This window comes from Helianthus annuus, chromosome 11, assembly GCF_002127325.2.
Source record: "Helianthus annuus cultivar XRQ/B chromosome 11, HanXRQr2.0-SUNRISE, whole genome shotgun sequence".
Lineage (NCBI taxonomy): Eukaryota > Viridiplantae > Streptophyta > Magnoliopsida > Asterales > Asteraceae > Helianthus > Helianthus annuus.
In genome coordinates, this window is record NC_035443.2 from 108,245,191 (window position 1) to 108,317,279 (window position 72,089).

At 39.5% G+C, this 72,089-nt stretch overlaps 3 protein-coding genes and 2 long non-coding RNA genes across 5 annotated transcripts; all 5 read right to left on the bottom strand.

The window, feature by feature from the left end:
* Positions 1-28,661: 28,661 nt before the first annotated feature.
* Positions 28,662-31,571, bottom strand: LOC110865418 (pentatricopeptide repeat-containing protein At3g63370, chloroplastic). The gene has a single exon (XM_022114662.2). The coding sequence runs from the start codon at positions 31,482-31,484 to the stop codon at positions 28,731-28,733; it is 2,754 nt and encodes a 917-aa protein (XP_021970354.1). The 5' UTR covers positions 31,485-31,571; the 3' UTR covers positions 28,662-28,730.
* Positions 31,572-35,746: 4,175 nt separating this feature from the next.
* LOC110865417 (probable (S)-N-methylcoclaurine 3'-hydroxylase isozyme 2) lies at positions 35,747-37,472 on the bottom strand. Its single transcript, XM_022114661.2, has 2 exons — positions 36,586-37,472; positions 35,747-36,496 (listed from the first exon to the last, which is right to left on the bottom strand). Exons 1-2 carry the CDS (start codon positions 37,432-37,434, stop codon positions 35,891-35,893), a joined length of 1,455 nt encoding a protein of 484 aa, XP_021970353.1. The 5' UTR covers positions 37,435-37,472; the 3' UTR covers positions 35,747-35,890.
* Positions 37,473-39,789: 2,317 nt separating this feature from the next.
* On the bottom strand, positions 39,790-40,643 carry LOC118483824. The gene is made up of 2 exons (XR_004871779.1): positions 40,544-40,643; positions 39,790-40,439 (listed from the first exon to the last, which is right to left on the bottom strand). It is a non-coding gene; the product is annotated as an uncharacterized LOC118483824 (long non-coding RNA).
* Positions 40,644-42,889: 2,246 nt separating this feature from the next.
* Positions 42,890-43,799, bottom strand: LOC110863964. The gene is made up of 2 exons (XM_022113151.2): positions 43,459-43,799; positions 42,890-43,392 (listed from the first exon to the last, which is right to left on the bottom strand). The coding sequence occupies exons 1-2, from the start codon at positions 43,643-43,645 to the stop codon at positions 42,944-42,946; spliced, it is 636 nt and encodes a 211-aa protein (XP_021968843.1). The 5' UTR covers positions 43,646-43,799; the 3' UTR covers positions 42,890-42,943.
* Positions 43,800-52,668: 8,869 nt separating this feature from the next.
* On the bottom strand, positions 52,669-54,344 carry LOC110865416. Its single transcript, XR_002550651.2, has 3 exons — positions 54,200-54,344; positions 52,816-53,304; positions 52,669-52,730 (listed from the first exon to the last, which is right to left on the bottom strand). It is a non-coding gene; the product is annotated as an uncharacterized LOC110865416 (long non-coding RNA).
* Positions 54,345-72,089: the final 17,745 nt, after the last annotated feature.

Consider the following 72,089-nt stretch of genomic DNA (forward strand, 5'->3'; position numbering starts at 1 on the left):
AAAAAGGACATTTCAAGAGGGAATGTACCAACCGAGAAGCAGGTGGAGCTCAGAATCCTTTCGGGAACAATGAATATTATCGAAAAGCAATATATCATCAAGTAGCTCAACAACCATCATCATCCCATACTATTGAAGATGGAAAGAAGAAAGCTTGTATTACTATGCCTCCAAATCAAGAAGATGAAAGATTGCCAGAGGGATTTAGCTAGGACAAATATATTCCGGCTGAAAGTAATTCAAAGTTTAGAGCATTTATTGCACAAATCATTCAAGAGCCAGAGTTGATGAAAGAATGGATGGATGTGTTTGCAGATGATGAGAAAAGTCAAGATGAAGAGTCTGTTTCTTTAGAAAATAGTTCAGAAAAGACACCAGTCTTTGATCAATCATCAATTGATAGCAGTGATGATGATGAAGAAATTAAACAAATAAACATTGGTAAAACTTATTTATCACCTGAAAGTTTCAAATTTTATTTTGCAGATAAATTGGAGAAGCTAAAGGAGAAACGAGCAGCAAAAGATAAGAAAGAGGTAAAATGTGAGAATGTTGTTCAGGTGGAAGAGAAGGATGAACAGAGTGAAGAGGTTAAAGTTATTGAAAAGATTGTAGAAGTCACAAAACCTTGTCTGAAATGTTTGGAACCATGCAAACATTGTGAAGAGAAAGATAAGAAGTATAGTGAGCTAGACAAGATGAAAGAAAACTTGTTATTCGATGTTAAGTACGTGAAAGAATCTTATGATGTGTTGAACAGAACAGTAAACCAGTTGGAAAAGACAAACTCAGAAAGGGAAGATGCTTTGACAATGATGAATGCAATGATGATGTCTAAGCAGAAGGCCATCAATCACTATATTGAAGAGTGTGCAAAGTTGAAGCAGGAATCGGAGAAAGAAAAGATTGAGAATGAAAGAATCAGACGATTGCTAATGAGTTACTCAAGTTCTGATTACTTGATTGATAGAATCTATCCAACAGTGGCAGGTTTTGAAGCTTTTCAAGATAAGAAATCGGAAGATACAGATACTGGTAAGAAACAAAGTGCAAATTATAACAAGTGTCCGCCTTTGATCTGGGAAGGTTATTCTCACAGAAAACCAAATTCGGAACAAGTCAAAAAGGCAGTCAATATAAAGTTAAAATCTGAAACAACTGATGGGTTACCAGACAACATTGACGTCACATTCACATCGGCTGACACTGATCATGAGTCTGAGTTAATAAAGAAAGCGGTCGATCAGGTGTTGGATAAGGATGAGGAGTCAGAGTCAAAGTCTGAATCTGAGAGTTCAAGATCATCAGTTGACAGTTCGAAATCATCGGTCAAAAGGGTTTACAATAAAGAATTTCTGATATCAAAAAATAATTTGAATGATGAACCAATCAAAGTGGCATATACTTTGAATGATTCAGAAAAATTATATTATGATGAGGAATTTCCAATTAAAAATGTGAAAATTGAAAATATTAAAATAGTTTTTAAATTGATAAAAATAAAGTTTTCAGAAATAAAAGATAAAATGAGATTTTCAAAACCTAAATATACTTCTAGAGTTCAACAACGTTTAAACAAGAAGAAAGGTTTCGGTCCAGGTCATCAAAAGAAACCGAATCATAAAAGCAATTTCAAAAAGAAGGGTTGGGTTTTGATGTTGAAAATAATCAAAATATTAAAGATTTTAAATCAAAAACTGTATTTGTTTCAGGTGCTTCTTCAGAAGAAGAAAAGGAAAAAGCTTTCTGGAAACAGTCTAACAAGGAGTTTATTGCAGAAAAACAAAAATTTTAGAAGACTGTGTTTGGAACCAAAAAGGAGACAAGAACCTGTTACCGATGCAATGAAGTTGGTCGCATCGCCTATAATTGTCCAAAGGCAACCAACACACACCAGGGAGTGTCTTCTAAACTCAAAGAAAAAGTTGTTGATAAAACTGAACCACCAACTAAAAAATTTAAAATGTTTAAAAATTCAACATATGAAGTTGGTGAGTGTTCTAAAAGGTTTTACAAAAGAAGAGTGAATCTTAACAACCAAACGTGGGTTGTTAAGAAATCAGATGTTAAATCTGGCGATGAATCTGACTCGTCAAAGTCAGAGGAGCCACAAGTTGAGGTAAAAAGAGAAAATTCAGTTCCGCCAATGGATGACGCAAACTTTCCACCATTTCGAACTGAAAATTTTAATCAAAAAGTTGGAAAAGTAGAGATTTCGAATCAATTCTATTCTGAAAAGAAAGAATTTGAAGTCGAAAAAGCGTTTAATGGCAAAGTGAAACATATTTTTGGAAAAATGGTCGATGGTAGGGAAAAAGGGATAAAAGAATTTTATGAATCAAAGAGGAGAACTTACCCACCGAGTGAAAATAACTCGGATGCACCCAAAGCTGGTCAGGCTTGGGTGTCAGCATTATTTGCTTAAAAATCCTGACTTGCCGGAGCTCCCAAGTTGGTAATCGTGGAGCATGAATCGGCATCTTTCTTGAGAAATTCACAACTGTGATATTTCGACTTACAAGTAGTATTGTTGATAAGAACCTACAAGTGGTTAATCAAGGTTATTAAGTTGAACTTGATTTAACTTTCATTCAAGTGGTTTAAGAAAAGGAAAAGTGAACTTGCAAGTGGTAATTTGAAAACAAAGTGATGAATGAATCCTCATGATGTGTGAAATCAATAAAACTAATTTTCCGGAAAAACCATTTTGATTAAAACAAACTTAAGTGTTTTGAAATCATAATGGGAAAATAGTTTGTTGACAGAGTGAGTTCTGATTGTTTACGCCAAATGAATGGAGAATTGAAACAATTCACATCAATTTGTCATTTTACTTTGTATAGTTGATTGTTTACATTTTCAAATTTTCCCAGAAAATCAAAAATTAAAACATATTTTTGATTTTAGGGGGAGTAAAAAATGAAAATTTTGAAAATTTGAAAAATTCAAAAACATGATAAAATCTAAAAACTAAAAACATCGAAAAATCAAAAATGAGTTTTGTTGTGAAAAAGAGGAAATGATAGTACATCAGTAGACAATCACAGTATGCTAAAGAATTGGAAAGTTAAAATGTGATAAACGGTCTCACTGATGATATGCCAGTAGGTTTTTAGACATTCAGTAGATTGTCTTCGAGATATAAACCTAAATATCAAATACTTACTTATTTCGTGGGGAACATCTCTCGAATATATAGGTAACCCCTGAAATCTTGCTTGAAGGGCTTTCTATTTCTGACATACTAGGTCTTTGTGCGTGATGATATCTGGGGTATTATACCAGGAATTCTGATTTTGCGAAAGCAATAGCCTAGTCCTCGTATAATACTCTGCTCTGCTTTAATCATAAAGCCCACCCTCAGCATAAAAATGATGAAACATTGAAAAATGCTAATCATGTGCTGTTGAAGAAAAGATCCCCAAACGGGACACACCTAAAAGTCAAGCCATCATCTCTTTGTCTGAACGAAAGTTCTAACCTGAGCTCTCATGGTCTCGCATTACCGTTTACAGATATCATTAATGTACATTCACCTGTAAGACTGAATATAGGAGTCTGGATACGAGAGTATATTCTGAGGTGGTACACGCGAATAAGTTTAAGTCCTTAAAACACTAATCTCGTATCTCGAAACAATTGAACTTTGTGTGAAAAATTAAGTGAATCAATATACTGAGAATCCAAGTGAATCGTTTAGATCTTAAAGTGTTTAAAGCTCAACGGTACTAGTGATTTGTCTCAAAAACTGATATGATTCTCTTACACAAACCCACAAAAATATTGTTTGTAAATATTTCTTTATTGCATTTGAACATACTGAAAATCTTAAAACAAAAATACAAAAAGAATGTGTTTTAGCATACAATTTTGAAAAATCAAAAAGATTTTATTTCATCTTATTTTCGACAGCTGATGTTGAAAAGCTGATTTTCAAAATTCCGAGTGCTAAACATGATGGACAACAGGGTTGGGAGAGTTTGTTTTGAAATGAGAAATGATTTTGAAATGATTAAATGGTTCATTAATTTGAAACCAAATTTGAGTGTTTTGAATACAAGTGGTTTATTTGAGAATGTTTCAAGAAGTTTTAACATTGTTATAAATAAAAATACCCAAAACATAAGCGTTGAAAAATGAAGTTAGAGTTTGAATAACTATTGATGATGATTGAATGATATCTACAAGTGGTTTCTAAATTTGTTAAATTTTATAACTTGTGAAATTTACTTTTGGGTAGAGTATGTGCAGGTAAAAAGCTTTGAAAGAGCTAGGTTTCGACTCCCGAGGATTTTCGCGTAAGCATATGCAGATTAGAGCCAGATTTCTGATTCTGTTGCTACGGAGAGCTAGGAGACGTTCCTGAACCTGTGAAAGATGTAGATAGAAGATTCCAGACTGCGATCCCAGCTTATCGAAAGGGGGAGTATGAAGACGAGAGAGATTGATGAGGATGCTTACAGAGAAAGATACTTTGGAAAGAGCGAGAAGACTGATCAAGACTGAAGACTCAATACACTAAAGACTCGTCAACATCCAAGGGGGAGTTTGTTAGTGCATATGTCTGTTGACTTCGTCTTGTATCAAGTCATGTAATAGAATAGATAGACCAAGACACGTAGTTCAAAAGAAACGGGAAACAGATCTGAACCAGCAGGTTCACACGAAGTGACCAGTTCGTGTGAACTGGCCAGTCCGTGCGACCTGGCATGTGCTGGTTCGTGCGACCTGGTGATCCCTATAAATAGTGGGTCTTGGGTCTTCATTTGTAACATTCTGATTCCGGAGACGAAGTGCTGCCGAAGTGTCGAACGATCTGTAAACACTATCAAATCAATACAATCGATATTTAATCTACTTCTAAGTGCAAATCAAGCTGCTACAACATCAATACGTCTGATTATGCCTTTCGTATTGATCGAGAACTCTTCTGAACGTCTCGTTTGATCGATTAACTGATCCTACACACCATATAAACACCGTATAACACTATGTAACACCATATAACACTATGTAACACTATATAACACTATATAACAAATATAACACTATATTTTGTCTGATAGGATGTCTGTGATAGATGTATAGTGTTATATATTGTTATATAGTGTAATATAGTGTTACATAGTGTTATATGGTGTTACATAGTGTTCTACGGTGTTTATATGGTGTTATATAGTGTTATAATACCCATATTATATATCAAGGATGATAAACGAAAGGTTGGTTGAATAACATACATTTTACTTTTTTTTCTTCTCATTTTACTAATGGGTAAATTACTTTTTGAGTTCTTGTATTTTAGGGGTTTTAACCACTTGAATCCAAAATCAAAATGTTTAATACCCTGAGTCCCTATAGCCACTTTTCTTAACCACTTAAGTCCAAATTTCTAACACAGTTAGATTTTTTTATTTAAGTATTATTAATTGACCAAAATACCCTTATAGATAAAAAATAAAAAAAATTATTATTAGATTTCTCACTCTCTCTCTTATGTATCTCTCCCCCTTATCTACTTTTTTTCTCTCTCTAAACATTCTACATCTTTATCTCTCTCTCTCTCTCTCATCTTTCTTTCACCACAATCAACACTATCACCACACCACCCCAGCCATAACTTATCACTTTCCAACACAAGATGTTCATGTGTTACGGTAATAATAGTGTAGGGGTCAATTGGGAATTATTGAATAGTATAAGGTAGTATAAGGGTCAGTTCGTTAATGTTTGTGTACTTAAACGATGTTGGGAAGTGAATAAGGACATCGATGAATTGAGTTTACTTCTTCTCTTAGGGTTTCTTCTCCTCTTTATCGATCTTACGCTCGATTACCATTTGTGTTCGTATCAATGGTATCAGAGCATTCTTTCCTCTGACTGTGGGTTTGGGCAGCGACAGTAACAACCATCAACATCAACGATTCAATAATTAGGGCAACAACAATCAAGATTCACAACATCAACAAGTTAACGAGCAGATTACCATGGAGGAACTTATGTCACTGAGCCAAGAAGGTATCGTTGAAAAATATTGTGACGAATTCAAACTCTTGCTTAGTAGGGCCAAAATTTTTGAAGAAATTCCTGAAGACTATGCAACATATCTCTTTATTTGCGGTCTTAAACCAAAAATTGGTGATATTCTTATGAGGTATCACAATATTGACAATGGCTTAAAGTTGGAGAGGGCGTTTTCCTTGGCCAGGATGCGGGAAACTATTTTGCAGGGGAATTCAACTCAAACGAACCAATATCAGACTTCAGGAACAAACAGGGCATCAAACTTTGAGGTAAGTACAGTAGTTTCCCTACGAGATTCCGGTTCTACTGATGATAACGGGGAGGGTATTATATTACAAGATTCTTTGCAATTTACTAAAATTGAAACTGCACCAAAGGTGTTTGATGAAATGCCTGTTGGTTTTGACAATAAAAAGGATGTGGGTATGGGTGAGGATTCAAAGAAAAAAGAAATAGATGATTCAAAGGAAAAGCGAAAGGATATTAGTAGAACTGAAAAGGAAATATGTTGTTTAAGTCAAGATTTTCCTATTGATTGCGGTTCCGTTGAGATTTTACCGAATTTTAATAGACCTGGAGATCAAATTAATGTTTTCCATAAGGTTGTAAATAGCAGACCTGGGGTAACCAAGTTAGGGTGGTTATTTGTTTCTTGGGATGTTCTTGATAAAATTTTGGAAGAAGTGAGTAATGAAACCTTTGAAGTGGAGCAGGTTCTTAGAGACTTTAAAGATATCATACGACTTGATTACAAAGATAAACCGAAAGTATTTAAAGTCCAGGTGTTGATTGTATTAGAACACATGTGGCATCGATGGAAATCTAAATTGATGTTCCTCATTGTGTCCAAGAATTGGTGTAGTGAACCGTGGAAGTATGATTTTAAGGAGAGTAATTATAAATTGAAATTCAAATTTTGGTGGGTCAAAAGTTGTTTAAAAAACGAAAAAGGGCATATATGGTACAAATGGAAACCTAAACGGTTGTTTTCTTTCAAGTTCGTGGATGGATGCAGTGTGAAATGGAGGGTAAAGGGGTGCATGTACCACAGATTGGAACTTAAACTGATGTTTCTCATTGTGATCAAGGGTTGGTGTTATACAGATAGAAATATTGAACTTTCATGGCATTATTGCAATAATAAAGAACAAGGGGTCTCTAGGCGTGAGGATGTTGGAACCATAAAGCAGTACATATGCTTGTCTTTGCTCAAGAATAGTGCATCAACCCTTATAACTATGATAGTAGAGAAAAACTTGAATTTTACTATTGTGGATGGCTGCATTGGGGTACCCATTTATTTCACTGATGTTAAAAGAACGGCTGTTATGAGTGTAGCTTTTAACTCTGAAACAAAGTGCCAAAGACTTACCTTTTTGGGGTATTCATTTACCATTGCAGAGGAGCTATTGCCAATGGTTATGTCCATAAATTGGAGTGTTTTAAGTGAAAGCAAGGAAATAGCAGAAAACAAAGTTAATGACAACAATTTCTATGAAGCTTTTGTTGGAAGGCATAGCAAGAAATGGTGGTCCAAGATTGTTAGTGCAAAGGAGGGCCGCCTTTCCACTACTGCAGTGAAGCTTAAAAAGAATTGCATTTTTTTTCTTTTTTTTTCAACTTTTGATTTTTGAGGTCAAAAATTTTATAGGAAGGGAGTATTGTTACGGTAATAATAGTGTAGGGGTCAATTGGGAATTATTGAATAGTATAAGGGTCAGTTTTGTGTACTTAAACGATGTTGGGAAGTGAATAAGGACATCGATGAATTGAGTTTACTTCTTCTCTTAGGGTTTCTTCTCCTCTTTATCGATCTTACGCTTCGATTACCATTTGTGTTCGTATCATCATGTTCATCCTCCGACTGGCGAAGTGGAGTATACCGACTTCCCAAAACCATCAAACCCTCCTAAGAAACCATATTCTTCGAGCGCGGAGCACACTACGGAGACCTCATAGCAAATCTCCTGTTGGGTTTCACTCTTGTTTGGTTGCCACTCACTTTGGCCGCAGTTCTCAAAGGGTTTTTCTTGCGGTACAGATTCACGAACCTGCGGGTCACCGTCATATCTGGGTTAACGGGTCTGGACAAGAGTGATTTCTCGTATAAAGTTATCAAAGATGTCCAAGTTGTACCTAGGTTTATTGGTGAATGGGGTGATGTAATCATTACTTTAAAAGATGGAACTAAGGTTGATTTGACAAGTTGTTGTGAATTGATATTCACACAACCAATTACACACTGAATTAGAGAAGGTACTAGCTGTTGATTAATGGAAGGATTACAACTGAAAGTATTTCAACAATACAGATACAAAACAATATAGAAATCGACACAGAAGAGGATGGGAATCAGACTAGAGATTGAGATGGGAAGAGACGATCCATTTACTTCACATTCTTCATGCCCTAATCTTTCTATCTTTCTTGCTTATATCTTTCGATTGTGCGCTCCTGTGTCATTCATCTTGTTGGGCCATTGAACTGGACTGGGCTTTGTGGATCTTATGTGGGCTCATAACATTACTCCCCCCTTTCAAATACACCTTGTCCTCAAGGTGTAGGGTAGTAAAATGATTGTACAAAGCAGCAATGACATCCCACGTTTCCACATGTGCTGCCCTTATACGGTGTCGGACGAAGATAATTGTGCTTGTGAAAATAAGGAATATATCATTGTATTCCAACATGTGGGCACCCGTAGCTTTAGGGGCAAATCCATACACCTGCATGAGGGGCGAAGTAGTAACTTGAGGAGTTCCGTGCAGCACCAAGTACATGAGGAACCGTTGGAAGACAGTTGATGTTTTGCTAAGATCATTGTTACTAACATCCCCACTTGACTTACCCTTTGGGGCCATGTTTGCCACTCTTCTTGTTTTTACCGAAGCATCACTATCACACACATTCACCTTTCTATTTCCAGATGAAACGTTTTTACCTACAGAAGTTGGTTTTTCACCATCAACAACCATATTTTCCTCTGTGAATGGAAACTCGCATTCATCTTCTAACTTAGTATCTTGTTCAACCAAAGTATTTTGTGCGTGAAACTGATAAGAGCTTTTCCAGCAAAAGAATGCCAATAACTGAGGTCCAACGGACAAAACCTCCATTCCACAAAATCCACCAAAATGTTCGCTGGCTAGTTCTGGCACACATTGAATAACTTTAACCGGTTTGAAAGTAGAAACACTTGAAAATCTATCAGCACCATCTATGTTGCTAGCTTCTTTCTGTATTCCAGTATTAACAAAATCTTGGAATTTAGTTTTAGTTGTATCATCTACCTTATTGGATAAGCAAGAACACGATAATTCAAAATCTACACGCCTTGATATCTTGGCCCAAACCATAACTGTAACCTTATATTCACCTTTTTTCTCATCATTAACCTGAAGTTCATCAGAAACTTTCTTAGGGTTCGCCATTGGTATCTCTTTATTATCTCTAGAAGCACGAAAATCATCAACTGACTCCTGAGTGACGATATAAACAACTCTGTTATGGTCTGGGTACCCACCATTAGTGCATGTTCCCGCCGCATAGTATAAGGAAATGTAAGTCAGCAGTTGTGTCGGAAAGTAGCAGGAAATAACAGTGGCATAGCATTCGCATGGACATGAACCCACAATGCATCTGAAAGACCCTGTCCATGTTGTGCCTTCCTTCCAAGGAAGATATTTATCCTTTATTTGGAACTGAAATAGCACAATAATTGTCGGCTCATCAACTGGTAATGGTTGTAGCATTCGCCTCTGAACCAGCAACCCAAAAGCGGAACAAAAAGAACACCAAGGAGGCTTCCAAGGAAACTCAACTGGTAGGGTAAAAACTTGACCCGCCATGTCATGAAATTGAGGTGCGACCACCCCATCACCTAAAGTTGCAAGTGAAGGTGGTGTTCCACCCTTCCAGCCAATGCGTTGATCCCCTAAGAGTAGTGCAAACATCCTATAATCTCTGGGAATAGAAAACTTGCCAATAGCAAATTGGCCAACAAAACCGAGACACCGGCCTTGCACGATAGCACTAAAATGCGAACTAGGACCAACAAGCACCATAACAAAATTACCAAATTTAAATTGGCTTGTGCTAACAACAATAATAATGAACTCAGGTCTAGGATAAACCTGAACAATGCTCTGTGAAAGTAGGATATCGTGACAACACTCATGAATAGCATCACATTTTCCAATTGAAGGCGTGGAGGAATTAGGCCCGGTAACAACATTGGTTGAGGCAAAAAACGACTGAAATTCTAACGCAATTGCGTGAATAGGCACCACCATTCCATAACCCCATTTCCAAGTAATGCGTTTATCCCCAACTTGAAATTGAAGCACCAATTTACTAATACTAAGCTGGTGATTTTGCATAACCACTCCCATACTAGATCGTGAATATTTTTGCGCAAATAAAACTGACATAGAAGTTGGGCAAAGCTCGGAAGTGTAACTGTGAACCAATGGTAGAATGGGTAAAACTATTGCGCAAATAAAACTGACATTAGGAGTACCAAGCGGAATAGAGACTGAGGTAAGGGCTGTATACGGGTCTGAATCATTATCGAAAACAAACAACTTAGATGCAGAGTGGCAATGATGATCCAAAATAGAAGCGCGCAACTCAAATAAATTCAAACTGATATGGTTAAGCATTAAAATGATGCGATTAGAATAAAGAGTGTTAAAAAAATATGGACCAGGATCAAAACCAAAGTCAATCCAGTGCAATGTAGTGTCAAATTTCACATCAGGCCCTAAGTTGAAATGAACTGAACCATCAACATAACAACGTCGTGTGCGATCAGCTGTAATAAGGGTTTTTGGAGGCAATACCTGAATAGGAGTTACTGAAGAAGGTAAAACAACAGGTATCGGTATGAAATTAGAATGCATGTTCGCTATATGTGAAAAGCCAATCGAAGGCAACAATGGATTAGAGTTCAGTGGTGACTCTACAACATTCAGTTTAGGATTGGTGGCATCAGTTACTTTGAATGATTCGTGAACATCAACCATTGAGTGGCCCTGAACTTTTAATGCCTTAGCATTCATGGTGTCATTATCTACACTGAAAATTTCATGTTTAACTCGATCAGGCATTTCATCAAACACCTGGAGGGCAGATAATGATGGGGATGAAGAACGGAATCGGTGAAGCATTGCAGTAGTGAAATCATTCCATGTGAGATCATCGCTCCGAAACCAGGAATTGAACCAGTAGAATGGTTCATCCTCAAATACTTCAATAACGTATGAGAATCGTTCATCCCCGTAGATCGAGTAAAAACGAAAGTATAGCTCAGATTGAGAAATCCACGAGTTAGGATCGGAGCCAGTGAAACGAGGTAATTGTGGTTCGAGATCTTCCAAAGCCATCGATGCTAAGGATCAATGAAAGCACCAATGTTGTGAATTGATATTCACACAACCAATTACACACTGAATTAGAGAAGGTACTAGCTGTTGATTAATGGAAGGATTACAACTGAAAGTATTTCAACAATACAGATACAAAACAATATAGAAATCGACACAGAAGAGGATGGGAATCAGACTAGAGATTGAGATGGGAAGAGACGATCCATTTACTTCACATTCTTCATGCCCTAATCTTTCTATCTTTCTTGCTTATATCTTTCGATTGTGCGCTCCTGTGTCATTCATCTTGTTGGGCCATTGAACTGGACTGGGCTTTGTGGATCTTATGTGGGCTCATAACACAAGTGTTCCTAGGTTTAGAGAAATTGCAAACTATTGTTCATCGATGGCATCTGCTTCTGCTGATGAATTGGAAGAGACTGGTGCTGCCAAAGGCTTTTGATTTTGAGTTTCAATCTCATACTTTGATCAAAACAGGTGTGTACATTTTCATAATTGCAGCTTTGATCAAGAGTTTTCTGTTGTATAATTATATGTTTAACAAGTTACTTTTTTTTTGAACGGCGACTTTCTACAACAGACGATAGATATCACACCCACCACATCGGCAGGCCCACCACCCTACTCTGGCCAAGACTATGTTGTCTTAACCGTGCCCACGCTTGTCATCAAAGTTTGGCTTAGCGCTCCCCGAGAAAATTTCCAGCCTACCGCCCACTCGAAAAACCGGGAGCGTGTAGTTGCACCCTCCACAAAAGTCTAAGACTCTCTGGAGTAAATGCACTTTAATAGAAAACTCGGGTGTGCTCCGGGAATCGAACCTGAGACCAGGCCTTTGTTCCCATCATTGCATGACCACTAGGCCAAAGCCCAGGATCTTTTAACAAGTTACTTGATGTTTTTTTAAATTTGATGCTTTCTGTGTACATTTCATATTTGAGTAATGTAATGTATTCTGCAATATTCTTATAACCATTGTAACCTGTTAAGTGGCTTGGCTACCTGAAACCAGGATTTGCAACATTTTGCATTTACTTATGTTGGGAGTTCAAATGGTTGTCGTGTATTTATCCTAGAAAATCCAGTTATAAAAAAGAAAAGAAATGGTATCTACTTCTCTTGTTATTGTGTCCACTTTTGTTATGCTTGGAACTCTGTTGAGTTTTGGTCAGCTTAACATACCAAAAAGGAACCCGAATCGGAGCGGGTTGAGATTCGGAAGTTGTAAAGTAAGGTTGTGGGTCATACTGAAGTTGTTGGGAGAGATGCAAGTTTGATTGAGCTATTAGATGACTTGTTGTCCACGAAAAGTTAGATTCTAGAAGTTTTCATGTTGATTATGCTCTAAGTTTGCTTTATTGATGCTTTTGTTTTAAGTTTTCATTCATAGTACCAGTTTTTTCTCATAAAGTAGCATGTTATATGTCAATATTGTAGATTAGTTGATTTTTTTTTTTTTTTTAAATTGCTTAGAAAATGTTAATTTTTACTTTTAAGTTTTTAAATGGATGAATTGTCTGCCAGAGGCTGTTATTGACTTTTATTTCTAGAGGAAGATAAAATTTAAATTTCCTGTAAAATGAAGAAAAAAGATGTTCATTCATTTGAAATAATCTATGTTTTTATGATGTGCTTTATGAATATGAATATGTTGTTTTTTTACTAATGCTGTGAGTTTTAGTTTTTTTTACTACTAAAACCAATTATGATGCTTAATGACTGAATCATCATTTTACGATGCTTAATAACTGAATTTGCTTTTGGCGCTTGTAGGTTTAACGAATTTGGAGTTGATGGTGGATCTGCAGCCAAAGCTCTTAAACCAAAGTTCAATGTGTTTTCGAAGCATTTGACAACACACACAGGCTTCCAAGTTGAAGGGGTATGGTCCCAAAAAGTCGCGCAAACCTCATAACAGGTTGCACGTGAGACCATACTCCTTAGCATAACAACTTGATAATAACAACCTCGCGCAGCTCACATCACATTGTGACTTACCCCCGCGCGAGGAAGAGCACATAATAAACTCAGATAGCAACACTTAGCGTAAAAACAACGGCATAAGTGAGCACACTAGCCCCGCGCGGGTTAGTTGCCATCAAACAAAATCCTCTCCATAGGAAGACGCGCTGTTACCTACAGAGGTACACAAGGTACAAGTGGCAGTAAAAAGAACCAATGAGCGTCCAGCAGGCTCTGTTCAATCGTGCGCCACGATCTTCTGACGATAAGTACACAAGGACGCCTACATGGCACCAATCAAGAGACGGGGACAACTGTCCCACGATCTCCACTTGTCTGCTGATGACAGAAGGGACAACAAGGCCGACAACAATGACACGTGGCTCCAATCAAGGTGCGCCAGCACCAACGAGCATCTAGAAGCCACTAAGCAGTCGAGGCCAGCGAGGCAAAGAGCATATTCGTTGTTGTCCGTTTCTGGCCCAAGGCCCATCAGCCCACAACCTCTTACACCTCTCCGGCTATAAATAGAGACCTTCATTCCTCAGGTTATGGATTCTATTCTCTCGGCTCTTACTCTTAGCTACTTAATTACTCTCAAAGCAGTCGCTTATTCTCACGCCGGAGCCCGGTTAAGAGGGAAACCCCCACATTCCCCTCTTAACGAGTAACGGTGTTCTGTTTTGCAGGTTGATTAACCAGTCGGAGCTCAAATACCTAAAAGAAGATTAACCACTATGATAGGAACATAAACCCACCTAATTAATACCTTAATTAGATCACTGTTTCTTCATTGGCGCCCACCGATTTTTTTTTCTATAACCACCCTCATCTTCTTTATTTGAGCTTTTGACATCTTTTCATCCTTCGACTATGACTGGTCAAGGAATCTTTCCAGAGTTCGGCTTCGGAGCCAACTCTAACACGGCCTTGGGTGAAGGAGTCCAAAACCTCCAAGCCCAAGACGAAGAAATAGGTGAAGTTGAGATCACCAACACGGGGGGTCAGCGCGGGAGCGTTACCCGCATCACACAAATGGTTACCCCAGGTAACAACGGCGAAGGACCGTCCAACCCAGCGCCACCTCAAAATGTATCTGCATTACTTGGCTTACCAGAGGGCGAAACCCCAGCCTCGTGGTATGCCAAGAACATCGCCACTATCAATGCAGCATACCAATCGCTCATCGCGCAGCAGGCAGTTTTGACGGCAGAACCGTCCTTGGTCACCCCTCCGAGTCAGGGGGTGCGCCAAATGCCACCACCAGCCAATATACAAGGCAGAACCAACAGGCCTCCCCCTACAAGGCGTTTAAGCGTACAAGACACGCGCGATACAAGAGGGGAAACGGATAGTTACTATGAGTATCCGTCGAACCTTCAACGAGGCCCTGTGCACAGCCGGCTCACGCCGCGCAACATGAACAACGAATGGGAAGAAACCGACCCATATGATCCTACATGGGAAGGTGATGAAGAATCATCGGTCTTTAATCGTTTACCAAAGAACCACGAGTACTATAAGCCAAGACAACACATTGGCTATACAGAAGAAGCTGAACGAGATTTCCGCCTGGCATACAGACCAGCGGAAGCTGCGGAACACTCCAAGTTTATCCCGAAAATCGCACTCGCACCACTCTCACGAGAAAAGCTACCCCCAACCGTTGGGAAGTTCAATGGGTTGACTGACCCAGACGACCACGTCAGAACATTCACGAGTGTGGGCTGCATGGGAGGTTGGAACATGCCCATGTGGTGCCACCTGTTCATTCAGACTCTTACCGGAGCGGCTCGCGCCTGGTTTGATAGCCTTCCGCCCGGAAAGATTAAGTCATGGACAGACTTCAAGACACAATTCTTAAGCTATTTTAGCCAACAACGTCGCTATCAGCGTGATACGGCGGAAGTAGAAGATATATGGCGAAGGGATGGCGAAGGGCTGGAGGACTTCATCACGCGTTTCAACAAAGAATGTTTAGAGATTGGCGGCGTCAGTGAGCAACTCATGCGCTGCCACTTCAAGAAGGCTATACGCTGTGATAGCCTCATTAGAACCATCACAGGCAAAGATGGGATGCCAAAAGAGTGGGATAAACTGATGGAAGCAGCAAAGATCGTCGCGCAAACCGAGGAGTCCCTTGCTGGTGGAAAGGGTTATTACTCCGAAGATCGATTCTCAAGAGCAAACGAGAGGCCGCGCGACAACAATAACAAGCGCAACAAGTACAAGAGTCATGACTGGAAGTCTGAGAGACCCAGAGGCCGCGACGACAGGCCACGTTACAGAGAAGATGCGCGAGAAACGATTGACCGAATCGGTTACAAGAAAGCGGTCAGAGACGAGAATCGTGACAAACACTGGACTCCGCTCACAAAAACTCCAAAGGAGGTATTGATGACGGAGAATGTCGATTTCAAAGCGCCAAGGCCAATGACAAACAAGAAAGGGCAAGACCCTAGCTTGTACTGCGATTTTCACAAAGATTCAGGGCACCTAACCGACGACTGTTACAGCTTGCGCCAAGAAATCGAAAGGGCGCTCAAAAGCGGCAAACTAAGCCATTTAGTGAAGAATGTGCGCAAGGACACCCGTCAACTCCAACGTCACGATGAAGGTAGCCACAAAAAGGTGAGACGGCTAGAGACTCACATGGTCAACGGACCAAGATACACCGCGAGAGAAAAAGGCAAACGGCCCTACGAGCCTTCTTGGCAAGAACAGCAAGTCATATTCCCAGTAGTGCGCGGCGGTCCTCGCGCCACACGACCCGTCGTCATTACTGGCATAATTGGTCACTATGAAACTGAATACATCTTCATCGACCCAGGAAGCACAGCCGACATCATCTACGAACAATGTTTCAACCAACTCGATGAAGAAAACAAAGCGAGACTCGAGCCAGTCGATTATCCTTTGTCCGGCTTTTGCAATGAAATGGTCTTCCCTCTCGGGCAAATCAGTTTCCCCGTCACGCTCTCTGACGGGAAACACTCAAGAACAACAACCGTAAACTTCATGGTAATGCCAGTGAAGTCAAGACACGATGTACTCATTGGAAGGGAAACACAAGGCGAACTAAACATGGTGACTTCAACACCTCATTCTGCCATAGGTTTCCCTACCAAGACAGGCGTAGCAATCATATACGCCAAGAAAGAAGTGATGTCAACTGAAGAGATGCGCCCAACAAAAGCGGCGAAGGTCTCTACGACCGAGCCAGAAAAATGGGTCTTAAACCGCAAGTACCCAGAACAGACAGTGACAATTGGCCACGCCATTTCGTCAGACATCAGAAAACGTTTAAAGCAACTGCTGTTCCGCAACATGGATATATTTGCCTGGAGCCCGTCAGACATGACCGGCGTCCCGCGCAACATAACTGAGCATTGCTTAAACACGTACCCTTCTGTAGAACCAAAAGTCCAGCGAAGGCGCAGCCTAGGCGCGGATAAGACAAAAGCGATGAATGAGCAAGTATGTGAGTTGCTCAAGGCTGGAATCCTGAGAGAGGTAAGATATCAAAGCTGGGTCGCGAACCCAGTAATGGTGGAAAAGTCAAATGGCGGATGGCGCATGTGTGTAGATTACACCGATCTCAACAAAGCATGCCCAAAGGATTGCTATTCCTTGCCAGAGATCGATAAAAAGATTGACTCCCTCGCGCCTTACAGATGGAAGTGTTTCTTGGATTGCTATAAAGGATACCATCAAGTGCAGATGAAGCTAGAAGATGAAGACAAGACAGCCTTCAGGACTGATCTTGGAATATTCTGCTACACCAAAATGCCTTTTGGTTTAAAGAATGCAGGCGCGACTTATCAACGCTTGATGGACAAAACCTTCGCAGGTGACATCGGAAAGCACATTGAGGTTTATATCGATGATCTAGTGGTGAAAAGTCCCGAAGAGGACCAAATGTTAAAAGACATCGAAAAAACGTTCAACTCATTGCGCAGCGTAAATATGAAGCTAAATCCAGCCAAGTGTTCCTTTGGCATGGAAGAAGGAAAGTTTCTGGGCTTCATTGTCACAAACGGCGGTTTCAAGGTGAATCCTGAGAAGGTACAAGCTATAGAACGAATGCCCTCACCAAGAAACATCAAGGAAATGCAACGACTAGCCGGCCGGCTGGCCGCGCTAAATCGTTTTCTCTCCAATCACGCCGCAAAGTCGTATCCCTTCATTAGCACGTTGCGCAATTGCGTAAAGAAGCAAGAGTTCAAATGGACCCCGGAAGCCGAAACAGCTTTTCAACAAATGAAAGCGTGTCTGATCGAACTCCCTACGCTGACGGCACCGTTTGAAAAAGAGCCCCTTGTGCTGTACTTGTCCTCCTCGGATAAGGCGGTAGGGTCAGTATTGTTGGTAGACAGGAATGGTGTGCAAACCCCGATCTATTACGTCAGCAGGGTACTCACAGACCCAGAAACAAGATATTCCACAATGGAAAAGCTGGTTCTTGCGCTACTACACGCCTCCCGAAGATTGCGCCGATACTTCACAGGCCATGTGATAACTGTGCTTACCAACTTCCACATTGGCACTATACTTCAGAAGCCTGAAACATCAGGCAGGTTGGCAAAATGGGCCATTGAACTGGGCGGCCACAACATCTTGTATAGGCCGCGCCCAGCTATTAAGGGGCAGGTCCTCGCCGACTTCATCACAGAAGTGCCGGCTGATAAAATCAAGGAATGTGAAATGATAGAGACTCCCAAGGAAAACACAGCAGAGGAGACTTGGATGCTTTACACTGACGGGGCATCAAATGAAGATGGCGCGGGAGCAGGTTTACGTCTAGTGAGCCCAGAAAAGCACGAGTTTACTTACGCCATTAAGCTCGACTTCAAAAACACCAACAATGAAGCTGAGTATGAGGCTTTTCTGGCAGGCTTACGTCTCGCCATCAAGATGGGAGCAAAAAACTTGCGCGCACATGTTGACTCACTCCTGATCGCAAGTCAAGTGAACGGCATATACGACGCGAAGGGAGAAGTCATGGCCTTGTATCTGGAACAAGCGAAGGAATTGCTACAGCAATTCAAATCCCACAAAGTTATACACATTAATCGCTCAGAAAACAAGCCTGCCGATGCTTTGAGCAAGCTCGCCTCGACTTCCTTTCAACATCTCGCCAAGGATGTAAGGATAGAGGTACTCAAGAACCCATCGGTTTTATTGCGCCAAGTTAACGTCATCGAAACAGGGCAGACATCATGGATGACCCCCATCATCCAATACTTGCAAGAGGGGGTGCTTCCCGAGAACAAAGCGGAAGCAAAAAAGATTCAAAACAAAGCCTTGCAGTACGAAATGAATGGCGGTATCCTGTACCGAAAATCCTTCCTGGGACCACTACTGCGCTGTGTGGACCCCCAGGACGCGAATTATTTGATAAGGGAAATCCACGAAGGGATTTGCGGCATCCACTCCGGACCAAGGATGGTTGTCGCGAAGATCATGAGCGCCGGTTACTACTGGCCTGGTATGCATGTTGACGCAATGAAGGAGATCCGCAAGTGTGACTCTTGCCAGAGGCACTCTCCAAAAACGCTGCGCCCTAAAAACGATCTCATCCCCGTGTCCACCGCATGGCCCTTTCAACAATGGGGAATTGACATGGTGGGACCTTTCCCGGATGCTCCCGGCGCCGTAAAGTTCATCATAGTAGCTGTCGACTACTTCACAAAGTGGGTAGAAGCCAAAGCCCTTGCATCCACCACAGCTATGATTGTGCGCAAATTCATATGGGAGCACATCATATGCAGATTCGGCCTCCCGCTCAAGATCGTGACAGACAACGGCACCAACTTTGCTTCAGACGATCTTAAGAACTGGATGAAGGAGATGAACATTGAACACACTTTCACCTCCGTTGCGCACCCACAAGGCAACGGACAAGTGGAAAGTGTGAACAAATGCATCGTCGAAGGGATAAAGGCCAGATTAGGAACAAGGCGCCGCGGATGGGTCGATGAGCTCCCAAGCATTTTATGGGCTCATCGGACCATGCCAAAGACGAGTACCGGCGAGACCCCTTTCAGCCTGGTCTATGGCTCAGAGGCGGTAATCCCGGCGGAGATTGGCCTGCCCTCGCCGCGAATGACCACGGTCAACACGGTTGACAATGAAGCGGAAAGGCGTCTAGACTTAGACTTGTTAGAAGAACGACGCGAAATCGCAAGAATCAGAGAGGCCAAATACAAAACCCAGCTGGAAAGGTACTACAACACAAGGGTTCGCATTTGTACCTTCAATCCAGGGGAGTACGTCTTTCGCGACAACGAAGCATCAAATGCGGAACGCCCAGGGAAATTGGCACCTAAATGGGAAGGCCCATATCTGATTCATGAGGTCCTGGGCAAAGGAGCCTACAAATTGCGCACCTTAGATGGCCACATCTTACCAAGAACTTGGAATGCGCAACAATTGCGCAAATGCTATATGTAATCTTTTCGGCCTTGCGCCATTTTTCAATTTCGCCACGCCGGCTACGAGCCATTGGCAAATATATATGAAGGCCTAAGAGCCAACTTCTGACTTGAATGAAAACATACGACATGTTCTATTACATTGTTTTTTCGTTACAAATGCATGTTAAACTTCTGATTAGCGCGAAAACACTCCAGCATTTTGAGATGGTTCAAACCACCTCCAAGGTCCTCCGCAAACAAAGCGCGAGACCGGGTGGCCACCGTATACTTAGAAAACGCTTCCATTTATTCGAGCTAATTTAGCATAAGTTTTTATAACAAGGCAGTAATTGCAACAGAAAAAAAAAACAAAAGGTTCCATTAACATCTTGCGCAACTGCGCAGCACCATACATAAGACTATCAAAGAAATTACAAAGGCACAAGTGCTTACCAACTAACTACTCAACAAACTCTCCTACTCTTCGCGACGATCATCACCATCATCTCCGTCATCTTCACCATCATCATCGTTGCCATCATCATCACCATCACCGCCATCATCACCAGCTGGATCTTCGTCGGACAACTCAACGGTGACCGGTGGATCGAGGATTGCCTTAAGACGCTGGCACCAGTCGTCTTTCTTTAACGATTCGACAACCAACTCCATGATAGGCAAGGAGAGGTTGTCATAGGAATTTTCAGCACTTGCCAGCGCAGCATCGGCACGATCTGTTACTGAGCAGTGGCTTGTGTCAAATTCTTGCCCAAGCATTTGCTCAACATGATCAGCACACTCCAGGTAACCTCCTCGGTGACCCACCGCACGCGCCGCATCTGTCAGAGCCGCCACAGCGCGATCTAGCTCGTTTGCATTCAAGATGGAGTTGGCAACCTTCAACAAAAGATAAGCATTAAAGAGAAAACTCTTCAAGTCAACCTAAGAAAAAAGCACAAGGCACTTACCATCACTACTCCACGAGTGCGCATCCACTCCGCTTCCGAGACAAGTGTATCGACGATACCTTGAGCCTCAGAGTAGTTGGTTTGAGCCACATTCAGCGCGGCAGTGCTCACAGCACGCGCCTCCTCAGCATCAGCAGCCTTGACCTTCTCAGCCTCAAGGTCAATCTCCAAAGACTCGCATCTGTCGATTTGCTCATTCAAGCGACGCTTGAGTTCCGCTATCTCAACGTCCTTGGCATGGAGATCCTTGTCCTTGTTAGACAATTGCACCTTGGCTTCAGTCAGCTCAACCTAAAAATTGACAAACACCTTGAGAATTGACTTAGAGAAATCTAGTAAACAAAAAGGAAGAGCGAGAATCAGTAGAACTAACCTCCATCTGCTGCTTGGCAGTTTTTTCACCCTGCGCTTCCTCCACCTTTGAGGTCAAGTCCGCAACTGTAGCCTCAAGACCAACGATCTTTTGTCGTAGAGCATAAGTACGCTCGTTGTCTTGGGCGCATATACGCTTGAACTCGGCCTTCTCCTTGGCCAGTTGCTCCTCAGCATTGTGGAGTTTTTTCTGCAGCCCCTCGCGACCCCACTCCTCCGCTTTCTTGTCAGCCTCAAACTTGGCTCTTTCTTCGTCGAGCGCAGCTTTCGACTTCTCAAACTCCGCAATTCGCTTCAGAGTACGCTCGCGGTAACCCTCCCAATCCGCCCTGCGCTTCCTATCCTCCTCCTCCTTCTTCTTCCTCTCCTCCTCCTCCCTTTTCTTTCTCTCCTCCTCTATCTTCTTCTCTTCTTCTTTCTTTCTCTTCTCCTCTTCTTTCTTACGCGCCTCCTCCACCTTTCGTTGCGCCTCAGCCGCCTTCGCGGCGTCCTGAGCTGCAGCGTCAGTAGACTTGACGGTTATCTTGGGCCTTTTTACACCCGCCTCACTGAATGTAACCGCCTTTTCAGGGGTCTTCTTCTTGATCTCTGCAAAATAAGGCAAGTCTAAGCAAAAAAGTTTTTTAGAGAAGAAAAGAGAAGAAAAGAACATACCAGGAGAAAATTGATACAACGAGCGCAGCCTGCTCGTCTTCCCTATCGCAGGGATCACAACAGATTGAGGCGCAGAAGCCACACCAGTTGTAGCATCGCTCCTACCCCTCTTTCGCCCAATAAGTCGGGCACCAGCATCTTCCTCCTCTTCTACATCTTCGGGAAAACTGGGGGTCGCGCCAGCATCGGGGTTACGAGAACCCGCGCTCCCAGAACTCTTTGACCCACCAGCACCAGCTTTTCCCTTAGCTACATGAGATAAACCTTCATATGAGTCACTGATGATCACATAATCATCCAAGTCACGTTGACGAAGGCGAAGAGTACCTTTGCCAGCAGCAGCTGTTGCGCGACTAGGGCCAGTGCCCTTGCTGGTCACCTCCGGCTCCGCTTTCTTCTTCTTCTTCACCGGTTTCTTCTTCTTCTCCTCTGGGTCAATCCCCAGGTCGCGCAACACACCTGCAAATATTTTAGACCAAGAGCTTAGCTCGCCGTTGGAAGATCCTACGGACTCCTCGCTGGAAAGATAGAAAGTTTCTTTCCCAGCGAGAGTCACAGAGCGCAATGGACGAGGTTTTGGGTATTGCGCACCTTCAGTAGCGGTCGGCGGCGAAGCGAAAGCATCAGCAGCTGGAAACATGAAGTTTCCTTTAATCTGGTCATACCAGCTCTCTTCATCATCGCGCACTGCGCGAACACCCATGGAGCCACCAAAGGTAGTGAAGGCAGCTTGGTAGAGTTGCGCTTCTATAAATAAAAAAGTGTAAGAAGCATTTGCAGCAAATTTACTTAAACAAACAAAGGACTAACCTTGATCGCCAAGCTTTAGCACAGGAACCTCCCTGCTGCTAGGTGACCACTGGTCACTCATCTTGGCTGCAACTAAAACATTTTCCCCAAACACCCGGTTAGGGGTTGGGGTCAGCTGTTGGTACCACAAAGCCGTCTTCGGGATCGGCAGATCTTCCTTGGGTATGGCCTCAGTCCATTCCCTAAAGGTCATAGCGACCGGCACGACTTCTTCCCTGATAAAGAAGAACTTGGGTTTCCAGTCATGGAAACTCTTTGGTGGATTCAACAAGATCTTCTTCGCCGCACCTCGGCTTGCAAACGAGAAGAACCCCATCGTCCTTTGGAGTTGATAGAATGATCGAAATTTGTCGACAGTTGGCTCGATGCCATGAGACTGGCATAAGAACTCGAAGTGTCTCACCCTCACCATCCCAGGTGGACTCATCTGAGATATGTGGAACTGGTAGTAAGAGAGGATGCTACCCAGAAAATTGGTCGCCGGCAGCCGGAAGTTACCCTGAAGAAAGAAATCTTCATAAAGGGTAATATAGCCGGGTGGGGCATCAGCCGCGGTTTGGCCCTGAGCCGGATACCGGGCGTCCCACTCCGGTGGGAACCTAAAACTTCGAACAATCTGTTCGAAGAGACCTAAATCCCACCTGAGGACAGGAACTGGTCCCTCCTCATTAACAGGAGCCTCTCGATGTTCTTCACTCATATTCGTAAGAAAATCTGGAAAAAGGCTCGAAGAAGGTTTGAAGATTTGAAGAAATCTTGAAGAAAATGAAGAACACTTTGAAGATTCAAAGAGTTTTGAGAGGAAATGGGAGAAGAAACGAAGAGAAAGTGAATCTCTCACCCTTCTCTTCGGATATTTATACCCATCGCATTTAATGCGATGGGTAACCGTGCCGCACTAGCCGCAAGGGCAACCAACGAGAGGTTGCCACGTCGAGCGGGAAAACAGGGACGACGGTTACCACGCGCGCGTGGCACCCACTCTCCTGACATGAAGTGCAACCGCCGCAGGCGGCATGATGACACCCGTGCCAGGGGTCAACTCAAGCGTCGCCCTCAGCGACTTATCTCACCAACCTGTCAGAGGTTCAAATTTCGAAGTTTCCCGCCATAAAACGTGCAAGTAACTTCATGCAGAAGTCACATGAGTCGCGCCAGATATACGTAAACTACTAATACCTCGCGCGCTTAAAAGGCCAAACAAGAAATCACTCGCCACCTGCCTAGTACCTGCGCATCGAAAACAACAGCTTTCTACATGCGCCTTACAAGTCAGGACCAAAAGAACAGTTTCCCCTACTCTTATTTTTATTAAGTCCAGAGCTCCAACCACTTGCGTTGCGCATGGTGCAGCACTGGACTGGGGGGACTTGAAGGGGTATGGTCCCAAAAAGTCGCGCAAACCTCATAACAGGTTGCACGTGAGACCATACTCCTTAGCATAACAACTTGATAATAACAACCTCGCGCAGCTCACATCACATTGTGACTTACCCCCGCGCGAGGAAGAGCACATAATAAACTCAGATAGCAACACTTAGCGTAAAAACAACGGCATAAGTGAGCACACTAGCCCCGCGCGGGTTAGTTGCCATCAAACAAAATCCTCTCCATAGGAAGACGCGCTGTTACCTACAGAGGTACACAAGGTACAAGTGGCAGTAAAAAGAACCAATGAGCGTCCAGCAGGCTCTGTTCAATCGTGCGCCACGATCTTCTGACGATAAGTACACAAGGACGCCTACATGGCACCAATCAAGAGACGGGGACAACTGTCCCACGATCTCCACTTGTCTGCTGATGACAGAAGGGACAACAAGGCCGACAACAATGACACGTGGCTCCAATCAAGGTGCGCCAGCACCAACGAGCATCTAGAAGCCACTAAGCAGTCGAGGCCAGCGAGGCAAAGAGCATATTCGTTGTTGTCCGTTTCTGGCCCAAGGCCCATCAGCCCACAACCTCTTACACCTCTCCGGCTATAAATAGAGACCTTCATTCCTCAGGTTATGGATTCTATTCTCTCGGCTCTTACTCTTAGCTACTTAATTACTCTCAAAGCAGTCGCTTATTCTCACGCCGGAGCCCGGTTAAGAGGGAAACCCCCACATTCCCCTCTTAACGAGTAACGGTGTTCTGTTTTGCAGGTTGATTAACCAGTCGGAGCTCAAATACCTAAAAGAAGATTAACCACTATGATAGGAACATAAACCCACCTAATTAATACCTTAATTAGATCACTGTTTCTTCACAAGTGCTAGCTTTTGAGGTATAATCTATTTCATAGAGCTTTGAAATAATCATAATAATTCACATCTAAAGGAGTAAAGTTCCGTTAACAGACATTAATTTGTGGTTGTTAAACGGTGTTATCATACAGATCAAGTTCTTGGTTGCTGGTGCTATTGCCCTGAAAGCCCTCGGAAGCTTGTTGTTTGTTTTTGGCAGTACCCTTGGCGCTGGTTAGCAATACATGATTACAAACACACGTTTTCTTTTTTATCTATCAGAACGATTTGTTTAATTTCTTTTTCTTAACAGATTCTGCACCAGTTCATCGCCACTCCCATCTTATACGACTTCTACAATTATGACATCGAGAAAAAGGAATTCCTTCACGTTTTCATCAAATTTAACCGTTCACTTATTATGAATGGGTCAATTCGGGTTAATGTCATTATAATAGAGAGATAATTTACATCGAGATAGTTGGTAAACGGGCAACAAGCTGCGCCGCTACCCCTTTTTGAATAGCAAAACTAAGCCTTTTAAAAACTACGTCCATAGATCTCGGGGTCATAACATTACTATGCATGACCCTTTGAACTCGACTAAGTAGGTCCACAGCCTCTGGCGCCAGAAAACCAAAGGTATCAAAAGCAAATGGGATAAACACGTGCTGGTTGTCAAGGCACGCTTTCTCATGCTTGATCACTTTACCCGAAGCGGCCTTTAAAGCAGCCTGGCCCACTGTGAAAGCACTACTCCCTAAGCCCACAAGCGGGGAAACCCCTGTTAAATCCACACAGGCGTGTTTTCCTCCTACCCATCCAAAGACCAGAATGTCGGCTGGTCGAAGAGTAGATCTCCCTTCCAACGGGTCTGTTAAGAAATTAACGGGTGCCTCTTTCTTAGCAGAAATACCAGCGCACCTGAATATGTCAAAAAGGACATCCCTAACCAAATCATGTCGGTATTTGAACCCCGGGAGCTCTCTACAATGAACTGCATGCTCACCAAAAGAATCCAAACACGCCTTATGACAAACTGGGCATACCTCATCAACTGGGAATAAAGGAATCACGAGGCGATACTTAAGGATAGTACGGTACTCCACCGGCGACATATGCTGGCCTAACCCATCTATAGGTATAGCAAGAAGAAAATCTTGTGCATGTGGTGCTCGGAGACACTCAAAAACGGCTTTTGATAAGTGAGCTTGAATCGCAAGGTGCGCTTCCGAGTAGCAATGCGAGGGTTTCATCGTTGGCTACGTGTTGTGGACCAAGGTTGCTCTCTATATGGATGAAGTTGTAAATTTAGATGCTTTTGGTTTGTGTTTAATTGAAAAACTCTCACATTCATACCTATATTTAGATGGAGTGATATTATTCGACTTTCTTTAACATGTTGTCATTTCTTATATCATTAACACTGACCGGCTTAATATTATGTGCTTCAGAAGTGCTAAGGTGCTAACGAAGGAGAATATCGTGGAACCCATGAGGGACATTAGGAGAGCTCTTTTAGAAGCGGATGGATGTGAAAACTTTTCCGTACTCTTTATGTTGCATTTGTATTTTATGTATGTGATAATACACTTTATATTTATTTAAGTTTCTGATTCTAGTTGGCAGGTTAGCCTTCCTGTTGTTAGAAGGTTTGTTCAAGCTGTAAGTGAACAAGTTGTTGGTGTTGGTGTGATTAGAGGAGTCAAACCAGATCAGCAGTTGGTCAAAATATGTTTTTTTTTTTCTTCAATATTTAAAAATAAATGATTCAGTCTGCAAATAATATAATCTCTCAAGGATAATCCAAAAAAGTTACTTTGTGCAGATTGTAAGTGATGAGCTGGTGAAGTTAATGGAGAAGAAGTTTCTGAACTGACCTTCACAAAATCGGTTCCCACAATGATCTTATCGGCTGGTCGTGTCAGGGAAACCTGTTAAATTAAAGTTGTTGCTAAGCATGCTAACAGGTATGTATTAACATCTTTTTAATAAATGAATTGTGATAGAATAATGTTTTAATAGGTCGTGTCAGGTAACCTGTTTATATAAGACCACTTTCACCTATCTTTTTCATCCTACCAGCATGATTAACACTTGGCACTATCTGTTTTAGATAAATGTGGGGTTAAGGTTGTTTAATATACGGGTCGTGTTCGGGTTGAACCATTCAACACGCCAACCTGACACGATTGAGAGCTCTCTAAAATATGCTTATGAAAAACTATTACTGTTGGGACGTGGTGTGCTACGAGATGCGGTAGCTGTGCTGGGAGATCAATGTTGTGCTTTGGATTACAAGATCATTATTCGGGTATTTTACAAGTATGTAAAATGTCAAATGCTGAGATCATGATGTCTTATGTTCCAGATCTTTTGAAGTTCATTGAAGTTGTTATTAAGGATGCTAATAGGTATGTATTACCTCTTTTTTAATAGATGATTTGTGTTACAATAATGTTTTAATAAGCTGGTTGTTTATGTTGTTTGTCAACCCGTCAACCTGTTTATGTGACCAGTTTCACCCATTTTTTACATCCCACCAACACGATTATAACTTGATTACTACCTGCTAAATTGTCAACCTGTTTAGATAAATAGGTTAAAGGATTTGATTTGTGGGCAGGTTAAGGTTGCTGGTAAATGAGTATACTGTGTATAAATGGCATATGAAGTCATATAAATTCGAATTTATGTTAATTTGAGATCATAAAATGATTATACTGTGTGGAGTTATGATCCTTGGTCTTTTGTTTTGCAGTTATGATCCTGGGTTGGTGACAAGATTCAAACAAGGATTTAACAAGTTACGAAGATCGTCAAGTTACATTTGAAGGAAAAATCATAGTTCCAGTTGGTCCCAACTTAGGGAAAAAAATCATATTTTTAGCTTATAGCACCAAAAGATGTGGTTCTGGAACCGCATCTCTTGAACATGTTGGTTGTCAAGAATAAAACCAAAAGATGCGGATCTAGAACTGCATCTCATAGCCAATTTACCGCATCTTCTTTTGATCAGTTTTGCCTTTTAGGTAAAACATATTGTGTATTTGTTTATCTATGAATTCTTTTACTGGACCTTATGCCCTTGATAATACTATAAATTTGTATTAACAGATTAAATGATTCTAAAAGGTCACGCATACGAATTCTTTTACTGGACCTTATCTTCAACAATGTTTCAGCTGGCTCAACTTTATCCCAGTTTTGCCGAGGGAGCAACCCCGTTTGTCACCTTGAATTGGTCAAAATATGCTGACTTTCTTACTTTTCGTGGAGGATTAGACCCTGGCTGTTTATTTATATTTCTAAAGAATCAAGAAGTCAGACTCATAATAGCTATACAATAAAGTAAACAAGGCCAGTTGATGTTGAGCAAAGAAATTTAACAACTTATATGAGTATTATGGGATAGATTAGGGATGAGCTCGGTACCGATACCGAAAATATCGGTATCGAAATTCGCCAACACCGGTATCGAAAATGTTCTTTTGAAGCTGGGTCTCTGTGGTTTCAATTTTGTTGTTATTTTCATTTAAAAGCAAAACTTGGTCAGATTTTTAGGTTAACTGGATGTTAACTGAAAAATCTGACCATATTTTGATTTTGGATGAAAATGGCAACAAAATTGAAACCAAAGGGACCCAGATTCAAAAGATTTGAGTTTTGGACTAATGTAGCAAAAGTGACCAAACCTCAGGGACCATTTTGGAAGTTTACTCTTTTTGTTTTAATTTTATACATTTTTGACGATATTCCTTTGGTCATAAGTATCGTTGTTAAGTATAAAATCAAAATTATGACCTCATTTTGGATACTAGGGAAACAAAATGAAGCAATCAATGGAGTTCGGTCTATATGAAAGTACAATAATGAACCACCAATTTGCATGATTTCACAAAAATAATTTCACCAGAAGTCTTTACAAGAGCATACTCCAAAGCCGAAATGATGAAACCTATTAGCATCTCGAACGATAATTTCTCGATCATAATACTTAGAAACAAGCTTACTAAAAGTATGACAATCATCACAAACACGAAGATTCTTCGTGATATAAATCGGCATTCCTTGTGTTTTGAGTAATCCATAAGCAATAGCCAATCTTTCACTATGACCATTTAACATTTCCGCTTTATCGTTCTCCATATACCCTCCTACCCTCTTTAAAACATCATTAATTTCATCTAACTTGATGTAAATCTCATTAGAATCTGGATGAGACTTGTCTCTAACCGTAAAAACATGAATCTTGTTCCCGATCTCAATCCAACTACAACCGGGATCTTTCTTTAAACCCTTTTGTCTCATTTTCTTTCTTATGTATTCAAGATCATCCCATTGGCCACATAAGGCATAGAAATTAGATACAAGAACATAATTCTTTATATCGTATGGATCTAGTTCAAGAAGCTTTTCGGCTGCAAGATTGCCTAACTTTACATTGGAATGCACCTTGCATGCACCAAGAAGCGAACGCCAAATAGCGGCATTTGGGTTAGTTTCCATCTTTTCAACAAACAAAATCGCGTCGTCTAATCTGTTTGCGCGACCGAGAAGATCAACCATACAAGTATAATGTTCGGGCCATGGATTTAGACCATAATCATGCACCAATGATTTGAAAAACGCTTTTCCTTCATCAATCAACAACGAATGGCTACACGCATAAAGTATTGCCAAGAAACTTATGTGATCCAGACGGATTTTCTCAACTATCATTTGATTAAATAAACGAACGGCCTCTTTTCCCATCCCGTGCATTCCGTATGCGTTGACCATGCTGGTCCACAAGACTAAATCTTTGACCGCAATGGAACTAAATACGTTATATGAATTCTTTATAGATCCACATGAGGCGTACATATCAACAAGAGAGCTTGAAATTGGACCATGTAGAGCAAATTGTTTTCTAATTAAATACCCGTGAATCTCTTTTCCTTTTCTTAACGAAGATAAACCCGCAGTAGCTGAGAGTAAGGAGAGTAACGAAACTGAATCGGGCTCGATTTTTGTTTCTTTCATGGAAGCAAAAACTTCAAGAGCTTCATTTGCAAGTCCATTTTGTACAAGACAGCTCATCATCGTTGTCCAAGAAACAACATTCTTTACCTTAATAAGTTCATAAACATGAACGGCATAATCTACACATCCGCATTTTCCATATGTATTAACGAGTGTATTCTCAAGGACAAGATTGCGTAACCCTTTTCGTATTATACGAGCATGGATTTCTTTCACAACAGAATTTAACTTCAATTCACTACAAACTTGCAGAACGCTTGCAAGCAACATAGAATCACTTTCTATTCTGTTTATCTGCGCTTGGCGAAATGACGTTAACGCCCTTGAATGATACCCGTTTTGCGCATAGCCTGCAATGATGGTCGTCCACGAAATGTTATCTTTACAATCAATCCTCTCAAAAAGAGACTCCGCGTAGTTCATTTTACCACACTTCGCATATATATCAACGAGTGTATTACAAACCTGCAAATCAGAGTCCATCATTCTTTTCATGGCGTATGCGTGAATTTCCCGAATGTTTAACAAACTTCCCAAACGACCAACTGCAGATATCATGCTTGTAATTGAATATCGGTCAGGTTTTTGACCCGCATTCTGCATTTCGTGAAATAGATCCACCACTGCATCATAAAAACCATTTTGAACAAATCCCGATAGCAAAGAGTTCCACGTAATACTATCCTTTTCGTCCATAGCATAGAAAATGCTTGCGGCTTCTTTCATTTTTCCACATTTTGCGTACATAACAACCAATGCGTTTTTCACACGTGTATCTTGATAAAGATCCGATTTCAAAAGAAAAGCATGAAGCTCCTTGCCAAATACCAAATATAACGACTCTTCACACGCTTGAAGAGTGGCAACGAAAGTATACGAGTTTGGCACGACCCTAACTACATGCATCTCTCTAAACAGCCTTAATGCCTCCGAAGCTTGCCCGGAAGCAGAACAAGCTGAAATAATCGAATTCCACGACACCACATCAGTCTTCTCCGATCTCTCAAACAACATCTTTGCTGAATCTGAATCATTACATTTCGCATACATCGCGATCAACGAATTACCAACATACACATTACAAACAAACCCCAACTTAACAACCAAGCCATGAACTTGAATTCCAATACAACGATCTTCAACCTCACCACAACACTTGACAACCGACGCAAAAGTACTCGCGTCAGAGCAAACTCCCAACACATTCATATCCACAAACAACCGAATTGCTTCAAGAGGCTCCCCATTTACCATATAACCTCCAATTAAAGCATTCCAAGTGAAAACAGTTCGTTCAGACATTTCATCGAACACCTTCTGTGCATCAAACAATGACCTGGATTTCCCGTAAGCGAACACGAGCTTTGTACTTAAGAAAGTTGTATCAACAACGTGACATGATTTTATGACATGGGTGTGAACTTGTTTGACTAGTGGTAGTGATTGTTTGGTGATACATTGCTCAAGAACAGTCGAATAAGCATCGTCTAAACGACGTGTTTGTGGGTGGTTTAGATTGTTTGTAAGTGAGACGAAAGCTTGTTTGAGCGTGCAAGAAGGATTGGAATTATGAGAGGATTTGGAAAAGGATTGGGTTTTATAAATGGGTGATTTAATAGTAGTCAAAAGAGTCTCCATTCAGCTCCAAGAGAGACTTATCTTGATGGATTTATTTGCATTGCATTGCATACAACCAACTGTCCCTTAGCGGTTATGAATTCAAATACTTTGTTTGTTTTTTTATTTATTATTATTATTATTATTATTATTTATTATTATTATTATTATTATTATTATTATTATTTTAGGTTAACTGTTATTTGTAAGAACTATAGCTGGATAATTCATCTGACACTGTTTGATGATGATAGATATAGACTTTGCCCTGGTTGGGTCCCGCCACATGCCAAGTTAGGTATCAGCTGCTGCTGAGCATTCACATCCCACCCTCTCTATATTATCTTATCCCAAATACAACTGCCTTGCCATGCCAGAGACCGGTTTAAAATATTGTAGACTTAAAGCGAATATAAAAATTGAGGCCTTTTTCATAAAAAATAAAAGAAAAAAGTTGTTTTAGATCATATTCATCTCTGTGTATACATAATTATAGATCATAAATCTCTATATCAATAATTTTAAATCCAAGATCACCTACATATAATACATTTTTTTAGAATGTGAGGCCCTATAGAATTGGTGGCCTAAAGCGCTTGCTTGAGCCGGCCCTGCTTCTATCCTCCATCTATAATAGAGACCATTTTAGAAAAAACAAAAGCAAACCTCTATATTTAGAGGCTTAAATCAAAACCTCTATAGTTTATTATGAGTGTATAAGAAAAAGAAAAAAAAAATAATAAAATAAGTGTTTGCGAGTAAGATAAAAACAGAGACGAAGAATGAGATGTTTGAGGTTTTAAAAAATAAATAAATTTTTATAAAAAGTGTGTTTTTTAGTTAAATTATATAAATAAGGAAGAAAAACGGGATATGAACCCTCTTATGCAACGTAAAGTAAAGTCAAGTTAGGTACCAACTTATGCAGAATATAACATTAACAATAAAGGTTATGGAGTAGAAAGTAAAGTCAACCATGATAGAAATAATCTAAGTCGCCGATCCGACCTACTCGATCTGGTGGTCGAACAAATCGACTATGAACAACATAAATCTGAGTCGCAGATCCTGTGATGGAACAAATCAAACATAAATTGATTGTTATGGATTAACTCAATTGATATGCAGGTAATGATCTACTTCTACGGTCATGAGTCTACACATCGTGACACTTATTATGTGTAGATAAAGATAACTACAAATATATAATAGGCTTTTAACTACAAAACATTATGTTTGGATAAAGATCCAAATTTCTTGTAGTAACCGTCAATCAATGGTTAAGAATTTAACACTTCAAATACAAGTTTTAAAAAAGTTGTTGGGCATCTGGGTTTAATGTTAGACGAGTCTAGTTTCAAGTGGGCTTTATTTGTTTGTAACTATAAATTGCACAAAATTATCTTATATTTGTTAATTACTTTATATGGAAAGCATCAAATAGAAAGTTTGGTTTTGGTGAGAAGGCTAGCAAAGAATAAGGTTGTAACATGTGGCAACTTAAAAAAAACCTAAAGATAAAGGCATTTTAGTCAATCTCATATAATCTTCTCTCTTTTTCCTTTAAGTATACTAAAAACCCACCATCTTCAACGTTTTCTTCACTTTATCTTTCTAGAATCACTACATCATAATCAACGTGTTCTTCAACTTCTTTAAAAAACCCAAGTTCAAGTTCATACAATTAATCATTTTTTGCGTGATTTTGAAGCGATCACTCGATTCGTTCGATTCGATCGTTGATCAATGTTTCTAGTTTTCGAATTTCAGAAAATGTTGAAGAATTCCGAAGAAATCAGATTCAATTTGTGTAAGAAATCCAAAGAATTTTGTCAATCATTGTGTTTTAATTCATTGCGTTGATTTGTGTTATATAAAATACACCAGTTCATTGTGTTTAGTCATTTATTGTCTTTTACAAAACACACCAGTTCATTGTGTTTAGCTCATTGCGTTTTTGTATTGTGCTTTTATACTTTTTGGATGATTACGTTTTACACTATCTTAGTTTTTTGTTTATTGAATTGTGGTTTTATCTGAGAATTATTTGTTTTTTGAATTAACTTTTATACTAGGTCAATTGTGGAAAACCTTTGGCTTTTTTCAGTATTATGTTTTACAGTAGGTTAGTTTTTTGGTGAATCATGTTACAATAGCATAGTTTCTAGGTGAATTGTGTTTATCTGAATTGCCTTTTTGAACGAAAATATGTTTTTTTTCTGCATTGTAGTTTTATATTTTGAATTAAGTTTTACAGTAGGTTAGTTTTTTTGGGTATTGCGTTTTACACTAACTTAGTTTTTTAATGAATTATGTTTTTATTTTAAAATTGTGTGTTTTTTGAATTGGGTTTTCAACTAGGCCAATTATGGAAGCCATATGAGTGTAAAAGCTTTGGGCTTTTCTGCATTACGTTTTATAATAGCTTAGTTTCTGGGTGAATTGTGTTTTTTAAATGAAATTATGTTTTTATATATCTGAATTGTGTTTTATAGTAGGTTAGTTTTTTGGATGAATTGTGTTTTACGATAGCTTAGTGTCTGGGTGAATTGTGTTTATTTGAATTACGATAGCTTAGTGTCTGGGTGAATTGTGTTTATTTGAATTGTGTTCTTTTAACGAAATTGGGTTTTATTCCACAATTTTCTTCTTTTATAAATGCAATAAAGCAATTCTGTAATCATGATTTTGTTTAATTTGATGGTCATTTGTGTTTTAGGTGCTGTTTGTTTTTGCTTATAACATCTGCAAAATGTTTATGTCTGCAGGCGGGCAGACATAAGATGTTGAAGACTGTTTGTTTTTTTTAAACAAATCTACAAATAGCTCCTTTCATCTTTAAAAAAAGCTCAGAACCTTTGCTTCAAACATCTTCACAAAACCTAATCCAAACACCTCACACCACAAAAACTTCTCCCCTGCCACCACCACCTCCGCCACCACCACCGCACCACCTCCGCCACCACCTCCACCACCACCATCGTCAAAACCCACCACCACCAAACCCATCACCACCAAACCCATCTGTGAGAGAGAGAGAGCGTAGAGAGAGAGACCTGTAGAGAGAGAGAGACATGTGAGAGAGAGAGAGACCGTAGAGAGAGAGAGACCCGTCGGAACAAGGCACCGCTGTTGTCGCCGCCGCGTGTCGCTTCTGCTGTGTCATCACCATCAAACGCCGCCACCACTGTTGGTGGCCGGCTGGTCACCTTCGAGCGAGGGAGAAAGAGATCGAGTGGGTGGGGGGTGTGGTGCGGTGGTGGTTAATCAGGGGGAGGGAAGGGGGTATCGAGCTGGATGTTGTGGATGTTGTGGCTGGATGTGCTTCTTTTGTGCTTCATGGCGGTGGTGTGATGGCGGAGGTGGTGCGGTGGTGGTGGCAGAGGTGGTGAGGTGGTGCGGTGGTGGTGGTGGTTGTAAAGAGAGAAAGAGTTTCTAGAGAGAGAGAGCAGAGAGAGAGAGCTTGTCTGTGTTGTGTGGTTGAAATTGTTTTTGAAGAAAAAAAAACAAACCCTCTTCTCCTTGCAGACTGCAGACATTTGGGTCACATCTTCTCTTGCAGATGCCTGCAGATGTGGTTCGCAGGCTACAGACATTTTACATCTGAAAAAACAAACAGCACCTAAGGTGTTTTACGCATTTATGTTTTTAATTTCATAATAATTGTGTTATAGTGTGTTGTGAATTCAATTGTGTTTTACACAGTTGGGTTTTCGTTTCTTTTCAAAACTTAGCATTAATATACTCGTTTAAAGATAAACATGCTTGTTTTTATGGTGCAATTTAAAAAATTAAAGTCGTATAAAAAAGTTGTCAACATTTTAAAAAGAAATGGGAGGAATGGAAGAACGAGAAACTATTGTCTTTGATAGACTAGAATACCCCCATGGAAACCGACGCGCCACCAATTTTTGATCAATTCTATCCACTTAATCTAAGCCCTTAATTACTTAATAGATAGTAAAAATTAGTTGGGAAGTTTTCTTGATTAAGAAATTCTAGTTGGGAAGTTTTCTTGATTAAGAAATTCTACATCAATGACACAATGAAGAAGGCGGTCAAGGGTTGTAGTGGATTTTGCATCATCAAAACTTAATGATGAAGGGACCAAAGGTTGTATGTGCTGAAATAAAAATCACCTAAACGGTAAAACCATACTAGATGACAGTCTAAGCTAAATCTTACAAACTACCCCAGTAAAACACCTTCACATGAATCACAACCAAAAGTTGATAATTAATTGTAACTTGTAAGAGGTTCCTCTTTTATATGGAAACACAAAGTCAAAGTGAAGAAGCTTTCATTATTCAAAATATTATTATATAACTAGTACATGTGCAATTTATTATGCAGCGTTGGTCGGATCACGAACATTTAAACACAAATGGAAAAAAATACTACTAAAACTTAGTAACTACTACATATGATTAGTTTAAATGTTTGAAAATGAGTTGTAGAGGTTTATTCTTTTGCAAAGTCACCCCAAATTTTTCATTCATATCGAGCTTCACTGGATCCTGATCACTTGGAAGAATCCAATCGAATCGAAGTATCAAAGATGCAAGTATAGATTGAACACTGGTAATACCAGAGGGTAAACCCGGACACATCCTCCTCCCTGCACCGAATGGTATGAACTCAAAGTCTTTCCCTCTAAAGTCCAAACTTGAGCCAAGAAATCTTTCGGGTTTGAACGAAAGAGGATCTTCCCAAATTTTTGGGTCTCGACCAATTGCCCAAATGTTCACCAATATTTGGGCCCCACGAGGGATTGTATAGTTCAAGACCTCACATGTTTGGATCGCACGGTGTGGAAGCAAAAGAGGGGCAGGAGGATGTAATCTTAAGGTTTCTTTAATGCACGCGTTTAGATAAGGCAAATTTGAAATTTCGGATTCGACAATGGTGTTAGAGTTGATTTTGTGTTTTAGCTCTTCTTGAAGTTCAAACATAACATTTTTATTCTTTATCAACTCAGCCATAGCCCATTCAATTGTCGAGGTTGTTGTATCTGTACCCGCTGTGAATAACTCCTACAAGTTAAAGGCTTAAACAATTAAATTCACATATTAGCAAAACAATGAATTATTTCTAGAAGAATAAACAAATGAGAAAGACTTACCAAAGCCAATACATTTATCTGCTCATTTGAGAAGCCATTCTCAATCAAGCAATCCAAGAAACAATGTTCCTTATTCGCGGCTGCAACCGATCTTCTTTCATTAATTATACCCACCCAAGAATCAAATACCTCATCCACATGTCTCAAGGTTTGCTTTCTTAGCCCTTGAAGATCCAACCTCTGCAATATTGGGAAAAAATCACTTATATTTGGTGCAAGTCCATTCTCCAATATCTTGATTAGTTTCTCTTTCAAACCACTTGCAGTTCCGCGTTGATCTTCTAAATCAAGAAAATCTTTTCCAAAGAAAATGTTGCTCAAAGTGTTAAACATTGTTGTAAAAACAACTTCCTCTATGTTAACAACTTGTCCTTTCTTTCTACGTAAGAAATCTATCATTTGAGCCAACTTTTCCTCTCTCAAACTAGATTGGTACTCTAAGGCCTTAACTGAGAACATCTCAATTCGACAAAGGGTTCTTAAGGATTTCCAGTTTTCATTACAGTCTAGTGACCAAATAAGTGCGAAAGGTAAATAGTTAGAGTGAAATGCACTAGGAACAAAACGAGAAGAAAGAAAGCGGTCTTGTGTCCTAAGAATTCCCATGGCTGCCTCAGGAGAAGATGCAACAATGAGAACCTGAGTACCTAAATGGAGAGAGATAAGTCCGCCATGTTCTTGAGCCAAGATGGCAGTTGAGACATGAGGGTTCTTTCCTACTTGGTTTAGATTTCCGATGATCGGCCATGGTCGTGGGCCTGGTGGGAGCTTCTTTCCGGATTTCAAATATTTCCTAATGATGAATACTAGAAACAAGGGTGTTAGTAGAAGAAAGAGAGAAAATGACATAGTATTTTCTAAGAAACCAGTTGTGATATATGTTTTGGTATATCACTTTGTTCATGGAGGGGGGGTGGGTATTTATAAGGCTTTTTGTTGGTCCACTTTTTAATATTATCTAGAGCTTGAAGAAGAAAGCCGACGCTTTGACAAATTTCATATTGAGGTCAGCGTGGTTCCAACCGAATGATTTTTGTCATTAAACGCCATTCTCTCTCGTTACATACAACAATCTTGAGCGTGTGTAAACGGTTTGTGTTCTTGGTGAGTGAGAGAGAAATCATAGATTGAGGGTATAATTGTGTGATGATTTATGATCAATCTTTTCTCGTGTTATCCCATTGTTTTCTACTGACTTAAAATCTCCGTTGCACTCCTACTATGTTCTATCAAATTAATAGTTATTTAAGCTTAATACGATCCCAACAGTAAGTAAATTTATATAGATAGATTCATATGGTTATAGTGTGAGGTTCATTGGGGAACACTAAAAAGTGGGGAACGGTGGGGAACCGACTCAAATGAACTCCGATTGGACTCATTCCAGTGGCGTTGGAACCGTCTCGTCGAACCCTAACTAGGATCTCTTAACCCCAAACCCTAAATCATAACCCCTAAACCCTAAATATATTAGGGTTTGGCTTTTAGAGTTTAGCCTTAGGGTTTAGAGTTTAGAATTAGGGTTTAGGGTTTAGCTATAGGGTTTAGCTTTAGCCTTTAGGGTTTAGCTTTTAGGGTTTATAGTTTAGATTTTACGGTTTAGCTTAGGTTTTAGCCTTATTTTTTAGCTTTAGGGTTTAGAGTTTAGGAGTTAGGATTTAGGGTTTAGGGTTAAGAGATCTTAGTTAGGGTTCGACGAGCCGGTTCCAACGCCGCTGGAATGAGTCCAATCGGAGTTCGTTTGAGCCGCTTTCCCGTTGTTCCCCACTTTTTTAGTGTTCCCCAATGAACCTTCCCCTACGGTTATATATTTAATTTATCTACCAACTTTATATGATTGATGTCATTCAATAAACTTGGTATTTAAATGTAACTTGGAATATAAATGTACGTTTTTAGTGTAATTTTTTTTCTTCTTCGTTTTACTCCTTGGCTACTTTTGAACAAAATCTTTTTTGCCCTCGCTATTCCTCATCTTTTCTTCTAGATACACCATTATGCCATGCTAACACGTCTGGAAAGGTGACTAATAGTTGGAATATTGGTCACGAAATAAATTATAAGAATGTTTTTCAAACTAAAAAGATAAGGATGGAAAGGTAAGCATACCATAAATAGAATAAGTAAATTTTATGGTAATGTTTAGCGTAAGGTGAAGGGTCATGTGTTGGCAGTTTTCCTAGAGGTTGCAGAAGTCTAAAGTCCACTTTGGTGGGAATTTCCTAGAGTTTGCAGAAGTCTAAAGTCCACTTTGGTGGAAAATATATCGATATCATTTTGAGAAATGGTCAGGCACAACAACCCCATCTCCCGTGCATAGCCAAAACAAAAGTATAGTTAATGAATGTTTATGTAACAAGTTTACATAAATTGTAAAACACTACTAGGATTTAAACATACATCCACAACATTTTCAGGTTTTAGCGACAACATGTCATTGCTACATGTCCTTTTCACCTATCCCACAACATGTCGTCGCTAAAAAGTTTGTGCATTGTCGTCATAGATGATCCTATACGATACAAGTGTGTCGTAAAAAATATTTACTAAACTAATAAAACATTTATTTAGCTGTTTAAATACTTACTAAAAAAATTAAAACATTTAACTCGCGACAACGTAGCGTGACTATAAAGTGACTATAAAGTTGTCGTAAAAAACATTCAATCAAATACATAAAAAGCATTTATTTAATTGTTTTGTACCTATAGCTATGAGTTGTCGCTATATGGTTGTTTGTAGCCAATATTATTAGGGACACCTATAGCGACGATATGGACTTCCAAGTGTCTAAACGACAAATCCAACAAAAATTTGTCACGTTGAAACAAAGTAAGCCAAACTTAAAACAAAAGTATTATCGGTAATACATATTAAACGAAAGTATCTTCGATAATACAAATTAAACAAAGTATCTAATTAATCATCACTATTGTCTTGTTTCATTATTTACTATTGTTCGTTCATTTGTTTTTGGAGTTGTGGTGCAATATGTTCTTGAATTTCCTGTTAGTATATTTTGTTCCGATGTTGTTGTGGAGTGGGGGTATATACTCAACACATCGAGGGTTTCCTTTTTCACAACATGACCAACGTATTTCTTATGCATGTTTAATACACTAGTGTTATTTTTTTATTTTTTTTTATTTTCCAGTTTTTTTCATATTTAAACCTGCCGATTTCGGGTTCACGACACACAAAAACTAAATAAACACAATCTACATAAGCATAAACGTCAGAAACGTCACCATCCGGGTTCATTTTTATTCACAACACGTCATAAAACTACTTAACATATAAAATGTCATAATTCTACATCATATCCGTCTCATCATCCACTTCATCAGCATCTTCGTTTCCAAACTTGGTGGCCGCTATTACGGGTATTTCCTGTAGTGAGATGAAACAAGATATTAGGCACTTTGACTTTCAAATATCTCTGATTTGGGCATAAATAAACTAAGAACAAAGAAAACTAGCCAATTATTAGTTGCATAGAAACTGTTTGTAGGTCAGAAGAACGTAGTATAAGTTAAAACTGACACTATCTTGACCCCATCGATCAACACGCTCGTCTTGCATTGTCTAACCAATATACAGGCAACTACTAACATAGAAATTCAAAAATTAACATATATTTCAAATACTTCAAAAAAGAATTCGACAACATTAGCGGTTAAATTAAAAGCAAACTACACAAACAGTAAGCACAGAACAGAACAGAACAATAACTACCGAACAGAAAACTCGATCAGCTCAATCTCAAAATTAAGTTGGGCATCCTTTGAAAAGCTATCTGAAACGGAAACTGGGCAGTCATCCTCGCCATAGTGCAGTTCAGGCTTCATTTTAAACTGAAATAGGTAACACCAATATACGTTTTAAAAATCATTAACAACCAGCATGACAATCAAAATTTCAACCACTACATAAACTATGACCATTACTCAATACTTACCACTGCAAGTTCCCCCTTCAACATCGGTGGAATTCCTTCTAACAACCCTAATATCAACTTGCTCTTACCCAAGACTTGCCTTATTGGTGTGCATTTGCCTATAGCAAGCAAATAAAAAAGTGTCACCGGATAAAAAACCAAAGAAATTTATAAATATAACTTAAAATGTTATATAACTATATATAAGTGCTACCTTGACCCATTGGTATTGTATACCATTTTCGTCCAGATGTAAGATGTAATCAGGGGTTTCATAATCAATTTCTCAAACTGGATCAACATGTAACCACCATGCCTTGATCTTTTCATTGATAGTCATTGAAAAGATATATACTATCAAGACAAACACTTCAAATTAGAAAGAAATAAAAGGAATTTTCTATTTAAGTTCTCAAAGAAAAAAACTGAGTTCAAAAGTTCAATGTTGAAGAAGAGCATACACTATTACATGCCTGAATGTTATATCCTAAAGGCGAGATCACTAACATATCCGGCATGAGTCTCAATCTGAATGAAAATAACTAGTAATTAGTGACGAAAGGAAATATTAAGATATCATTAAGCTAATTTACAAAGTTTATTGTAGGACACACCTCTTACGTGGGAAGTAGTGGATCCGGTCTTGTTTCAACGTTACTCAGGATTCTACCAAAAAAACACACTATGTTAAAAAATTGTTAATCACACATAAACAAAATATTATTGATACTTACTGTTTGCTTACAGCTGAGCCTGCTTCCATTTTCTCAAGCTCGTCCAACTCCTCCTGCATATGACATCACAAGATCGAGAGTTTCAATACATATTTCACATTATAATATTATTTACACATATCATATATAATTGAACGCACACAACACCTTAAAACTATAAGTTATGCAAACTCCTTTAACCTGCAAAAGTTATTTAACATTATGGTAGTTTCTGAGGTGAATTTTATTTGGAGACTGACTACATGGCAAATTGGCAATATTATTTTCTAATGCGGAATGCTCTATATCGGTTAAATAGTGGTTAATAGTGCTGATAATAGCGGTTCCGCTGTTTGACACTACTATTTTGGAAGGCCTGATAACCGCTATCCCACCCGCTATTGACTGCTTAGAATAAGAGTTACCCGAAAAACGATTACCCGCATAAGCATAGTGATAAAACACGCATACAAGATCATACATTACCGGATCCATTCTCCTGAACTTTGTACTATAGCATCCCAAAGTGACCAAAATACACCTTGTTGGCATCTAAAATTTGAACTTTTCCATGAACAATTCATAACCCATTTAGTTAAAACCAGCAAACTGAGTTGCGGTTTCAAAAGCGGTTATAACTTGATCCTCTTATTATTAAAAAATAACGCACTCGTTAATCCAACATTCTAACCAGTCATATCTATCATTACATAAACCTTAGGCTCACTATCAATAAAAAAAATCAGCCATCTAATTCGGAGTCAACTCTAAACAAATTAAATTCATGAAACAACCTAATAACAAACCAACTATAATCTTAATTTCAAGAAAACAAATAACAATATAAAAATTCCCAATTTTAAACAAACCCACAAATAACCCATATAGATAAAACTAAAAATTCAAACCTCTAAATGATGAGTTTCTTGTGCAAGCCTCTTCAATTCAGCCAAAACTCTATGCTTCCCTCTTGTATCTGCTGCAACCGATTTTATCGACTCTAATTTCTCTATTTGCATCTCTCTATTTATAGATCTTTGAACCAAAGTTGCAAACCCTAAAGAATCAGAGCAAAATTCACTGTCGCAAAAGTTTGTTTGTTTTTTTTTTGTGAGATGAAACTTGACAACAACACAAGAAATTCGACATTTTCTAACACAAGAAACTTGACAACAACAGCACAATAACCTGCCCTTTCTTAATTGACATTCTAACTCAAGAATTTTGTAAAGATAAACCTAACTAGAGACAAATTTGTCAAGATTACCTTGTGCGTAGGGCTGAGGACGCCGGGCAGAGGAGGTGGGGGGCGGGGCAGAGCAGCGGTGTCATGCTAGGGTTTGGGCGAGGGTGGTTGTGTAATTGGGAGGGAATGAGGATGGGCAGTAGCCCGCCAAGGGTATTAGGGTGTAAGGGGCACTCCTCTAAGGTTAAAGGGTGTGGTCATGACCCTCATGCCCACCATGATCCTCCACGTCAGCGACATGTCATCGCCCTCTAATTCACCATCCAAAATCACTATCCTAAGGGTGTGGTCATGACCCAAACCACTATCCACCCATTTTTTTGTGTGAAATTCATTTTATTTATTTTAAATAAACAACAAATAAAATTAAATAAATTTTAGTAATAAAACTACATAGCATTCAAATTAATAAAAAAATAACATCCAAATTTAACCTACATATTATAAATTAAAAAAAGAAAACTACTCGTTGTTGTTAACCCGACCAAATTGCCAAACATGTTCAATCAAATCCGAGCGAAGATGGTTATGCGTAGTCTCATTGTATAACGCACACATATTAGATTCTTGTTGCCCTTCATCAACTGGTACAACATTCTCATGAATGTCGTTAGGATCATATTCACATATGGCGTTACCTTCGTCTTCGATAATCATGTTATGTAGGAAGATACAAGCATACATACAATATCTCAATGTTTTGAGTTCAAGTGCTCGTGCTGGGTTTGCAACTATGTGCCATTTTTGTTGTAGAACACCAAATAGACGCTCAACATCTTTCCTAGCAGATTCTTGACATTTTGCAAATTTCTTTCTTTTTTCATCTTCTGGATACGGTATAGTTTTAACAATCGCTGTGTATGTTGGGTATATTCCATCGGCTAGATAATACCCGTGCTTGTATTCTACTCCTGAAACCGAAAACCTAGAATCAGGCCCCGTACCGTTAATGATATCATTGAAAACATCTGACTGACCAAGAACGTTAATGTCGTTATTCGAACCAGGAACACCAAAGAAAGCATGCCAAACCCAAAGATCATTTGATGCCACGGCTTCTAGAATTAATGTGGGATGACCATGATCACCTCGAGTAAATTGACCTCGCCATGCATTAGGGCAATTACGCCAAGGCCAATGCATACAATCTATGCTACCAAGCATTCCAAGAAAAGCATGTTTACTTTCGTGTGCCTGGTACAACTTTATGATGTCATTCTTTGTTGGCCTTCGTAAGTACTTCGTGCTGTATAGCTTGACCACCACTTTGCAAAATTGATACAAACTCTCTCATGAAGTTCTATCAGACATCTTCAAATATTCATCCCACATGTCGCTACTTATACCGTAAGACAATTGGCGAATTGCCGACGTACACTTTTGTAAAGTGGTAAATCCTCTTTTACCTGTAGCATCCCATCTTAATGTGAAAATGGGTCATAATTAGCCAAATCGTTGGCTATACGTAAGAAAAGACGACGACTCATTCAGAAACGACGCCTAAACATTTCATCCGTGTATACCGGGTTTTTGGCAAAGTAATCGGCCATCAACCTATCGTGGGCACCTATATATTTTACAAAAATGTAAATTACACTAAGATATAAACGGCACTTCAAAAAATATAATGCACGAAAAAAATACCTTCACGATCCCTATTTAAACATTGTTGTCGTTTTCTCCGTTTGGATGAGGTTTCTTCCTCCTCTATAATTATTTTTGTCGTTTCCATCACCACGTTCAAAAAAAATTCGTTGATCTCGTCGGAAGAAGTTGGTGACGCCATGGTGGTTGGATAACCTGTTTCTTCTTTTTCTTTGCTATTGTAGGTACAAATAATATAACCGATTTAGCTCAATTACACGAGAGATTGTTAGAATCGAAGGCTGTCATGATTGTGTTTGTTTGTATAATTTGAACAAATCAACAGAAATGAACAGAGTTTAAGTGCAGCGGAAATGAACAATCAAACTTTGTAAACACAAACAAAAGAGAGAATAGTTTTGATAAACACTTGCTTTACTTCACGCTGAATGATTATAATTGAGTCAAAAGATTACAAAGCATGCTTACAAAACTAAGCTCCCCCTCAGCCTGATACTCCAAGGTTGGTTGCACAAGATGAAAGGATTGAATTGAGGAGAAGGACTCACCCAAAGCGATCAAATGTAACAGTACAGAGTACTGCTCCATTTATAGGCAATCCAAACCACTGAGGCATCTCAGCTGACATCACCATGAAAGTGACATCTAACAGACTAACAAACTCTATCTACTGTTCTACAACTACTGACCATATAGACACTAATTACATTCTAAATACTGATGTATAAACACTGACTCTTCATTCCACTGATGTAGTCAACCACTGTTGTTTGAGCAACAGTGCTTTCTTCAAAGGATGATCAGGCCTTGAATGGGCAGTGCTTTATCTCTTCAGCAGTACTTGGATTCCGTCAGTAGATTGAGCTTCAGCCTTTAAACTTCATCAGTGCTTTGGCTTAACAGTAGTTTATAGGATCAGCAGTTGTTGATAAGGGCAGTGCTTGGAGCATATCAGATGTTGGATTCACTGTCAAGGGGAGAGCTAAATATAAACAGCTGCTTGTGATTAATCCACTGTAGTGATCTAGTTTTGGCTTTCATTATATGTTCCTCTGGTAGGGTTCAATCCCAACAATCTCCCCTTGGAACAGAAAATGCCAAAACCCTTCATTATTCTGGATTTTTATTTCTCATCAGAAGTTCCCTAACTTGTCTTTTAAATTCCACTTCAAAGTCCTTGGAACTTGAGTCATCCTCATCCCTGCACAGTGTAAGTTCAAGGAGATTCTGCAAATCTTCAACACCAAGTCCTAGTGCTTCTTTCCTTGATATGTACTTCACTTCACCATTGGATCTGAACAGGGTCAATACGTGGGTCTTTTGATCAGACATCCACTTTAGTCCTTTTGAATCCAATGGGTTTCTTGGGAGAGATTTATTCACTGATGAGTTTGGTGATGTTGGTCTTGTGAAAAGTTGTAAGCTATCAGACATTTGTTTGAAGGCCATTTCAATGACATCATTTGCTACAACTATGTCTTCTGCAGTCTCTTTTTCAATCTGCTCTTGTCTCTTTTGTTGATCTGGCTCAATGTCTGATATTTCTGCTGAGTCATTTGGTGATGCAGGTTTGGTTAATACCTTTTTGGCAAGGTCTTGAAGCTTAGCTGATCTATCTTCTTTTAGATCCATTTTCTTGATGGCATCCGTGAAGTACTTAGCTTCCTTTTCTTTTTCTTCTTCACTGATCAGCAGTTTTCCTTTTTCTTGGTTTTCCACAAGGATAGGATTATCTGTTGATGTGATCAGTGTTTTAAGAGCATCAATCTGCTGTTCTAGCTTTTGGTAGTCAGGCTTCCTTGGAGTGTCTGAAACAGTTGTTCTCCTTTTCTTAAGCCTTTCATAAGCCTCATCGGTATACTGCTTTGTCCATTTTGCTATGGCTTCAGCAGTGTCTACCTTAGCATCAACCAGCTCCTGTTTCTTCCTTTTGTACTCAGATGTTAGGTCAGCAATGAGCTTTTTGTATTTGTTCCAATTTGGAGCTGTCTTCTTCTTTCTTGGATCATTTTTAATCCTTTCAATTCTGTTAGCCTCATGCTTTAAAGCAACCATTGGCCATTCTTCAAATTGTTTTTCTTCAACAGGATAGAATTTTTCTTTCATGATGTATGCAAGATATTTTCTTCTCATCTCTTTTCGTTGATCTGCCTTTTCTCTGCTCGGCTCTTGTGCATAGTCTTCCATCAGCTTGACTTTTGTGAGCAAGAATTCCAATTTTTCAGAAATGGCTTCGTCACTTTGACCTTCACATTCAATTTTGGCTCTTATCTTAGCCTGCCTTGCTTTGAGCTCGAGATATTCATCCACATTTTCTGGGACTATGAAACCTATGAGAGAAGGAAATCTTCTTGTTGAAGGATCATCTTCAGTGTAAAATTGTCTCATCTCATTTTTAACAGCTTCCAGTTCCAGTGGATATTTTGCAGCATTAGGATCATATTTGTCCTTATTTGCCTGAGTAATTTTTCTTTTTCTGGTGTAAAGCTTTGTTGGTTGTGATGAAGAAATGTTGAGAGCAGTGGTGGATGATTGTTGACAAACAGTTGTTGAAACAACTGGTGTTTCAACCTCTGTTGTCATTACAACTACTGATGTATCAGTAGATGTCTTCTGCTTTTGAGCAGGGGTTGGAATGGTATTGATTTGAGAGGTGGTTTGTGATTGACTAACAGTTGTTGAAACAACTGGTGTTTCAACCACTGTTGTTATTACAGCAGATGTTGTAACATCTGCTGTCTTCTGCTTTTTGGCAGGAGGTCATGATGGGGTGGCTATTTTTGGTGGTGAGTTTGGTTTTGGTAATGGTGATGTGATCATAGATGATGATGATGGTAGAGCAGTGGTTGTGGTGGTGTGTGGTGATGTGGTGTGTGTTGAGACAGCAGCTTTGATTTGGCTATCTTTTTCAGGTTTAATGTAGATACCATCTTCAATTCCCTTTTTCTTCCACTTGATCTTCTCCCCCTTTTTGGTATTATCTGGAAAGGGTTCATTCATGAAAAGGACAGTGGGAGGAACTTTCCCAGTGGTACTTTGAATGTGAGCCTTGATAGCTTTGATGTCTGACTGAGTATCTTTAAACCTTGATTCCACCATGTTTGTCAGCATTTTTACATGTATAGCATGCTGCTGATCAGCCATCTGTTTTTTGTTTTTCCAGTAGTGGTTGGAATACATTCCATAGCTCATTTGCAGCAGGTGCAGGTTGTGCAGGTGCTTGAGCTGGGGCAGCAGTGGACTGTGCTTTCTGAGTTTTTAACAGCTGTTGCACCATATCCTTTATTTCAGCAACTGAGGTTTCAAGTTTTTCAACTTTGCCCATCAATTCCTGATATTTTGAATTATCACCCAAGTTAATGGGATCATCTGAATCCCCACCAGCAGTGGTTGTACCAATGTGTGACTTAGGAACTGAATCCCAAAAGTCATTCATCGATGCCCCTTGTTCTTGGTACTGGGGATTTCTTTCTTCAGCACTTGATAGCCATCTGAAGGTACCAGTGGGCATAACAACCTCACTGGTGGTTCTCAGAGGTACTATTGAAGAAATTGCCTTCAAGGGAGTCTTATGAATATAACCACTGTCCAAATGTAAACCAGTGGGTTCAACATTTGTAGTGGCTGCTCCACTTGAACTACTGACAGGAGTTACTTGTAACTCCTGCAGTGTAACCTCCTCAGTTGTTGCTGGGATAGCAGAGGTATAGACCTCAGACCCAGTCACTTGTGGGAGTATACTCTCGGTGATAGGTGATTGAGAGGAACTGGTTTGTGTCTGAGCTATATTAACTGCTTGCAACAAAGGTAGCATGGATTGTGGTAATGTGAGGGGTGAAGATAATGGTGTTGAAAGAGACATGTCCTTGGGATCAAGACTGAGGAAGATGGATCCGAGTGGGTCCAGAGCTTCATAATGTGGGGTCCCTGTGTTTACAACCTAATCCTTTTGTGAGGATGCAGGAGGAGTTTGAGGCATTTCTGGATGTTTTCTTTTTGGTCTTTTTGGTAGTGGCAGGTGTGGGTTTCAGAGCAGTGGGTGTACTGCTATGATCACCTGGAGCAGTGGGCTCAGCAGCCGATACCTGAGGAGCAGTGTCATCTGCTAAATTCTGCTCAGGCACCTCTGCTTTTGTTTTTGAAGGTGTCAACATTCTTGAGAATGTCTCAGGTGTTAAACCATTTATTTGAAAATAGGTACGTTGTTTGAGCAAATCTGCATTTTCTTTTTCAAATTTTTGTTCAAAATAATAGCTTAGAAACCTTGGAAAAAGCAGAAATGCTTTGCTATCAACATTTTTCACTAAATCATCAAAGATCTCCTGGGAATAATTAAAATTTTCATTATTTAAAATAGCATATCCCAGGCATTGGATCTTTGATGGTATTTCGTTAAAAGCAGTTGTTTTATTAGAAATACACATCAAAAGGGTGTGGAACAAAAACCTTGGTGCAGAAGGGAAATAACCTTTTTGTAAGGTATCTCTTTTTGGTTGTTCTGCATACCCCCTATTCAAGAAATCATTTTTCAACTCGTTTCTAGAAAAAGAAGTTTTACCTTTCTGATCATCGAGTTTAAAGACTTCTGAAATGGATTGTGGAGAGATTTGAATTGTTTTACCCTGTATGGAGGAGTTGATGGCTGTAACAATGTCTCCTTATTTTTCAAGGGTAGCATTTTTCCAGAACTCTCTCTGGGTTTGTTGGTAAATGGGAGCATCTGCTGTTAACAAAGTTTTGTATTTTGATGCAGATAAGGTGTCGATGATGGAGTCGAAAGTGTTGGTGGTAATGGGTTTTGTGAGTATACCCAAATAATTGTGAGGGGCTTTATATGGTATTTCGATGGGTTCAGCGGCCATTTGAGTGGCGTCTTTGGAAGCAGATGAAGAAGATAATTTTGATTTTGATTTCGATTTTGATTTCGTCATTTTAATGAAGAAGATCGAAGAAAGATTTTGGAATGAAGAGTGGGAAACTGCTTTGAGAAGAGAATTTTTTGGAATTCAATTCGACAGTGAAACCCTGTTTGGGGTTTTGATCAGGGTTTTATTTAGGGAAAAAGTGAATGATGATGTGGCAGCGGTTACAACAATCTGAGGGCTAAAAACTGAACACGTGCCAACCCCTGATGAAAGATTAAATAATGGAGGACAGTTGTTTTGAAAGCCACTGATGGATCAAACATCAGTAGTTACAACGGTAATAAATGAACCAGTGGGTGATTTTTACTATCAATGGATAGCACATCAGTGGATAGAACACTGATTTTTTACAACAGTGCTTATCAAGAAATTGAAAGAGCAGGGGTTGACTTTCAGCAGTGGACAGACTTTAGAAAACAGATGTTTGAGGCACAACAGTAGTTAAGGGAAAGACAGTGGTAGAAAAAATGAAAGACCATTAGCATAGCAACTGTTAGTGCAACAGTGTTTGAACTTTTGACAGTTAAAATTTAAGCATCTGCTTGTTTAGATGTGGAAATTTATTTTGTCTTGTGTAAAAACAATATTATGTCCAATACCCGTCAATCTGCAAAAATGCTATACTTAACAAATTACATTTTAGATGCAACTTATCAAGTTTAATTTGTCAGGAATTTATGTTCTAGGTTTTTCCACACGTTTTCTATAAGATTTAAAACTTTTATAAATTCCTGATAGTGGTTTAGCATCCCAGATGATGAAAACTTCTATACTAAAGCTGCTCATTTTGTGTCTAACTATTTGAATTAGAACATGATTATCTTAGTAGTTTAAAATCTATTTGCAATCAATTTTTGATCTGTGATAAACAGACTTGAGCTTAATACGACATTGACATGTGCACCATTTCCTTTTGATTAATTTTAGGAATAGTAATTTCACACAAAAATAAGGAAATTACATCCTGACCGGCGAAGAAGCTTTTACTATCTAAAAGGAGTAAAAGTGCAAAATACATTACTCCAAAAAAATGAGTAATATATCCAGTTTTATTAGAGAAAAATACCTTTAAAAAAATAATTAAGGATGTTTTAAAAAGTATCATCGAAAGGATCTGGTAACTTTACAAATAAGTTCACAATCATATCATTCTCAAGTTTTTATGACCACTGTTTTGGACCATTTTCTTATCAATTGATTGCAAAGTCCTCTTCTAAGTTCAATCACTGGGATACTATTTTTACCTGAACTTCCCTGAATCAATACATGCACACAGTTGCCTGATGACCATTGTTTACCCAACTTTGGACTCATAAGTGTTTTACGTTTATACTCTTTTCTTTTGACTTCAAGAGTTTTGAGATAAACACACTTTTGAGTTTTGTTAATTTTCTTCTTCCCTTTTTACCCTTCCCATTCATAAGTACAAGAATACTTATTGGGAGATTTTTATTGAAGAAATACTCAGACCTGAATCATTTTACAGCAATGTTTGGAGAGACTTGGACATTTTTGCACAAGCTTATGTCAAATCTCACATCACATATGATTTAGTCTGTTTTTCATGTGATTCTCTCGATGTGTTCTTAACAGAATTGATTTGATCCTTTTTAACAGGATTTTCAACCTGTTTTTCAACACATAAGATATAATAACTAAAGTTTTAATTTCCCTCCCTTTATGTCAACCAAAAACAGTATTGTTTTTATGAACTAGGTCTTTTGTTGACAGGAGGTTCATACCTTAGTATTAAACATGATGGAAACAGCACAAACTTCATGTTAACAATTGAAATCAATCTTGTAAAGGAATTGATTATACCATAGTTATCAGACATATTTTCAGATCTGGGTACTATAGGTGTTTTATGCATGATATCACTTGTTATGTGAAGTTTGTGGGTTTTATGACATCTTGGCTGTTTTACAGAGTATCTGAATAATCATTTTGAACATGATTTCTTGTTACTCTGTTTTCCAACTAAATACAATCAACCTTAGTATCAATGATTTTTGAGCTGAACTGTTACGTCAAATTGATTGTTAGATCGAATTTACTGTCCATGCTCTGATACCAATTGTTAGAATCGGAGGCTGTCATGATTGTGTTTGTTTGTATAATTTGAACAAATCAACAGAAATGAACTGAGTTTAAGTGCAGCGGAAATGAACAATCAAACTTTGTAAACACAAAAAAAAAGAGAGAATAGTTTTGATAAACACTTACTTTACTTCACGCTGAATGATTACAATTGAGTCAAAAGATTACAAAGCATGCTTACAAAACTAAGCTCCCTCTCAGCCTGATACTCCAAGGTTGGTTGCACAAGATGAAAGGATTGAATTGAGGAGAAGGACTCACCCAAAATGATCAAATGTAACACTACATAGTACTGCTCCATTTATAGGCAATCCAAACCACTAAGGCATCTCAGCTAACATCACCATGAAAGTGACATCTAACAGACTAACACACTCTATCTACTGTTCTACAACTACTGACTATACAAACACTGATTACATTCTAAATACTGATGTATAAAGACTGACTCTCCATTCCACTGATGTAGTCAACCACTGTTGTTTGAGCAACAGTGCTTTCTTCAAAGGATGATCAGGCCTTGAATGGGCAGTGCTTTATCTCTTCAGCAGTACTTGGATTCCGTCAGTAGATTGAGCTTCAGCCTTTAAACTTCATCAGTGCTTTGGCGTAACAGTAGTTTATAGGATCAGCAGTTGTTGATAAGGGCAGTACTTGGAGCATATCAGATGTTGGATTCACTGTCAAGGGGAAAGCTTAATATAAACAGCTGCTTATGACTAATCCACTGTAGTTATCCGGTTTTGGCTTTCATTATCTGTTCCTCTGGTAGGGTTCAATCCCAACAGAGATCTATATAGAGTTGTCCAAAAATTGAAAAAAGGTAATTTAATCCATAAAATATAAAACTGAATGAATTTCGTTACAAACTAGAAAATATAAAAAACGATAAAGACCTAAATTAAAGATTACTGTAGGTACAAATAATATAACCGATTTATCTTTTTCTGGGAGCGAGTCGATGTTTGTCGCCATTAGCTTAAAGTCTTCACGATTGGCCGCTTCTTGCATTTCTTTTTCTTTCAACTTAAGTCTCGCCGCTAGTATTTCGTTAAATTCGGTGACCTTGCTCATCAACTTATCCACCATCGTTTCACTCGGAGATTCATTTTTTGTCAACGCCTCTTTCTTTTTGACCGCCGCTTCCCTTTTTGCTTTGTCTCTACCTTTTGGGCACTTCAATTCCGGAACCTCCATCACTTCATCATCAAACTCGGGTTCGTCATTAATATTATTATGGCAACGCACATCCGAATCACCGGCACTATGCTCCATCGACTCGAATGTTTTAGACCTTTTTGCCCTTACCACCTCGTTAAGAACCGGCGCCCACTTGGGACAATTTTTAAAGATTTCCCAAGCCCCTACTTATGTGAACGCACTACCTTCTTTCGTATGGTACTTTGACATAGCTATGGCAAAAACCGTTTCATCACTCGCCCCACTTGGCCGATTCGAATGAGCATTGTTGTAATAACCACAAAAGGCCGATATCTTCTTATTCATCTCTCGATACTTTGAGCCTATTGAGTTCACTCTTCGGTACGGTTCTTTTTGCATCAAAGCATGAAATTTGTTGCAAACCTCATTCCAAAAACTATCAGACTTTTGATTATTACCTACAATAAATATTAACGTGTAAATAAATGTTGTTTTATCTTGAATAAAATATTATTTTAGTATAAATAAAAAAGTATAACATACCTACGATCGGACATGTAGACGTATTGGTCCACGCCCTTGCCAACGCCATCTCGTCGATTGATGTCCAAGTTTGACCTCTACCGGTGGTTAAGTTATCTTGTTCCGCCCTCTTTGAACGCTTTTTTTAGATGTTTTCTTAGAACTTTGAGGTTGGGTTTCGGATACAACGTCAATGTCATCCAAATCGTCTAACGAAGGGGTATCGGGTGTCGGTTGCGATTGGACTTTCGTATGAATAGGCCGACTTTGGCTTTGTTGGAGCGTTTTAAGTTGTTGTTGATATTGTTGTTGAAACTGGATTTGTTGAAGTTGAAAGAAACTAGTAGGATGCGGGGTTTGAGGGAGTTGCGTGAACGCGTTAGGAACTTGATTATAGCTTGAAAAAGAAAATTGTGGAGTCGCCCACATCGGATCAACAGGTGCCGTCCACGGGGTTTGTGGCGGGTTGTTCGGGTTGCTTGGATCCATGGTAGTATTTACTATTCTTTGCTATTGTAGGTACAAATAGTATAACAAATTAAAATATAAAAAATTGAAATCCCATTAATATGCAATGATGCCTTAACTATATGAATGTCCATGCACACAAATAAACATACCCATACACTTAATACAGATACCCATACATATATTAGTCTTTAACTAGAAGCAAATACTGAGATAAGCATGTGAATGCATTGATTATGAGTCCACTGTTAGTATCCATCTACCACGATATGTATCACTAAAAAGTTGCAGCACATGTGATAGAAGTATATGATCACACCCATCAGCCACTCCAACTAGGGGTGCTAACCGGGTCGTGTTCGCAGGTTGGCGAGTTCAACCCAACCCGAACCCGAAAATTTCACACGAACCTAAACCCGAACCCAAAAATCGTATCATACATATGAACTCGAACACGACCCGAAATTTCACACGAACCCGGACCCGAACCCGTTTAGACTAAAAACTAACTATGTATACATACAGATTCAACAACTGAAAGTTCCCATAAGGAACATGCATATTACTTTATAAAACACTATCTCAGTAGTGGTTAAAAAACAAAGCTACATGAGAATTGCATCTACAAGTTTAAAGATGGAGAAGACTTTGACAGTGGATTACAATTTACAACTAACAGATTGTTTAGAATGAAATTTAGATATAATCAAATACAGAATACAGAACACACATAACCAAAGCTAATCAACTACGAAACAAAGAAAATAACACACATGACAACATTTTAGGGTTATAATGACACAATTGAAACCTCTAAACAGATACTGATAGTAAAACTATAATAGAAAATGTAAACGTACACTTTAAACAGATCGATCTAGAGTCACAAACAACAGAATAACAAATCAAACAGCGAAAAAACTGAAAAACAACAAACCTGCTGCTTGTCGTCTTATTGGAGGAATATAAACGAGGGTTAGGGTTCTTATTGCCGTATTGCTGCTGCTGTTCTTGTTGTCGTTGTTGCTGGTTAGGGTTTCTGTTTGATAGAATTGACAACGGAGGAATACAAAAAATAAGGAAAATTGTTTATATATTTATTGTGGCCAACCCTAGAAAATATAAAAAGTGGAACGTGGTTTCTGTGGTTTAATCCACGCACACCACGGAATTATACTCCAAGGGGTTGGTGTAGGTGTGAATCATGTTCCTATGTGGCAATTAATGATCCAATCCATGTGCCCCACACCCTATAGCCTAAGTGGGGAGTGACCTCTCTTACCCAAAGCCAATGAGCACGCGCCACGTCAACTCCCCACTTAACTCCCCCCACACCCTCAATTTGATGGCGGCACTCCACTCTTGGGGACTTGGTTTTATTTTTTATATAAATATTTTTATAAAAGTATCACAAGGAAAAAACATAAAAAAAAAAAGAAAAACTCAAGTTTCACACGGTGAACCCTCCCCGCTCCCCACTCCCCGATTTGGTCACCGAGGGGTCGGCGGCGGTGTTCCCGATCGGGGAGTACACTCACCGCACCCCTCCCCGCAGGCGCCCCGGACACCCTTATACCCTTTTACCGTTAATATAACGTGGACAGTTGGATCCTTTAAGATGTGACGCGGATTTTGACCTTTAGCGGCGACTTTTCTAATGTCGCTGCTAAAGGGGTCGCCCCAATTGCCCTAACTTCTTGTAGTGACTCAATCTCATCAACTTGTGGATCATCGGACTCACTTTCCATTCTCCGATATCATTATTTTAATAAACTAACGGTAGTGAATTTTGTTTTTTGTTTTTATATGATACTAGACTAGAATTACCACCCGCCGTAATGTGGCGGGGATTCATTAGTTATATATCATGTTCGATGAAAGGCAAATGTTTCTCATATTACCACGAGCCTGTGTGTAAAACCGAGAAAAAAATAACTAAGTCGATCTCTAACTCGCACGCTGCGACAGACCTATCAAACGGGGAAAATAGACGCGCTGCGACGGACAGGAAAAAAATAGATGAAAAAACGTTGAACCCCACACGCATGTTGCGTCGTGTTAAGTCGGAAATTTAGAACGGCACGTTAAACGGAGAACTTATGAAAGATGAAAAGTATATAAGAGACTAAAGTTGAAAGTAAAAAAAGTACGTGTTGAGATTAAATTGTAAAAGATGAAAAGCTTTGGGTTGAAAGTAAAAAAAAATGAAGGGGTTAAATTGCAAAAGATGAAAACTTTTGAATTAGAAGTGAAAAATCAAATAAATCAAAAGGGTTAAAATACCAAAGATTGAAACTTTATACTTAAATTGCCAAAGATTGAAATTTTAGAGTTAAAAAAGAAATCAATTAAATAAAAGAGATAAATAGATTTAGTTAAATTGATGTTTAATATTATCATTATTATTATTATTATTATTATTATTATTATTATTATTATTATTATTATTATTATTATTTAATAAGAAATCAATTAAACAAAAGAGATAAATAGATTTAGTTAAATTGATATTTAATATTATCATTATTATTTAATAATAAAAGAATAAATAAAAAATAAGGGTGAGAAATTACCAGAGAATGACACGTGTTCAAAAAGGATTTTTGTTTATTAGTATAGAAAGATTATTACTAGGGATTACTTCTCGGACTTAAAAAAGTTATTTATATTAAATACTATTTATGATTAATAGAAAAATGGTATATTAATGTGTGCAAAAATAAAAGCGTCTTGTGTATTGACAATAAGTCCATCTCAAGCCCATAGATAGGTACCATGTATTATATGTGGTTGAATAATAGAAAAATGGTGGGGAAGGATCCACTAGAAAATGGATTTTGCTTAAGTAGCCTAAGAAGGATTGTGATGATGACATGTGACACTCCTAATAAGTAGAATGAAGGGCATTTTAGTCCTTATAAATAGGAGTAAAAATAACATGTGGCACCCCTTTTGTTGTTTAAAAATAAAACAAAAAAATCTAGTACAAAAAAATTTAGCATAAAAAATCTAGTACAAAAAAAATATAGCATTAAAAATGTAGTACAAAAAAATATAGCACGAAAAAATCCAGTACAAAAAAATATATCACAAAAAAATTCAACAAAAAATGTAGTACAAAAAAATCCAGCACAAAAAATTGAAAAAAAAAATTTAAGACAAAAAAATTCAACACAAAAAATTTAGCAAAAAAATATAGTACAAAAATCTAGCACAAAAAAATGTTACATAACATAGAAATACAACACGTTTTAGTAGGTTTTTTTATTCTTCATATTTTATATGGCAATATGGTACTCAAATTAAAGATAAAAAGACGCTCGATTTTATGGTGAAATTTTTATGAAAAAATAATGTCTTATAAAAAAGTTATGAACGTTTAAAAAACGGGGGTGGAATATGCATGTGCCTTGCATGTGGAGAGAGAAATGAGAGAGAAAGTCCATAAATAGGATTTTTCCAATATACCCTTGCACTCATCCTTTCTCCTACATTTTCATCTTAACCACTCATTTAAAAAATGAATGGTTAAGATTCCTTCTCATCCTATTTAGGCAAAATAAACTTTTTATTTGATCTTACCCTGAAAAATGATACATTAATGTGTGTAAAAATTTACAATAAGGTGTACATAATATATATATATATATATATAATTAAAGTATTTTTAATACGTACAACAATGGAAAAAAAGTAAAATTACAATATAAAAATCTCTAAATACTCCATTGTAAATGAAAGTTGTTTGTGGTGTTGGTGAGTTAAACAAAGCTTTGGATAGGAGTAAGGAGATGTCAGTGATTCTATCACCATGGTTTGCAGATTTAGCCATTAAAAAAGAAATATGTTCCGTTTGATTTATAAAGTAACAAATAAATGCAACTTTAAAATTCTATTTAATACTAAAAACAATCATTCGAAGCAAACACATGTATTAAATGATTATGTAATAGGTGAACACTGAGAAGTATTAAATGCTTACAACCTCTCCTAAATTTCTGTATTTTACAAGACAATTATGTAACTATTCTAACTTATTTAATAATCCAATATCCAAATACCCAACCATACATGAAAATTCAAAGAAAAATACAAAAGTGGAAGAAGGAAACCTAACCTAGCCTGACTTGATCCAGCTCATAGATTCTTAAGTACTTTTATTAGCTGACAATATGCCTTTTTTAGGCATTTAACCCATTAATGCGAATGGACTGATTTTGGAACGAATGGATTTTTTGGATGAATGGGGGATCCTCTCGTCCGAGAGGCCTTTTCGTGCGAATGAAAGAGCTCTTTCGCGCGAAAGCGACAAATCCAATCTCACGAACATTCCCAATCACCTTTTTCGATCCAGAATCTTTATTTCTGCGAATTTCATGATGAAACTTCACAGATATGTGCGAAATCAATTCCGAAGCTAACGATGTCTTCAATTTCAAATTCCATACGTTAACGACTTCGTTATCAGCACGAGCCTCATTGGCGTTGATGTTGAATGCGCGTCCACGAGCTGGATTTGCATTCGCGTTCACAAGTTTGGGGCAGTTGTTTCTAAAGTGACCCATCTCGCCATAGTTGTTGCAAGAACAAGGTGGGAATGGAGGTCTAACAGGGTTTCCTTGAGGTTGAACGGGGTTCTGAACGACTTGATTTGGAGCAGACCGACAAATATTGGCTACGAGACCGAGTTTTCCACACGAAGTGCATTGACGACATGGTAGGTGAGCCTGGTGATGACCATTATACAGGTTGCACAATGGTGTAGTTCCAGCGTATGGTTTTCTTGCGGGAGGTTGAGTTGGTTGGTTTTGTGTGTTCTGATTGGGTTGAGCAACAACCGGAAAGTTCTGGTTGTCACACCCCAACCGATGGCGGAAACATCGGGGTGCGAGCACTAAGCGTTCAGATTGCTCACGAGGTTCCATAACACTAGATATTTTAATAGTAATTAAATTGATTTCATGCATTGTCAAAACCAAACAACCGTAACAATAAGTATCAAATTACATCATAAGCAAATATTGTCTCAGAGTTTCTGGATTAACTACGTGACATTTCTAGGCATTGTCCTAGCTTGATTCCATTTGATCCCATAGCATCCTATCAGCCTGCAACATGTATTAAAATATCAATACAAAGTATTGGCGAGTATACAAGTTTGAATAATAGCATAATAGATTAAAACAACTCATGTCCATATGTAAATGTAACAAAACAGTTTCAGCCGTGCTAGTGTCGCAGTCCACGCAGTGATAGCCCAAGTATCCCGATGCTTTAGTGTTTACCCAAGACTCAAGGTAAACTAGAATCCTCCTAACATTACCCCCCGAGAATAATGGGAGAGGTGCATCTCCTATAGCGCTACTATTGTTAAGGCGGAACTACACACTCTGGATTAAACGTCACATAGCACAAAGAATCAAGAATCAAGAATCACAAGTTTCACGTACACATAGGATAGAGTTTAGATTCAAAAGTATCAAGTTTCGTAGTTTATAGAATACATGTTACACCCCAAACTTTAAAACAAAAGGGGATCGAGTATACTCACAGTGATTGCTTAACAGTTACACTGTTATTGGATCAGAGGGAGCTCTTTTAGAATTAGCCTGATTAGATTACAATAGATAAGAGTTGGGCGGAATAACGAGATTATGCAAATGTCGAATCAGTCACCAGATCGGATGGTTGTCCGATCGGATTGCCAGTCGATCAGGTGGCTAAAGTGTAAGTGGGACGGGTGGCTGTCCGATCGGATGGCTGTCCGATAGGGTGGTCACTCGATCCAAGTGTCAAGTTTCAAGTTTGCTGATCAAGTGCTTTGGTTATCTTGATCGGATGGTTGTCCGATTGGATGGCTATCCGATCGGGTTGCCACTCGATCGAGATTCCCAAAGTTTCAAGTTTTCTGAAAAAGTTTCTAAGTGTTGAAAGGTTTCAAGGTTCAAAGCCTCTAGTATTTATGTTTGCTAGACAAATGCTACCCGATCGGGTGGCTGTCCGATCGGATCGTCACTCGATCGAGTGATCCTTGTCCCGTTTGTGAAGTTTCTAAGTTTCTGATTAATGGTGACGGTACGGTACGTATCGAGACAACAGTAAACTCATCATTCTACAGTCGTTCTGATCGGATGGGAATCACCCATGTCTGACTAGTTGTCTGTTTACAACGGTTCTTGTCGGAATCCGTCCCATGGTCGTCTTCTCTGGCAATAATCCGTCTTCAAACATACTCTAGACTAACCATCAAGTCTACAGTCCGTTTATACCCGGATTCCACCGTTTTAAGTGCAAGATTGAAGAAAAGTTGAAGAAACCTAAGTTTTATTATGAAAAATCCTAGATCTAGTTTAGATTTGGTGCAAAATACCCCAAATTCCTTAGATCCGAGCTAGATCTTAACAGGAATGACGTCATATAATAGTTTGTACTAACCACCATGATGACATCATCCTCAAGACCTCAGATCCAAGAGATTTCACGGTGAAAAGTGTGATTTCAAAGGTGAATCACGTAGAGAATGAAGTGTAGATCAAGAAAGTATAAGAATCTAGCCGGAAATGTACCGAAATTGTCGAGAAAATGTAGAAATGTAGTGTGCGTGCGTCTGGTCGACAGGCCTATTTATAGTGTGGGAGGGAAGGCTAAGGCGGTGCACTTGGATCGGATGGCAGGTCGATCGAGTGGCCATCCGATCGGGTGGTCATCCAATCGGGTGGTTATCCGATCGGATTGCCACTTGGTCAATCCCATCCTTTCCGCGTTCCCGTCTTTGATTCGTTTCGCGAGTTAGATTAAGCGTTGTGTTGCGTATAGTTTGGTAAAAGTATCATATTACTAGATTACATCATAAACACAAAAGTTTTCAAGTTTCATAGATTCCGCCAGTGACAAGACTCTAGTCTCTCGTTCAACCAAGAATCAGGTCTCACGAGTCCAAAGAGTCAAGCACCAAATAAGTGTCAAGAGTCAAGAATCATAGCTCCTCAAGTGTCAAGCATCAAGAATCAAGAGTCTAGATTTCCCAAGTATCAAGTATCAAGATTCAACATAAAGAATCTAGATTTCATAGTATTAAGAATCAAGTGTCTAGATTAAGCATCAAGAGTCAAGTATCTAGATTTTAATTCTCAAGTCTCATAGTATCAAGTATCAATAAGATTCATACCAAAAGTGTCAAAATTATCAACATCACATAACTACAGGGACTAAGACTGACAATTGATAAAGGTTCAGGGACTAATCCTGCCAAGAGCCTAAAGTTTAGGGACGTTGGGCGTTACAGTCTCCCCTCCTTTAGGAGATTTTGTCCCCGAAATCTTAGAAGAAGACTGCTCAAAGAGCTGCGGATACTTAGCCTTCATATCACTTTTCAATTCCCAAGTGAATTCGGCACCACGCTTTCCTTCCCATCGAACCTTAACAATGGGAATTTTGATGCGCCTCAGACGCTTGACAGCTTGATCCATGATTTCGACCGGTTTCTCCACAAATTGAATAGCTTTGTTTATTTGCAAGTCTTTAAGGGGAACCTGCAGTTCCTCGTCGGCTAAGCATTTACGTAGATTAGATACGTTGAACACTGGATGTACGTTGTTTAGTTCCTGCCTTCCTGGGGTAGGTCAAGTCTGTACGCCACCTTGCCAATCCTTTTGAGTATCTTAAAAGGACCCCCATAGCGAGGAGAGAGCTTCCCCTTCTTTCCAAAACGAACTACTCCCTTCCAGGGAGATACCTTGAGAAGAACTCGGTCACCAACATTAAATTCCAGAGGCTCACGCCTAACATCTGCATAACTCTTTTGTCTACTCCTAGCCTTGATCAAGTTATCACGGATCCGAAGAATCTTATCGGTTGTCTCTTGAATGATTTCAGGGCCAGTAAACTGCTTGTCACCAATCTCATGCCAGCTGACAGGAGATCGGCACTTGCGGCCATACAAAGCTTCGAAAGGAGCCATCTGAATACTGGAATGATAGTTGTTGTTGTAAGAGAACTCAATCAATGGTAAATGTACATCCCAGTTACCACCAAATTTGATGACACAAGAACGGAGCATGTCCTCTAGGGTTTGAATAGTGCGCCTGGTTTGTCCATCCGTCTGAGGATGAAAGGTCGTGCTAAGATTCAAGTGCGAACCCATAGCGGACTGAAACGTTTGCCAAAGACGCGAAGTAAAACGACCATCACGGTCAGAGATTATGTCAAGAGGTATGCCATGGCGGCATATAATCTCATCGGTATAGATTCGAGTGAGTTTCTCCACTTTATAATCTTCACGAATATGAAGAAAGTGGGCCGATTTGGTCAAACGATCAACAATCACCCAGATACTATCGTGACCAAAAGGCATACGGGGTAGCTTAGTAATAAAGTCCATAGCAATGCTATACCATTTCCAAACTGGGATTTTAGGTTGCTCCAAGAGTCCAGAAGGACGCTGATGTTCGGCCTTAACCTTCGAACAAGTAAGGCACTTAGCAACATATAACGCAATATCCTTCTTCATACCAGGCCACCAATAAGTCGTACGTAGATCCTGGTACATCTTATCAGCACCTGGATGAATAGAGTAACGATATTTGTGAGCCTCATCCATAATGAGCTCACGGAGGTTATCGCGATCTTGCACCCAGACGCGATTGAGATAGTACTGAAGACCATCAGATTTAGTTTCGAGTTGATTAACGTTAGCGCCAAGAACTTCAACAGATAGACTTCCTTCATTAGCTGACGAATATTGAGCTTCACAAATACACGCATGCAGATCACTAGAGATACGAATAGCCTTAAAATGGGTTTTACGACTAAGGGCGTCGGCCACTACATTCGCTTGCCAGGATGATAGCGAATTTCACAGTCATAGTCGTTAAGTAGTTCCACCCAACGCCTCTGATGCGGGTTGGTGTGTATATGGAATTAAATATATTTTAAGCCCTTTTAACACGTTAGTCAAGTTTTAAATTTATAAAACACGACATTTTACTAACACCAAACACACATATGGGCAAGTGCACCCATCGTGAGCGTAGTATAGTGTTGGTAAGATACCGAGGTCGTCCAAGGACACAAGAGCTTTTAGTACCAGTTTATCCTCAACGTCTAATCAAATCAAAAATTTAGAAAAAGGTTTTAAACTAGAAAAATAAAAACTAACTAAAATGCTGAAAAATAAAATAAAAGTAAAAACAGATAGACAAGATGAATCACTTGGCTCCGACTCGTGTATAGTGTAACCTTTGATTATTTCCGCACTTTTGCACTTTTTAAGAGATTATCTTAGTTATTGTAGTAGGCCCCTCTTTTGAAGGTGACGTTACCCTCAACCCAGTAGTTTGAGTCAGCAATGATACAATCCTAAAGGGTCAGATTATTGAAAGATAATTAATTAAGTTATTAATGCATATTGTGGTAGGCCCCTCTTTTAAAGGTGACGTCACCCTCGGCTAAGTAGTCTGAGTCAGCAGGAATACAGTCCTAAGTAGCCGGGTTAAAATATTAATTGTAGTTTAACTTATGAGGGGATCAAAGAGTTTGGACCCCCCCCCATCCAATACCGGTGGGTATTGAAGGAGGTCCTACTAAATTGACCCAGGTCCTTTGCAAGATCTATACACTGAACAATGGCAAGACTCTTACCAAACCGTTCCCTTAACCCCCGACCAGGTAGCCAACATGCCTCCATATAGACCGTGGAGATATGAATGGTGAAAATCTTTTATTTTATATAGACAGTAAAATAATGCCAAGACACCACGAACAAACGATAAGGAAGAATCACCTTCAACATAAGAAACTAGTTATTAAAGTCATTAATACATAACCAAGTAAAAAGTGCGAAAAGATTAAAAATAAAAAGTATTACACTAGACCCTTGTCTTCACCAAGTGATGTAAGAGACTTAGGCAAACATGGCCTTTGATTGTCAAGAACTCTTACGATCAATCTTGGATCCCGGGACGACTCACACACTCTATGATGGACAATGGATGATGGTGGTGGATGATGGTGTTGTGATGGTGGTGGGTGGTGGGTGAAGTGTGAGAGAGGTGGTGTGACAAGGGATGAGTTGCAAGTGATCCAAGCACTCCTATTTATAGGCTGAACAGAAGCTCGGGCACGGCCCCGTGTCCATCATCCTCTCTTTCTTCATTAATTGCAGTTTGTCTGCATTAGTTGACCACGCCCCCGTGTCCGCTTAGTACGACCCCGTGTGCAGAAGCATAACTGTACTATCAAGATTTGCCTAGATTTTGCGAATCTTATAGTTAACTACCACGGCCCCGTGTCCGCTGAGCACGGCCCCGTGGTGGGCGATAGAAGCTTCTACAACTTTGTCTTTTCTGCTGACACTTGGGCACGCCCCCGTGCTCACTGAGCACGGGGCGTGTTCAGCCTTCTGCCTTCTTGATTTTTCTTGGGAAGATGCTGTAGGGGGGTCGGGCATGCCACGTTTGTTCCTTTTCTTGTATTTATGTTAGATTTTGTTGCCTTTTTGCTTCTTTTGTTCATTTGAGCTCATTTAATCCTAAAAATACAAAAGGAAGACAAAAACACACTTTTTCCAACATTAGTACTAAAAAAGGGTTAGTTTCACGCCACAATTAATGTAATTTATATGTTGCATTTTGTGCACATCAAATACCCACACTTGAATCTTTGCTTGTCCTCAAGCAAAACTCTTTATAATGTGGCTTTACACTCCCAAATGGAATGGGTAGAAGAGAAGGTTTTTAGGCTTGTCATAGAGTGTCGGGATTTCCAAGATTCTTTATTAAGTTTTATTTTTATTTATTTACAATCCTATTCGTCAATTTATTAAAAATGTTTCATAAGATAAATTACTTATTAGGGCATAACATGCCTTTTGAAAATTCCATTTATATACGAGTTCACATACCTCACGGGGGATCACTCAACACTCGGCCGAAGGTGTATTTTAGTGAATCACTCGAGAATGGCATGGAACTTATTTCTACCATAAGCTTGCCAAGCAATCAATCCTCCTCCTTTTTAACTATACACCTTTGTAAATATCAAGAGGACTTTTCGGGTGAAGGGTTAGGCTTGGGCTAAAGGTGGGTGGTTGGGTTAGTGGTTAGTAAAAGGGCGAAAAGCGTAAAAAGCGTCAATTTTCATAAGACTTGATATTTTTCATAACTTTTTTATTTTGATGAAGCATTTCAAACAAAGTTATTTTTGATAAACTTGTTTGTTTATTTCTTTGGCTTCATCCTCATATATATATATATATATATATATATATATATATATATATATATATATATATATATATATATTCAAGTCATAAGAAAAACCTAGCTTTGTTACTAAAAATAAAGGGTTTAAAAGGAAAAAGGTTTAGGTGGGTAAAAGGGTGTTTGAATTGGGTTAAGAAATGAAAAGGTTTAGGCTCAAAGGGGTTAACTAGGGGGATTTTGGGTAGGAGGTAAAAAAAATAATGGTGTAGAAATAAAAAGGGTTAGTCCTAATGCCTCCATCATTTACTTACTCGGGTTTAAGTTGGTAAGGACCGGGAATGTATCGTCGTGGCAAGTTCTAGAGGTGTAAGAACCAAGCGGCTATTCACACAAGAAACGAAAAATGAGTATTTAGTTTAAAGATATGTATTTGTATGCTCAATAAAGGCTCAAAACTCACTTTTGTGGGATGGGTTTTTATGTGATCAAGTATATATAATCAAATTTTAACTGAGTTTGTCATGTCGTTTCATAATTTTCTTATGTTGGTTCTTTTTATCACGACGCTATCGGTTGTAAATTTGTAAAAATATAACCTTTTTAGAATTTTGAAATTCCCAACCTTAACTTAGACAAGTAAAAAAAATGAAATCTTTTTGAAAAAATTTGGGGTGATTAGCGGTTCCAATAGAGTTTTGTGTAAGGCTTGTTAATTAGGACTTGCAAGATTCAAGGTTTTAGCATCCCCCCACACTTAAATTACACATTGTCCTCAATGTGTCCCAAAAATAAGTTTTTAGGTTGATTGAATGCGTAAAAAGGTGTGAAAAGCAAAATTTTCTGTTACTGGGCGTCTGGACACGGCCCCGTGGTGTCCGGGTACGGCCCCGTGTTCAGGTGCCAGTAACAAAAGTTTGTAAAAAGAAACAAAAGCCTGGACACGGGGGCGTGTTCAGTGAGCACGCCCTGTGTCCAGTTTACCTAAACTGGGCATTTTCTGCAGATTGTGCAGCACGGGGTCGTGTTGGGCGGGCACGGCCCGTGCTGAACTTGCTGTAACGAAGAAAAATTTGTCAGATGGCCCTATTGTCGTGCATGGGTCGCTGGTGCAAGTTTCCCTTGTTATCTTCACCATCCCGAGTGTGTTTTAACCATTACAACATCATCCAAACACCAATTTAACTAAAACCATCATTTCATTTAAGTCATAGAGAATTACATAATCCTAGAAAATCAATAATTTAGATAAGTAAGTTAAACGAAGCATAAGAAGCTTAAGCCAAGAAGTTCTAGCCTAAAAGTTATTCTAATTTGCAAAATTTCCGAAAAGATAATTTTCTCGGTTGGATGCGGCTTTGAAGAACTTCTTTCTCCGGGCATGGGTTCCTCACACGTCGGCGAGCCATTCCTCTATCTCCCTTGGGAGAAGAAAGGCGGGCTCATTGGTGTCGGTTTGAGGGGGTACAACTTCCACCGGGACTTCTTGTAAATCTTCAAGTGGAGGTTCCGCTGGAATGTCATCCCATCCGGTAGGATTGTTGACTCCAAGTGCTAGGTTCCAATCCTCTTGAGGGAGGATTGGTTCCATGGGGGGTGTCACAAGAATGTTTAACCTCTGGTGCAAGAGGTTAATTTCTTGAAAACTGTTTTCCAACCCCACCGTATGATAATTTATACGGTCTATTAGGACCTCCTCTACCGAAGTCATCTCGTCAAGAGCCTCCTGTAATGCCATGACATAGCGTACGAGAGTAGCTTCAATTGAAGACCTTCTCTCTCTTCGACTGTTTCTGGAATGTGCAGAAGAGGTTCCACTGTTTTGACTTGACATTCTACGAAAACAAACCAGAAATAGCTTATTTCGATGAAACAGTAACTTGGACACGGATCCGTGCTCAATGAGCACGGCCCCGTGTTCACCTTTCTGCAGATTTTTAGAACAAGGAATCTTGTAGTTTCAAATTATTTTTCAAACTTATGAAGCAATTTTGAGCAATAATAACTTAAAACAATGTTATACAACTTATTTTTAACAAGATTCCTTGAACAAAACTCAACAAACATCATAATAAAGCTTGAAATCTTAAGCTTTAATGGAGGTTTTGGAGCAAGAAAGATGAAGAAGAAGGTAATGGATAAAAGAGGAAAGGACAAGATGGTTGTTAGAACCTTCTTTTAGCAAATACCTAGGATGGTACGTGAGAAGATCCTCTCAAATCTCTGTCCCTGGCAGGTCCAAATGTGCAGGATTCTTAGCTGCATTTATAGAAAACGACAGCATGCTGGACACGGCCCCATGTCGACTGGACACGGCCCCGTGTGCAGGCAAGATCCTGACACACTTTGTCTGTATTCTGCCAAAAAGTCAGAAGAGAATCTTTTGGTGGACACGAGGGGGGGTGTTGACTGGGCACGGCCCCGTGTCGAAAGGCTGTTTATGAAGTTTGTCTATTTTTAAGGAATTTATCCGAATCGGGTGGTTCCTTACTGGACGGAACAACTCCAAAGTGCCTAAGATACCTTAATTGCTCTAGATTAAGACGAGAATGCAAGAGGTTGTCGGTGAGGGTGATTCCTATGCTAAATGTAGGTAGACAAGTCCAACCCTTTCCCGGGCTCTCATTAAAGAAGGTGTGTGCCGAATCGCTCAGGTCTATATATGCATCGAACGAAGTCGATGGGGAGTCCTTCACGGCACAATCAACACAGGGACGACTATCGCTCAAGTCCTCGCTAGAGTTGGAGGTAATATCGGGAAAATCGGAGTTGTTTGAATGCGATCTCAACAATTCTTCTTGGGTATTGTCTTGAGATGAATTAATAAAATCCATCCTAAGTTCTTTTAACCAATTAAGAATTAGATCTTCTAATTGAAATAGTTCATCAAGAAGCATTTCTCTTAGAAGGTCCGGTTGAGCGCATTCGAGGGAGAGATAGAGATTATTTTTACTTTCGCCCCTCTTAAGGCTATAGGAAAACAATGGGTCTATATAGTGGGGCTTATAATTTAGAAATAGCATTCTAATTCTTTATGAGGGCCACCACATATTTGACACCACGTACCATAAGAGTGCCGAAAGTAAAAAATATCATTATCACTCATGTTTGTGTCAGAAATTACCAACCGTCGGGATCTTACGGTTCTGTTTTTCAGTAACCGAATCTGGGGCACGGGGGCGTGTTGAGTGGGCAAGGCCCCGTGTTCAGCTTACTGTCTGACTTAAAACAGGATTGCCAGTTCCAATGATTGGGCACGGGGCGTGTTCAGCAGGCACAGCCCGTGCTGAGTTCTGCAGAAGCTGAAAAATTACGAAAATCCTAAAAAAACAGAAAAATTTAGAAAAAACAATTAGGGCGTTGATTCCTAACTTTCTTAAAATCCTTGTGTCCCCGGCAACGGCGCCAAAAACTTGATGCGAGTTGGTGTGTATATGGAATTAAGTATATTTTAAGCCCTTTTTACACGTTAGTCAAGTTTTAAATTTATAAAACACGATATTTTACTAACACCAAACACACATATGGGCAAGTGCACCCATCGTGAGCGTAGTATAGTGTTGGCAAGATACCGAGGTCGTCCAAGGACACAAGAGCTTTTAGTACCGGTTTATCCTCAACGTCTAATCAAATCAAAAATTTAGAAAAAGGTTTTAAACTAGAAAAATAAATACTAACTAAAATGCTGAAAAATAAAATAAAAGTAAAAACAGATAGACAAGATGAATCACTTGGCTCCGATTCGTGTATAGTGTAACCTTTGATTATTTCCGTACTTTTGCACTTTTTAAGAGAATCTTAGTTATTGTAGTAGGCCCCTCTTTTGAAGGTGACGTTACCCTCAACCCAGTAGTTTAAGTCAGCAAGGATACAATCCTAAAGGGTCGGATTATTGAAAGATAATTAATTAAGTTATTAATGCATATTGTGGTACGTCCCTCTTTTGAAGGTGACGTTACCCTCGGCTAAGTGGTCTGAGTCAGCAGGGATATAGTCCTAAGTAGCCGGGTTAAAATATTAATAGTAGTTTAACTTATGAGGAGATCAAAGAGTTTGGACCCCCGCCATCCAATACCGGTGGCTATTGAAGGAGGTCCTACTAGATTTGACCCAGGTCCTTTGCAAGATCTATACACTGAACAATGGCAAGACTCTTACCAAACCGTTCCCTTAACCCCCGACCAGGTAGCCAACATACCTCCATATAGACCGTGGAGATATGAATGGTGAAAATCTTTTATTTTATATAGACAGTAAAATAATGCCAAGACACCACGGACAAACGATAAGGAAGAATCACATTCAACATAAGAAACTAGTTATTAAAGTCATTAATACATAACCAAGTAAAAAGTGCGAAAAGATTAAAAATAAAAAGTATTACACTAGACACTTGTCTTCACCAAGTGATGTAAGAGACTTAGGCAAACATGGCCTTTGATTGTCAAGAACTCTTACGATCAATTTTGGATCCCGGGACGACTCACACACTCTATGATGGACAATGGATGATGGTGGTGGATGATGGTGTTGTGATGGTGGTGGGAGGTGGGTGAAGTGTGAGAGAGGTGGTGTGCAAAGGGATGAGTTGCAAGTGATCCAAGCACTCCTATTTATAGGCTGAACAGAAGCTCGGGCACGGCCCCGTGTCCGTTGGGCACGGCCCCGTGTCCATCCTCCTCTCTTTCTTCATTAATTGCAGTTTGTCTGCATTAGTTGACCACGCCCCCGTGTCCGCTGAGCACGACCCCGTGTGTAGAAGCATATATGTACTATCAAGATTTGCCTGGATTCTGCGAATCTTATAGTTGACCACGGCCCCGTGTCCGCTGAGCACGGCCCCGTGGTGGGCGATAGAAGCTTCTACAACTTTGTCTTTTCTGCTGACACTTGGGCACGCCCCCGTGCTCACTGAGCACGGGGCGTGTTCAGCCTTCTGTCTTCTTGATTTTTCTTGGGAAGATGCTATAGGGGGGTCGGGAATGCCATGTTTGTTCCTTTTCTTGTATTTGTGTTAGATTTTGTTGCCTTTTTGCTTCTTTTGTTCATTTGAGCTCATTTAATCCTGAAAATACAAAAGGAAGACAAAAACACACTTTTTCCAACATTAGTACTAAAAAGGGTTAGTTTCACGCCACAATTGATATAATTTATATGTTGCATTTTGTGCACATCACCTCTGTCGCATGTTCAGTTCTTTTTGGTCAAAGATATGTTGAAGAATCCTGTGGTCTGTGAAAACCACGCACATCGTACCATACAGGTAGTGTCGCCAAATCTTTAACGCAAAAATCACCGCACCAAGCTCCAGATCATGAGTAGTATAGTTCTTTTCATGTACCTTGAGAAGACGAGAGGCGTAAACAATAACCTTGTCCCGCTGCATGAGCACACATCCCAATCCACGGTTCGAGGCATCATAATATACCACGAAGTCGTCATTGCCATCCGGAAGAGTCAAAACAGGAGCGTTGCATCGCAAGTCCTTAAGAGTCTGAAAGGATTCCTCTTGTTCGGGACCCCAAACAAAAGGTTTCTCCTTTTGGGTTAGAGTAGTAAGAGAAACAACGATTTTAGAAAAACCCGCGATGAATCAATGGTAGTAACCTGCCAATCCTAGAAAGGAACGATTCTCAAATACGGATTTAGGCGTACACCAATTTTTCACTGCCTCAATCTTAGAAAGGTCAACGTGAATACCCTGACAACTAACAACGTGACCAAGAAATTGCACCTCATCAATCCAAAACTCACACTTAGGAAATTTAGCATACAGACGTTCACCACGTAGAAGTTCAAGCATAAGACGTAGATGGCGAGCATGATCAGCTTTAGACTTAGAATAAATAAGAATGTCATCAATAAAAACTATAACAAAATGATAAAGATAAGGTTTACAAGCACGGTTCATAAGGTCCATGAACACTGCAGGTGCGTTGGTCAAGGCAACAGGCATGACTACGAACTCGTAGTGCCCATATCGCTTACGAAATGCAGTTTTAGGAATATCCTCTTCGAGGACACGTAGTTGATGATATCCAGATCGAAGATCGATCTTAGAAAAACAGGGACGCGCCTTGTTCTTGGTCAAATAAGTCATCAATACGAGGCAGAGGGTAACGATTCTTCACTGTAAGCTTAATAAGTTCACGGTAGTCTATACACATACGGAAGGAACCATCCTTCTTCTTGACAAATAATACAGGAGTACCCCACGGGGAGGTACTTGGACGGATAAAACCCTTATCGAGTAATTCCTGCAGTTGACTAGATAACTCCTGCATCTCGGAAGGTGCAAGACGGTAGGGAGCCTTAGCGACAGGAGTCACGCCAGGTACGAGATCAATTCGAAAGTCAACGGATCTAGGAGGAGGAAGACTAGGAAGATCTTCAGGAAAGACATCAATGAAATCACACACCACTGGAACGTCGCTTATGTTCTTCCCCTTGCCTTTTTGTTCCATCACGTGGGCCAAGAAAGCAATGTTTTATTTACGTAAGCATCTGCTCCCTTGTGTGCATGACATCAATCGTAGTCCTTTTGAGGGTCGGTCTCCATAGACATTCAAAATATCACCAGATGGAAGAGGAATACGAACAAGCTTCTCGTGACAAACAATCTCGGCATGGTTCTTGCACAACCAATCCATACCGATAATAACATCAAAACTTCCCAAAAGCATAGGTATGAGATCAATAGAGAATACGTGATCGTTAAGAGTCAGGGAACAATCACGCACAATAGAATTTACAAGAATCGACTTACCATTAGCGACCTCAACAGAGAACGACTCAGGTAACTTAGAGCGTGTACAGTTTATCAAAGACTCAAATTCCATGGACACAAAGCTTTTATCGGCACCAGTATCAAATAGAATCGAAGCATAAAGGTTATTAACGAGAAACATACCATTCACCACGTCATTGTTGTTGCGAGCTTGGTTAGCATTGAGATTGAACGCTCGTCCACGAGCGGCTGCCTGTTGTTCTTGATTCAGCTGGGGGCAAGGATTACAGAGATGAGTAGTATCTCCACACTAAAAACATGCACGAATGGCATTCACGGGACCTGGGTTCTGTGGAGGAGCTGGAAGAGCTGGTGGGGCTGCCTGAGCTGGGGCTTGCTGAGCTGGCGATGCAGGGTTAGTTTGACGACAGTAGGGAGTCGTGTGACCATAGCGATTGCAGTTGGTACACAAATGACATGTAGAAGCAGCAGGATGATGGAAGTTGCAAGTGATACACTTTGGATGAGGGCCAGTGTACTGTTTCTTAGCTTCAGGAGCAGCAGGGTTAGCAGCAGCAGTAGCAGGAGCAGGTTTAGCAGCAGGGTTTGTAGCAGGAACAATAGCATTACATCCTGCACCCTAAGACTTCCTTTTCTTGTTCTTGCTGCCACTTGGCTGCTGGGTAACTTGGTTTGCAGACTTTGAAGGAGCAGGGGTAGCAAACTGCTTATCACGCACACGGTTGTTGTTGAGACTAGCTGCTAGATGGTAGACTTCCTCAATAGTTTCCAGTTGAGCTGCTTCAATACAATCGCGCATCACAGGAGGTAGACCGTTGATGTACTTAGTTATCATCCGCTTGGGAGTCGAAACCAAGGGCCGAGTGGCAGCCTCGACCCGA

Coding starts and splice junctions, on each gene's coding strand:
- LOC110865417 (XM_022114661.2), bottom strand. CDS start 37,434: ATGTCATTTTCTCTCTTTCTTCTACTAACACCCTTGTTTCTAGTATTC. Junction 36,497..36,585: donor AGATAAATGTATTGGCTTTG/GTAAGTCTTTCT, acceptor TTTAACTTGTAG/GAGTTATTCACAGCGGGTAC.
- LOC110865418 (XM_022114662.2), bottom strand. CDS start 31,484: ATGGAGACTCTTTTGACTACTATTAAATCACCCATTTATAAAACCCAA.
- LOC110863964 (XM_022113151.2), bottom strand. CDS start 43,645: ATGCTTGGTAGCATAGATTGTATGCATTGGCCTTGGCGTAATTGCCCT. Junction 43,393..43,458: donor TAACGACATTAACGTTCTTG/GTCAGTCAGATG, acceptor TTTCGGTTTCAG/GAGTAGAATACAAGCACGGG.